The sequence below is a fragment of the Adiantum capillus-veneris genome, chromosome 21 (genome assembly GCF_014529385.1).
Source record: "Adiantum capillus-veneris isolate H3 chromosome 21, ASM1452938v2, whole genome shotgun sequence".
Lineage (NCBI taxonomy): Eukaryota > Viridiplantae > Streptophyta > Polypodiopsida > Polypodiales > Pteridaceae > Adiantum > Adiantum capillus-veneris.
The window spans coordinates 28,393,117-28,465,205 of record NC_140951.1 but is presented as its reverse complement, the minus strand read 5'-3'; the positions used below and the strand labels follow the sequence as shown (position 1 = coordinate 28,465,205).

At 45.3% G+C, this 72,089-nt stretch overlaps 1 protein-coding gene across 1 annotated transcript; it reads right to left on the bottom strand.

Moving 5' to 3' along the window:
* Positions 1-16,078: 16,078 nt before the first annotated feature.
* On the bottom strand, positions 16,079-62,433 carry LOC147430697 (LOW PSII ACCUMULATION-like protein). Its single transcript, XM_086493294.1, has 4 exons — positions 62,035-62,433; positions 16,824-17,408; positions 16,700-16,750; positions 16,079-16,617 (listed from the first exon to the last, which is right to left on the bottom strand). The coding sequence occupies exons 1-4, from the start codon at positions 62,277-62,279 to the stop codon at positions 16,479-16,481; spliced, it is 1,020 nt and encodes a 339-aa protein (XP_086349420.1). The 5' UTR covers positions 62,280-62,433; the 3' UTR covers positions 16,079-16,478.
* Positions 62,434-72,089: the final 9,656 nt, after the last annotated feature.

The following is a 72,089-nucleotide window of genomic DNA, read 5'->3' as shown; positions in this document are numbered from 1 at the left end:
CTCTCGACTTATGCCCACTAGCTCACTCTGTAACCGCTCTAGTGTAGATGCAACATGCATACCACTAGGGCTAGAGCTACGATGAAACTCCTGATGCAGGTATCGAGTGATGACCTACATGGCTCCACAATGTACAATGCCAGTGCCAATCATCGCACGACTGACAACTCCCACTGCAAATACACCAACCGCATAAGCAAAAACAAGTCTCGAGACCAAAAGGTCAGACATGAGAGGGTCATACATGAGAGACCCGAAAGCCAATGAAACATGCACTATGTGTGCTAACCTATCCCTGTCGGCAACCTCAGTGCCATATGCATCCTCATCAGGAACCACCTGACTATGCATCACCATGTCAGTATTGTCTGGCAAAGGCATATCTGCTGAGAATGATTGCAAAACCAAAAGATCAGCACCACTGCAATCACACACAGCTGTCTGAAGGACACTATTGCCCTCAAACGTATCAGACACATCATAGAACAATGGATGGGTCTCTGGCTCAATTGACGTCACCTCAATTGATGACTGACAAAGTTGTGCATCCCCAGAGATACCACTATCTGCGTGAACGTCACCACAAGAAAAATGCACAACTTGCTCTCCATGCAGCACATCCGCAAAAGAAACACGTTTCGTCTCTCGCTCCAAACATGGCTGCAAATACACAGAGACTACACCGCCTCGTGTGTCAGAAATATGCAAAGGGTATACCAAACCACTCCTAGCACCTCTAGCTATCACCAGTGATCCCCTATGCATCTGGAATGATCGCTCTCCAAGCAGTACACAATGTCCACTACTCTGCAAAACTGACGCATTGAAATGAGACTCTGGCTGAATCTTGGCGCATAATGTACATCTCGTAGCGTAAGCAATGCACCGCTAGGTAAAGACATGCATACATCTTTAGCACCCTCTATGTCATATGCTGAACCATCAACAAACTGCACACAACCAAGTCTCCCACTAGAGAAAGAGAAAATCAAATCACGACATAGATTCACATGAAAAACTCCATGCTCGTCCAGTAGAAAACGCGTAGAAAATATGGTATCCCAAGACACAAAGTAGTCTGAAGGCAAGCTAAATTTAAAAGTGACATGCACGTCACATGCATACTCTCTAGCATCTATCCTCATAGTAGCACTATGCATCTGCCTCTTCCGCTACCTCATACGCCTGAAGCAACGATGCCTAATATGTCCATCGTGGCCACAGTGCCAACATGTCACTCGCGATCATGAGCGAGAACCGCATCTAACTTGAAGCGTCTCCATATCCATGCCAAAACTATGGAAAACAAAGTGGGAGATAATGTTGGAAAGAGGGCTATGGAGGATGTCGTCTGAGAGGAGTCATGGCGAGCTTGGAGATGGATGCAGCTGCAAAGAACGAGAGAAAGAGAGAGAGCGAGAGCAGGAGACGGCAAAAAACACCACGCTATGTTTTTGTTTATTCAATAACCTTTTACATATAAAGCCTCATAGCCATGCAAATTTCTAAATATAAGTGAAGTCCATCTGCATGCTTTTAGGAGATGCTCCCACGGGCTGGCACACTAAATCCGGGCTTGAACCCAACAATGCCCCCCTCAAGCCCGAACTAGACAAGCAACTCATGATACCTCGAGTTTTTGGTATACTCGTCAACCGTGAGTTTTAGGTTTTCTCACAACCAAGGATTTTTGGTTTATCCATAACCTGGTGCTAGTTCAGTAACCCCCCCTTGAACAGATAGGGTGTGGGCCAAAATATTTAGCTACCAAAAATGGAGTTTTTGGTTCACTGCCAAACCTTGAGTTCAAGGTGTACCCAGTAACCTCATGAGAGTGCAACAAGAAAGGGCTGAGAACTGATAAAAATTGGGAGGTCTTACCACTTATATGTGGCAGTGTCTATAACCCGTACAAAATGTGTATCATGACATGGTTGACAACAGATAATGTAAAAGGAGGCTTTGACTGAAAGTTTATGACGGTTTTGACAATAGAAAAAAGTTGTCAAAAAACTATGACACTAAACTGGCAAAAATAGTTGATGAAAAAACTTGTACTGTGGTCTTGAAGCGGATCTGGATGTTCAGCATCTTTTGATGTACCTCTTGGTTCTCGAAGCAAATCTTGTTTGGCCTTAGTGGAACTTCGCGTATAAAAAACTTGTTTGCCTCTTCCTTGCCTACTTGAGCTTTTGAAGCGTTTTGATATACTGTGAGAAAAGCTTGTCTTGAAGCTTTCTTGCACCACTTCATTGTTTTGAGAAGCTGTAGTAAGAGAACCAAGGCTTTGTTCTGTGATAGAAAATTCTCCAAAGGGCAAGGTGATGTTGTCAACTGCAAGATAACACAAGTTGATGTAGGTCGTAATCATGTAGAACCACTTCTGTAGCAATCCAATAGCTTGGCTAAACAAGGTTGTGCATGCCATGCCTACAACCTGGTATTGCCACCTGGAGTTTTTAATGTTTTGTCCACCTTAGCTGGCTTTACTTTTATTGCAGCCTTTATAGGTGTGAAGGCCCTCTTGATTAGAGGCCTAATGATCAAATAAGGTTAAAAGTAAAAAAAAAACCAAAAATGGCGCGTTCTATAGCAATCAAACCAATAGAACAGCGCGATGGCATTGAGCTAACTTTCTGCGCAACGTTTTGATATGCGAAGCTTATGACTGCTAACTCCACACGGTCCTGTCCGCAGTTGCCTACGTCTTGAGAAGCTAGTCCGCCAGCTGATGCTCCCTTTTTGCGCAGCGTTTTAAAACGCTTTCGGTGGCCTTGACCTAGCGCTTTGGTCACGTAAAGAATTGCCGCCTTGCCTAGGGCAGGCTCTGCAGCGTTTCAAGATGCTGTGTGCAGAGGTTCCTTCAAGAGAGCATCAGCTGCCAATTTTTGTCTTGATATGCTTGCCTGGGCTCCGATGCTTCCCACCACCTGCTGCAGCGAGCACTGAACTGCCGAGGAGCTACCGCGCTCTGATAGCAGTTGTTGGAAAGAGGGCTATGGAGGATGTCGTCTGAGAGGAGTCATGGCGAGCTTGGAGATGGATGCAGCTGCAAAGAACGAGAGAAAGAGAGAGAGCGAGAGCAGGAGACGGCAAAAACACCACGCTATGTTTTTGTTTATTCAATAACCTTTTACATATAAAGCCTCATAGCCATGCAAATTTCTAAATATAAGTGAAGTCCATCTGCATGCTTTTAGGAGATGCTCCCACGGGCTGGCACACTAAATCCGGGCTTGAACCCAACAGATAACTCGTCCACTACACAATGCTCAAAAGCATGATCAATTGCATCAAAATCGATACTCACATATGCATAAAACAACTCCACAATGTGCAAACTCTGCAAGCATAAACTGAGACAAACTGCTCAACCTAACATAAAGCGCATAATCATATACGCAAGTAGAGAGCAAACTAGCTCAAAACGCGTCCCACAAGAGAATTTGTCTACAAAAATCTGCAAAAAACTGTGAAACCTGTGACTAGCATGTATTGTAGCCACACAAGCATACACAAATCCTCACTCCTGCGAGAGTGAGTACATAAACACCAAACTGTGTCCAAACTGACAAAACCTGTCAAAGTGAGAGTAAACACTCGAACACTGTCAAAGTGGGAATATATACCATCAGAGAGCAAACGACGCATTCGCATAAATCATAGCGAGAATCTGAAAAAAATCCAACAGAGTTTCCCACGAAAACTGAGCAAAAACTCAATTACAATCTCATCAAATACGCATGACAATACACTTGTCTCAGTAGCAAAATCCACAAATGGTCTATATGCAATGCCAAAAGCTTGGCAAACTGGCTTATTGTTGACCGAGTAGCTCTATGGACGTGTACTTGTCCAAAAATACTGCAAACCTGTAAACCTACTGTCTGCGAGCTATGGCTAGCTAACTGTATCCGCACAATGCATACATAGCATGAAACTGCACAAAACCGTGCTAAAAAAGCTCTCTGAAAATTCCTCGCACAGTCAAACAATGCGCATGAAACCGCATCCGGATGTGTAACAATCCGAACGTCACATCCCAAAATATCACTTGCATACGTAAAAACAAGTGAATTCTCTCTCAAATAGCACCACAGTGTACCATATACAGCCAAAGATGCAAACCGCATCACTCTCTACACTTAGGAATCAAACTGCAAAACCTCGATATGTCGAGATTGTTGACAGGCTGCTGCAAAAATTTCAGCACTCTGAATTTTAAAATTTTGATATGACTAGCACGTCTAGAACGTGTCAAAACCTCAGGGTAGACTCCTGGATCACATATATCCAAGTCCGGGTATGCCAAAAACCTCCGTTTTCGGTCCAAAAATGCAGCATAAACTTCTTCTTGTTGCACCTGCTGTAATTCAGAGCAGAATTTCAAAAAATGAACATCACCATCGCGTTTGGAATGTGCCAAAACCCCAACCTAAACTCCTGGATCATATCCATCCAACTCTGTGTGACGGATATATATAAAAAACACTGTTTCGAGAGTCAAAAACAGCAAAAACGAGCTGCAACATTTCTTATTCGTACTCTCTTTTTGCAAAAATTCAGCAATGAATTGCTACACAAGCTCTACACAAACTGAATATACATGCTTAAGCTGAGATTTGACACCGTCAAGCGGTATCCACCTCCGCCGAGCTCTGTCGCTTCCGTCTCACCAAAAAGCAGTCGCATGCATCGCCAAAGCTCTTATACCAATTGTGAGTGCACGAATGTGGTGCGGGTGTAGAGAGTGCAAGAGAGAGAGAGAGAGAGAGAGAGAGAGAGAGAGAGAGAGAGCACGACACACGGATGTGGGGTGGAACTCCCAAATCTCACCGTATGAGCACAATGTGAGAATGTGAGTGAGAGCTCCTTATTCTTTGTATGTATAAAGAATAAGCAGATAAATGTGGACGGTCAGACACTGACTGACGGACACGGGCAAAGCATGGTGAGACACACCGCCTTTACCTAACAACTGTTGGAGAAACATGTTGTGCTTTGCAATGTTTTGGTTAAAACATATGCCAAATGTGGTGCTCTGACAAAAGCACATAAAGTTCTTAATGAGCTTCCTATCCAAAATGTCGTCTCTTGGAGCACGTTGATTGCAAGATATGCCAAACATGACTTTGGCAAGGAAGTTGTGGGCTGTTTTAACTAGATGCGAAGGGAAAACCTTTCCCCAAATGCAATGACCTATGCTTGTGCCTTGATTGAAGGATATGCGCAATATGGCTTTGGAAAGGAAGTTGTGGGCTGTTTTAACTAGATGCGAAGGGAAAGCCTTTGTTCAAATGCAACCACCTATGCTTGCATCCTGAAGGCATGTAGCCTTTCATGAGACCTTTCTCCAAATGCATTCACCTATGCTTGCACCTAGAAGGCCTGTGGCTTTACGCAAGACCTTCACACAGGTTTGAGAATTCACAATGAGATTGCTGGTCATACGCTGTCGGAGAAAGATGTCGTGCTTGGCGGTGCTTTGATCGATAAGTATGGCAATCACAAAACCACAAAAAGTTCTTGATGGACATCCTCTCCAAAGATGTCGTCTCTTGGAGCGCGTTGATTGCAAGATATACCCACCATGGCTGCATAGCAAGGAAGATGTGGGCTGTTTTAACCATATGTAAAGTGAGCATTTCTCGCTAGACCAAGTCTCTCGGAGTGCTCTTATAGATAGGTATACCATGAAAATGCAATCACCTATGCTTGCACCTTGAAGGCATGTGGCCTTCTAGAAGACCTTTCTCCAAATGTATTTATCCATGCTTGCACCTAGAAGCCTTACGAAGATCTTCACATGGGTGAGATTTCATGATGAGATTGTTGTCACACGCTATCGAAGAAAGATGTCGTGCTTGGGGGTTCTTTGATCGATATAATGGCAATCACAAAAGCAAAAAAGTTCTTGATGAACATCCTCTCCAAGATGTCATCTCTTGGAGCACATTGGTTGCAAGATATGCCCAATATGGCTATAGCATAGTTATAGGGAATGGCCATTTTCAAGTGCCCATTCCCCGTTTCCATTCTAGCTTCGCGTTCTGAATCCCCATTCCGTGTTTCAAATGTGAGTATCCATAACAAGGAATGACATTCCATGCCAGTTGCCTTTCCCATTCCCTGTTCCGATTTCCAGTTCAAGTAACTATGGGCTATAGCAAGGAAGCTCTGGATTGTTTTAACCATATGCAAAGTTAGGGTTTCTCACTAGAAGAAGTCTCTTGGACTGCTGTTACAACCAGATATGCCAGGACTCTCTCCCAAATGCATTTACCTGTGCTTTCATGTGGAAGACATGTATAAGGTTGCTGGTTACAGGCTGTTGGAGAAAGATGTCATGATTGGCAATGCCTTGATTGAAGTGCATGCCAATCACAAAAGCACGAAAAGCTCTTCACCCGCATCATCTCGGGTATGTCATCTCTTGGAGTGCGTTGGTTGCAAGATATGCCCAACATGGCTGAGACAAGGAAGCTCTGGGTTGTTTTAACCACATGCAAAGAGAGGCCTTTTCTCCAAATGCAATCATCTATACTTGTACCTGGAAGGCATGTGGCCTTGGGCAAGACGTTCACATGTGTGTGAGAATTCACAATGAGATTGCTAGTCAAGAGCAGAAAGAGGTCGTGCTTGGTGGTGCTTTGATTGATATGTTTGCCAATCACAAAAGCACAAAAAGTTATCGATGTGAAATCTCTCTAGATGCAATCTCTTGGAGCGCGTTGATTGCAAGATATGCCCAACATCTTACCGTCATACTTACTGAATGTCAACTTCTCTGTGACGAGGTTGTTGGAGTCCGAATCTCTACGTGAAGAACTACCAACATCTTTGACCGGCTCGAGTTTCGAGGTGAGCACATGTAGGACCAACTCTTGCATGCATTGATCTCTCTGCGCCTCACGCTCTAACTCCAAGGCCGCTTGTCAAACGTCTATCTTCGGCCGCCAAGCGTGCTTGCTCACGCTCGCGCTCCAAGGCTACCCTTCTGTCTTCGCCGCCAAGCATGCTTGCTCGTGCTCACGCTCCAAGGCTAACGGTCTTTCGTCGCGCTCGCGTTCCCATTCTGCCTTTTTTTCTTCGCGCTCGCGATCCAATTCTGCCTTTCTTTCTTCGCGCTCGCGCTTCAATGTGACGCATTGCACTTCTTGTTGTATCATCATGTCCATCATCATCTTGACCAAAGCCTCCATAGGATTTGGTGCAATCCTTGGCATAGATGGAGAAGGGGGAGGGTCGGAAAAACCTCCTGGTGGGGTAAATTCTTCTTCGCCACTTCCTTGCTCATCACCTCCAAGCGAAGTATGCATTCCGCTTCACGTGATGACCATACACCGAGATCTTGGGTTCTTAAATTCACGAGGAACTTGGGTTTTTGAGGGTCTTGCGTTCTTGAGGGTCTTGAGGTTCTTGAGGTTCTTCTTCAGCTTGCAATCTGTGTTAGAGAAGGATCTTCTCTTATCCGAGCTCTAATCTTTCCCACAGACACATCCCTTGGCGGCCTTGCGCTCACACCAAGATTGCTTTTATTCACCTCACTTTGATTGGCCGGCCGCTAAGTGCACGGTCCGCTATCAATGAGTGAAAAGAGACACAAGGGGAGGCTGGACAAGCCCTTCTTTCTTGGGTTTCCTGTCACTCTTCAAAAACACGATTAGGAATCGACACGCCTAAGTGGACTTGGGTTACGTGCGACCACAACAAGCAAAAAAATTCTTGTGGTTTTTTCCTTGAGTGATACAGAACATTGTCAAAGCTCTGATACCAATCTAAGGTGCAGCGAAAGTGAATGTTGAACTTTGCTCAAGATGAGTGCTCCGAATTGTGCTCAAGGGTTCCTTTTACTTACGGAAGGGAGAGCTTTCCGTTCCTTTAGTGAGAGAGTGCAAATGATCACAAACAAAGTGAAATGACACTGTGAATGAAGGTGTTGAGATTGAGAGATAGAGAGAGAAGAATACGACACCAGAATGTTGTCAAACCCTCCTCCAAGGGCCCCACTTTCTATGGCGAGAGAGGTCTATGCTATTGATTGCGCAAATCTGGTACAATGGTCTAGGTGCAATGGACTTGCCGACAATGTCGACGACGATGAGGGCGGCGACGAGACGGGTTGAAAATTGAAAACGCTAAGAACTGAAATCTGCAAATCTTGTATCTGCTGAATTCTGACTCTATGTCGCTGACGACGGCGATGACGACGATGTGATGATGACACGCTGAAAACGCAGATACTGAAATCTACGAATAGCGGGCTGAATCTACAAACGCTGGCTGATCTGACCGTGCGACGAGGATCTCTGTGGGAATGTGAAATCTGCGAGGTTTGGGGGCTACGGTACGAAATCTAAGTGCTGAAACTGAAAACGCTGATGCAATCATGGGTTCAGTCGTCGAGAATCTGCAAACGCTAGAGGTAATCTGCAATTGCAAAAACGTTGTGATGATCTGTTGTCTTGCTGAAAAAACGCTACGGAATCTGTTGTGAATCTGCTAACGCCAAGCTGATCTGCAAGTTGCAAAACGCTGGGGCTGATCTGCAAATGCTGAAAACGCTAGGCTGTCTTGATGGCTGAAAAACGCTAGGAGTTCCTACCAAGGTCTTGCTAAGAAGGTGCACTGCCATACTGGGTTCCCTGCTGCCCCTTCTACCAAAATGTGCTAGCGCTAGTTTTCTCATATATTAACTTGCCAAAGTTGCCCTACGAGTTTCCCAACAAAGTCACTTAATAATAATAAGTGAGAAATGGCTAATATAGGGAAAATGGGTTCTATGCACTCTAAAATGCTCCTGATGGGTACTGACTCTAATTTGATGATTATGTTGTGTGCAACAAGAGGAAATACAACTACTCTAAGTGCCTAGACATGCACAGCCTGCGAACAGACTCACAACGGTGCCAGAACACTTCCTAAGCTGACTGAACCCTTGTCATGAAGTAGCTTGTCCACATGCACATAGGGTTAGATGTGCACGTGACAATAGCAGATCATGATGAGGTTGCTACTCAAGCTCAGTTCAAAAAGATGTCGTTCTTGGCGGGGCTTTGCTTGATATGTGTGTCGAATATGGTGTTGCACAAAAGCCGAAAAAGTTCTTAATGAGCTTTGTGTGCAAAATGTCGTCTCTTGGAGCATTCTGATTGCAGGATATGGAAGGGTATGTAAAAGTTTTTGAATTCTTACTCAATACTAACGACGCAGTGAAATGAACGTAGTAAAAATCCCACGTATTATAAAAAAGTAGGGAAGACTATGCAAACTCTCCCATGCAAGGAGACTTTGCATGTTTCTTTTTCTTCCAAGCATTAAAAAGGAACATCTAAAAGAGAACATATTACAAGTGGTCCAGATCAATAGTTTATGTAAATTCTAACCCTTCCTTTGGTTCTTTTGCAATGTACACACATCACAATTGAGACATTGCGATCATAATGTACTAGAGATGGTACCAATTTCAAAACAAGGTAACATGCTTTGATGAAAAGTAACAAGTTCTCTCTCTCTCTCTCTCTCTCTCTCTCTCTCTCTCTCTCTCTCTCTCTCTATATATATATATATATATATATATATATATATAACCTGGAACATGTAAAACCTCTCTCTCTATCGCGAGCAACTGACGCGCGCATGTCTATCGCAAGCTGCCTCCCTGAGGAGTAACTGACACGCGCGTGAAGGATCTTCCAGGTCTCTCTCTCTCTCTCTCTCTCTCTCTCTCTGCCTCCTATCGCGAGTTGCCTCCCTGAGGAGCAACTAATGCGCGCATGAAGGATCAACAACTGACGTGCGCGTGAACCAAACTCCAGCAACTGACGCGCCTTTGGGGAATCTCTCGCGCGTGAAGGAGTAGCAACTTTAGCTGCTGTGCGCAAATAAACAGGTGTTTTGGGGCGGTGCACAGGCCAGCATAGCGTGGGCAGGCAGCAAAAGGGGAGCACGAGAGGGCACAGAGTCGCTAGTTCTCCTTACAGAATAAAGTCGCAAGTCGCTAGTTCTCCTTACAAAATAAAGGCTCAAGCAGTGTCGTGTCAGCCTGAAGAGTCTACGATGATCTCCACTCTCCATCAGCTTGTAGCAGGGGTCGCCACATTTGTGGCTTGGGTTTGATGGATCCGCCTACCGCAGGGGAAGGGCCGGGTGTAGATAGCTACACCACCCCAAAAAAAACAACAGCTACATTTAAATGGAGAAACAGAGATACTGTACTATCACCAGGATCCTTACGAGTTGGGAAAACCTCCAGGATAAAAGATGAGCTAATGATGGAGAAGGTCCAGGTGATGCTCAAATCAGAGCTAAACTGTATGAGGAATGACATCAGGAAGGAAATGCACGCAAGCGCTGAGAGCTACAGGAACTCCATGTATGGAGACATGATGAGAGAACTAAGGAGAGAGATCCGGGGGATACAAAATGAGGAAATTCAGATCTTGAAAACGGAATTACGAAACCTAATCAAGGCCGAAGTAAATGTAACAGAATGCGTTATGCAAAAGAAACTTGATGAGCAATAGCAAGTTTTGAAGCATGGAGAACAAATATAGAAAAGCACATGGGGGAAAAAGATGCAATAATCGAGGAGCTAAAAGGAGAACTTGCGGCTTGCAAATCTGCAACTAAGGAGAAGGCAGACGAGCAACCTTCGGTGCTGAAGGAGCTCGAGGACATGAAGGATCAGATGAAAGCTCTACGGGAAGGAGATGAACAAAAATCGAAAACGGCATCTTCATGGGCGGAACGTCTTTTTAAGGCACAAGAAAAGGTTGATGAAGCAGAGAAATGGATTGAGGATGTGAAGGAAGGGAAGGCCCAGATGCCCAAGACCACACCTACCTCCACCATTATCAATATGACCATTGAGGAAGAGCAAAAAAGGAAGAATCGGGCTCTGCATGTGCGGGTCACAGGAGTCAAAGACAAAGAGAATATAGATGAAGAAGTGAAGGAACTGCTACAACGCATGGGCATCACAGAGCCTACTCACACAAGTGCATGGAGAGTGGGCAAGAAAGGAATCGATGAGAAGGGAAACGTAAAGGATAGGGCACTTATTCTCCACTTCCTGAATATAGAAATAAGTAAAGAATTTCTAAAGAAGAGGCCAACTCTTAAGAAAACCGATATTTTCCTGGGAGATGACCTTACATTGGCACAAGTGGCACACATGCAAGAGTTGATACCAGAGATCAGGGCAGCAAGAGAAAAGGGGAAAATCGCCTTTTATAGAGGAGGGAAAGTAGTGGTTCTGGAAAAGCGCTCATCATGACGGTGCGAGACCTATGGGGCGACGCTCCGGATAGCGGCGTGGAATTGTAATGGATCATACAGGCTATATGTAGGTGCCTTAGAGACATAGTTTTCTACTCAGAGACAGACCAGCTACCGGGACAGCTTATGCCACATGTGAAGGGTTATTTATGGGAAACAGCTGGTCGACCAGACAAGAGATCTCTACGGGGTAGCCGGGGTTCAGGAGGAGTAGCAATCTTATTTAAAGAAGAGCTGAAACCACTACTACAGATTATCAGGAAAGATGAGCAAGCAAGGTATATGTGGGTGAGAATGAGAGCCGAGACAGGTAGATTTCTTTATATCGCTATATGCTACTTCCCTCCAAGTACATAAGTCTACTCCTCACCTAAAGGATAGTCCCCTTTCTCCATATTGAATAATGACATATGGGAGTTCTCTAGAGATGGAGACATCGTTCTCTTATGAGACTTTAATGCCAGAACAGCCAACTCTCAAGCAATATTCTATGATACTTCTGAGGAAATGCTCAGAGAAGTGGATTTATCACAGAGGGGGCTTACTAGAACCTCACAGGATAAAGAACACACTGAATATGGGAGACATCTCATGGAGATGGCAACTATACATGGTTTGGCCATACTTAATGGTCTAGAGAATTTCCCTTTATCTAAGGGATTCACATGCTTCCCGCACAGGCATGGGGCCAGTACAGTGGATTATGTCATGACTTCACCAAGCTTTATTTCTAGTATCGAGGACTTTTAAGGTGGGACCCAAACCGGTTGGGATTGCAGTGGATCATGCTCTCTTGACCTTATCAATCTCCTTCCAATACAATGCCTCTCAAGTACAAAGGAAGAAGACACACACAAGATATACTTTCACGCCAGAGACTGATTCAGTCTATGTGGAAAAGATCTATGATAGGATGTGGGCAACCGAGCCAGTATATACTGTAGAGGAGATTACTTCTCAGTTAGCAGAGATACTACATGGAGCAGCACAAGAGGCATACCCACATACTCAACCTGATCAGAAGAGAGGATCTGGGAACACGCCTCAAAACAGTTGGTATGACGAGGAATGCAGAGAGACGAGAACCCAGGTCCAGAAAGAGCTTGCACTTGGGATCATCACATATAAGCAGTCTCGGATTGCTCTTCGGCGTATAGTACGTCGCAAGAAAAGGGCATTTTTAGCCAAACTGGAGAAGGATTTATATCAGCTCTTCTTGAGTCAGGACTCACATGAGGCCTGGCGTTTATTTCACGAGCACTCACCGCCTCCAACGATTACTTCTCCTGAGATTTGGGGTCAATATGTAACATCATTATATATGGTCTCTGGACAGCCTCCATTACCAGATCCGCTAGAGCCATGCCCTGCTACTAGTACTTTCTTTACTACGGAAATGGTGAAAAAAGCCATTGATAAGATGAAGACAAGAAGAGCATATGATCCTGATGGTTTAGTAGCAGAACATCTGATCCATGCCAAGGATCTACTTTCAGAAGTCCTTGCTCATCTGTTTAATCGGGTCATGTGTGAAGGATTACTTGAATCTTGGAAATTATCTACTATCATACCTATTTTCAAGTCAGGGGATCCTATGATACCTGGGAACTACCGTACCATTATGGTAGGTCACACATTGACCCGACTGTACGCATCCATTCTCGAACAAAAATTGAGTAGATGGGCAGAGAATGAGGGCATAAGGGCAACAGGACAAGCTGGATTCAAGAGGGGTTATTGCACTTTAGATTATATTTTTACGCTCAAAGCCATTATTGAGGAAGGAAGAGCAAGCGGGAGAAGGATGTATTGTTGCTTTGTGGTTTTTCGGAAAGCTTCTGATACAGTACCAAGGGCCAGATTGATGCGCAGGATGCAAGAGTTAGGGGTCCCCAAAGAGATTATTTGGGGGATCATGGCCTTATACGGGTCAGTAACTGGTTATGTACGTACTCCAGAAGGGGATTCCGACATTGTTCATTCCACCGTTGGAGTAAAGCAGGGATGCCCACTGTCCCCTACTTTATTTGGTATGTACATAGATGAGGTATCAGATTACATTGATAGAGAGGGTGACAAAGGTGCTCAACTTGCAGATGATATTGTATTGATAGAAGTAAAACCAAAGTTATGGTGTTTAACACCACACCGCAGTGGGTTAGGAGATCGGCACCTACATTTGCATATGGCCAGGATACAGTAGAGTACACAGATGCATACACATACCTTGGTGTGGTATTTGCAGGACCGAAGTTTGCTCTTAAGAAAGCAACAGATGCTAGATTGTCCAGAGCCTCTGCGGCCTTGGGAGGGTTGGAGAGGATGTGTTCACAAGTGCAGTTTCAGGAACCACGAACAAAACTTTTGCTCTTTGATACTGTGGTGGCTTCGGCTATGCTTTATGGGGTCTAGATTTGGGGAACATCTGTGGATCAGGGTCATTGGAAGTCAATGGAGAGACCTTTGGTATCTATGATTTCCCGAATGATTAGAGCCAAGGCCTCCATACCACACGCGATTACCCGAGCGGAACTAGCTGCCCCTCCGATAGAAATTGAAGCTCTTACCAGATCAGTGTCTTTATACATGGTTTGTGGGATACAAATAATTGCCGATATATACTAGACTGGCCCTCGAATCCTCTCGACAATTAGCAATGAAAGGGGATACATCATGCTGGTATGCGCAACTGTCCTCGTGGTTTCAGAGACACGGGTTCAGTATGGAAAGATTACCCCCCTTCCAATACTCTCTTGCGGCTCCATCACTGGCAATTACACGAACGGAGATTAATAAAATCATCCGTCAGGATCTTATACAGTTGGATACTAAGAGGACATGGGTAGACCCTACACAAGAATTGGGCACGAAGATGACCGACTACAAAGAAAACTTCCTACAGCTATCTGAAGATGGATTTGTGATTCGCCCGAGCTACATGGATATTCACCTGTCTCATGGTTTGAGATGTGCTATTGGTCAGGTTCGTATATTCTCACACCAACTGGAAATTGAATTTGGCAGATTTAGGGGAATCCCACCTGAGAGCAAAATTTGCAAGTTATGCGGAATGGAGCTGGAGACAGAATTACACTACATATGCCATTGCACCATATACTATGATATACATGGGCGTTTCCATTGCCTATTTAAAGAAGGCTTTGGACCTCTAGACAGAGTCATGCAATACCAAGATCAAAGATGCTTAGGCCTGTACCTACTGGAACTACATCGGCACGGGGATAATCTAATGAGAAGATAAAGAGCACCACAGCCTCAGAGGCAGATCACAGATTTCTTCGGACCGAGAGAAGCAGGAGTGGAAGGAGAAGCAAGAGGCCAGCAGCCAGCACAAAGGAGTACCCACATTCATACCAAAGGCACCCTCATCGACAAGGCGATTGAGCTTAGGAAATCGAGACGACCACAACCGAGATGCAGAAGCACACTCCACCGGAGGAGACTACAACAAAGGATTAGAAGCATTCTAACCAAACACCCAGAATGCTCCTAAGAAGTTTATTTAATACTTTGTATTTAGTTTTTCACATTTATTTTCACACTTAGTACTTTGGTACTAAGGTACCCAGACATTGTAAAAGATTCACCACTTTTGTATCAGTTTGGTCTCATAGGTCATTCTGGCCTTTTGAAGACGTTAATATAACATTTCATTTCTCTCTCTCTCTCTCTCTCTCTCTCTCTCTCTCCATTTTCTTTCGAAAGGATGTATACTCATGTTCAATCTTCAAATGACGACCACAAATTAGTAGCTAAAGACAAATTTAGACAAGCTCACTCAAGCATTCGTATGGACCATTTAGGACTCAATAATACAGCCTTGCAAAGAGTTGCACAGAGAGAGAGAGAGAGAGAGAGAGAGAGAGAGAGAGAGAGACCATATGAAGGCCAGATATGAAGGAGCAAACCAGAAGACGAGAAGCTCTCCCATTGACCCTTTGCAGGATACAAACAATGGAAGATCTGGAGGAATTTTACACCTGACTAGCTGGCTGAGGCAGGGGCTGAATTCCACAACCAGCCCACCAAACGACAGCCACAGAAACTGCCATGATGAGAGGACCCACCACCGGCCATAGTTCAGGGCGCACCTGCACAGGATGGCAGTCGATGGGTGCTACATGATTGACTGCGTAGATACATGCACTACATCCCTGAGCTCAATGTGCCTCACTCCTATGTGTGCCACATCAGCCTACTCCCTTGCAACTGCTAGTCGGAGGCTCTCCATCTGTACAATGGATCTCATTCTTTCTGTGCTAAATTCTGCTTGCGAGAATGTTGTCTCAAATTGGCAAGAATGTAACTGGTGCAAGAAGTTGGCAAGATCGTAAATAGGGAGACGCGTCTCTTGGCCCAGAGGCTTCGGCAGTTTCCTTCCTGAGCGTCAGCACACGGAAAGAAGAAAGTGGTTCATGAAAAAGTTTACATTGCTTAAAACAGTCCATGCCTCTAGCTATAGTAATGCTAGTTGTGTCATAAACCCTCTACCCTTTATGAAGGAGAGACTCATCTTTAGCAGGCATTCACTTTCATGTCAGCTTTCAGAGTAATGACCTTTGTTTGTGCTAGTCTGACGGAGGCATGGGCATCCACAGGTTGCTTAGTACAATAAAAGAACCCTGCTTGTTTTTCTTTTTGCTACTGACACAGATCCTTACTACACTCTGCATAACATGAAGGCTGCGCAAACCGGACTTCACTAAGTCCAAACCTTAGTAGTCCCAAAGATTTGTGATTTTGACGACCAGTAAACACATCATACTTAAAAGCACGGTTTTGAGCAGAATTGCAAATTATTTTTACCTTTTCGCATCATTTGCTAATGATGAACTATACAAGGAGGACACCTTTGGCACAAGCTTCTTTAATGTAACCAGTCAAAATGTGATACGTATGTTGTTTGAACATCCTTGGTCCCTAGAACCTAAGCTTTCTCTGACACCGGTTTTGTACAATCAAATTATAAAATCACATTCCACATTGGTAGAGACAGACCATGTCTTACCAATAAAATTCCTCTTCGTATACAAGTGCCAGGCCGTTGAGAGTGTATACAAAAGCATGTTGTCTGATACTAGCTGTCATTCCCAAGCATTTTCATTTTGTTGGCTAAACCATTGACATGCTGCGATGGTGGCAAGCACATTGCGGTTGAGATGATGCTCTAGACATTCCTATATTCTGCCATCCATGCCATCCAAAACACCGCTCCACATACCCTTCATTGGTGGGAGTTGAGCTACAAATGCACCCCAAGGAGGAAGTCCTGTGCCGGAACCTCTAACTCGGCCATCCAAGCGAAGGGATAGATACCTGTATGTTAATACTTTCAGAACAAAACAGCTAAAAAGCAGCTTTCTTTGCTTGAATGGAATTCCAAGGTTCATCAACTTACACTGGGGAGTCCGCTGGTACGTTTGCAAGCTTCTTCTGCTCCATCAGCCATCTGTCAGAAAGTGAATCTTTGCGTCAGAAAGCACGGGACCTAAGATTTGCAGTCACTTATCCTTCTTACTTGCCTTGTCCATTCTGTTGTGTAAATGGGAACGCCTCTCCAAAGCTTTTCTGCTTTAACAGAAGCCCCTTCAGACTCATCCTTGGACTCGTTGTCAGCAGAATATTCCAGGTTTGGCACTTGGCCATCTGTTGCAAATGAAATTACCGCAACTCCTCTTTCCACCAGCTGGAGGAAGTAAGGCTCACTAGCTCTGCAAGCTTCTTCCAAGTGCGAGGCAGGACCCACAACTATGACAAGCCGAGCAATGCCTCTCAACTGTCCTAATCCGACCACTCTTTTGTTTCTTAGCTCTACTTTTAGTGAGGCCAGAGTTTCCTCTCTGGATATTTTTGCTATTTGCACGTCTCTTGCTTTTACTTCTGATCTATACAAAAGTGCAAAGACTACCACAGCAACCAAATCTATTCCGAGGCCTGTCAAAACTTCTGTAACAGGAGATGCATTCGGAGCATGCCCTATAGCAGCAATTAACCGAGGAAGGGAAATCAATGCCCCAATGCTGCCACTTCCTACAAATGCCAAGTAGAAAAACATTCGCAGTGCCCTAAAAGGCGCAATGACTTCACTCCTGATCCGTGCTGTAGCGCTGGTAGAACATTCCAACATTAGCCTCTCTCTCTCTCTCTCTCTCTCTCTCTCTCTCTCTCTCTCTCTCTCTCTCTCATGGGAAGCATCGGAGAAGTGCCAACGGCTTCCCCCACGTGTAAGAAAACGCATCCCTCGCCGGCCGCCCACAAAGCCTCTTTCCATGTGGACAGGGAAGAAGATGTCGGCAATAGAGAACGAAATGAAAGAATGGAGAAACAAAGTGGAAGAGTGGAAGAGTGGAGGAAGGAGAGGAGCACTTTTCTTCAAAGATGGACCAAAGAAAGAGATGGCATGTGTAGGAGGATCGCTTCGCTCGAGGAGAAAGTGGTCATCCAAGATTCCATCATCTGAAATCTACAAGCAAACAGTGGGCGGCTTGAAGAAGGCCAAATTCAGCCATCCATGATGGAAGAATTGAATACCATGAGAGAAGAAATACGGGTTATCAAGGAAGATGAGGAGAAGAAGTCATGGGCTGCGGTCATCTCCGCAACACAAAAGAAAGTAGAGGAGGCCGAAAAATGGATGTTTCCAAGAAAGGGAAAGCGTCTTCGTGATCACATCCATCCACGAAGACGTCTTTACCACCTTCTGTTTCTCCTCCTCTTTGATCATCCGTACCTGCTCCTTGATGACCTTGATTTCCTCTATCACCGAGGGCTTGAATTCCCCTTCTTCTAGTCCACTGCTTATAGAGCAAGCTCTCGCTTGAGGGCTGAGACCTCTTCTTTAAGTGCTTGTGAATCCGCCTTTAGTGCTTGTAGCTCTGCGTGCAAGTCCTCTTTCTCCTCTTTCCATTGTGCGCCTTCGTTGAGAAACATTTGAAGAAGGTTGGCCTTCTCTTTCCACCATCCCTCCGTATCTGCTTTCCATTCTTTCATCTCCCTTTCCATTTGTGTTATCCGCTTGTTTGTAAGCACAAAGGTTGCCTTCGTATGGGGCTTACACACTGGCGAAGCGCTCATGGCCTCCATCAAAAACAAAAACAAAGTCTACACTTCTGCAAGAGAGGCCAACCCACTATATCCACACTACGCATACATCCATGTCCCGCATAATGCATATATATGTTTTCCTCATATCAATCATATATTTTCTGATTTTCCTTTTCTACTAATTTCTGTCAATGCTATTCTGTAATTCCCTCCTCGTGAAAATTCTGAAAATTCCTGAAAATGTATATTTTGTATCTACAGGTCTGCTCATGAAAATTCTGACTCTGAAATTTTATTTTCCTCCGTATTTCTGCAGGTCTGAAATTTGCAGGTCCGAAAAAAAATTTCACTGCACGCTCTGTAATGCACCTATGGGCTGAGGGGGGGGGGAGAGTGTCACGTGACACATCCAACCCTATGTGTCCGTGGACAAGCTACCGCATGATCAGGGTTCAGTTCAGTCAAGTCAGTCTAGATTAGAAGTGATCTGGCACTTTTTGTGAGTCTATTCGTAGACCGTGCATGCCCAGTCACTTAGCATAGATGCATATCCTCTGGTTGCACACAGCATGATCATCAATATTCCCATCAGAATCCATTAGAATCAGTTAGGGGATTTTTCCAGTGCATTTAGTCTATTTTCCCTATTTTTGACATTTTTCACTTATTTATTTAAGTGACTTTCCAACAAAAGTAGGCAGGGCAATTTGGGTAAGAAAATATATAAGCAAACCAAAGTTAGCACTAAATGGCAAAAGAGGCAGCAGGAGCAAATGCTCAACAGGAACCTTCTCAGCAGAACCCCAGCAATACCCCCAGCGTTTTGGAGTTCCTTCCTTGCCGGGCATTTTCAGCACTTGGCGTTTTTCAACCCTTGCATCCTCGCCATCCACAATCAAGCCTAGCGTTTCCTGCTTGGCATCGCATACTCAGCCCTAGCATTTTTCCCATGATCGCAAGCAGTACCAGACAAGGCAGCGTTTTCTATTAACGCTAGAGAAGCAGCAGGGTTTTTGGTTTTCAGCCCAATTTGTAGCAGAACAACAGCGTTTTCAGCATTTGACACAGTAGCAGATTCAGCCTAGATCCATTGCAAGAGATCCCCCATTTTCAGCCATAAAAACGCAGCCAAAACAGAGATTTTCAGCCACCGAAACAGTCCCGAAATTCAGCAGATAGAAGACCACAGATTTCAGCCTAAGGTCGTCGTCGTCATCACCGTCGTCGTCATCAGCATAGTCCCAGGTTGCATCAATCCATTGCATCGTCATTGTACCACTTTGTGCAATCAATAAGTAGACCACTCTCGCCGACGAGAGCGTGGCCTTCGGAGGAGGGTTTTACAACGTCTCTAGTGTCGTACCTCTCTTCTCTCTCTATCTCTCAGTCTCATACACTTGCACGCACATTGTCCATTCACTTTGTTCGTGATCATAGCACTTTCCATTAAGAACGGAAGGCTCTCCCTTCCATAAGAACAAAAGGAACCTTGAGCACAGTTCGGAGCACTCATCTTGAGCAAAGCGCAAACAATCATTCCGTTGCACCTAACATTGGTATCAGAGCTTTGGCAGTGTTCTGTATCACTCAAGGAAAGAACCACAAGAATCACAAGAATTCTTTTGCTTGTTGAGGTCGCACGAACCCAAGTTCGCTTGGGCGTGTCAATTCCTAATCGTGTTTTGTTGAAGAGTCACAGGAATCCCAAGAAAGAAGGGCTTGTCCAACCTCCCCTTGTGTCTCTTTTCACTCATTGAGAGCGGACCATGCACTTAGCGGCCGGCCAATCGACGTGAGGTTGGGAAAAGCAACCTTGGTCTGAGCGCAAGGCCGCCAAGGGGTGCGCCCGCAGAAAGGAGTAGAACTCAGGTGAAGAGAAGATCCTTCTCAAACGCGGTTTGCAAGGGAAAGAAAACCTCGAAAACCTCACGAACCAAGACCCCCAAGAACCCAAGTTCCTCGTGAACTTAAGAACCCAAGACCACAAGAACCCACAAGAACCCACAACTTCAGAATTGTCATCACTCGAAGCGGAATGGATACTTCGCTTGGAGGTGATCAGCATGAGAGAGGAGAAGAAGAATTTTCCCCACCAGGAGGTTTTTCCGACCCTCCCCCTTCACCATCTACGTCAAGGATTGCACTAACTCCTATGGAGGCTTTGAACCAAATGTTTATGGAAAGGAAGTTAGTACGCGAAGAAAGAAATGCAGAAAGAATGGCAGAATTTGATCGTGAATGCAAAGAAAGAAAAGTAGAAATCGAACGTAGACACGCAGAAAGAACAACAGAAATGGAATGCAGACACGCAGAAAGAAGAGCAGAAAGAGAAGCAGAACGAGAAGCAGCAAGGAAGGAAGCCAAACCAATACAAGAACAGAGCGACCGACAAAACAAAGAGTTCTGGCAACTCCATTCTCAAGTTCAGGCACAGATGCAAGAGATTTGGGGAAAGGAGACTCTCTTAGTCTCTTCTTCTCCAAAGCATGACACACACGATTTGCATGATTGTGAGAAGCATGATGGTTTGAATAACAATGATTTGCATGATGATTTGATTGACAATGATAAGCATGATGATTTGCATGATCAAGATGTGATTTCTCACGAGCATGATGATTTGCATGATCAAGATGTGATTTCTCACAAGCATAATGAGTTGCATGAAGATGATGTGATTGTTCACAAGGATGATGTGTTAGTGAATGCTTTTTCTAGCGAAGCTAACCTCGTTGTAGATTTGATCAATCACGAAGAACCGATCTTGGCTTTCGAGTCGAGGTCCAAAGAACCCCCACGGGAAGATTCGATCATTCAGGAAGAACCGATCTTGGCTCTCGAGCCTTGGTCCAAAGAACCCTCACAGGAAGTATTATGTGTTCGCATGATTGATACGCACGCATTGTTCAAGTGTTTCATTCGTGATCGTTTCCTGTATTTTAGTCAGCGTCTTTATGTGATCCCTTTTCCTAGGCATGACATATTGTACGTTGAGCACATTTCACTCATGAATGAGCACAAATGTATGCGGATTTTTCATGAAAAGCTGAAAAGTATGCATTCAAGGAAGTCACATTCCATGTTTCTCCCTTGGCATGACACATTTGTAGAAAGAGCACCTGGAAGTATGAGCATCAAGCATGGGCATTTCCGTTGTGAATTGCCACAGTTGATTGCTCTAGATCCAAAGAGAAAGATTCGATCTCATTGTTTGCATGTGTTTGATGAACGGCTTGTCACTCCGTCTCTATGTTCATCTACATTGCATACACAGTCTTTAGAGAAGACAAGATTTTTTCCAGTCACTTTACATGGAATGGGTATGTTCATGTTTTTGTGTTGGAAGTGGTTTCAGGAATTTTCAGCCATGGAGATTCTTGAAGAGGAAAGAAGCAGGATTCTCGACGAAGTTGAATCATTGAAGGAGCCACAGAAGACTTTGTGTCGCTTTCGGTGCGGCCCAAAGAAGCAAGGTTTGCAGACCTTTATGAAGTTCAAGTACCGCACGACCCACACATCAGAGTGGGCCGGCGAAGAGTCCCTTCCAGGATTCCAGATGCTATTGGTGATCTCCCTCAACGCCATACAGTTCGGTACCAGTACCTCACTTTGAAAAAGAGAGGATGTCACGTGACACATCCAACCCTATGTGTCCATGGACAAGCTACAGCATGATCAGGGTTCAATTCAGTCAAGTCAGTCTAGATTAGAAGTGATCTGGTACTTTTTGTGAGTCTATTCGTAGACCGTGCATGCCCAGTCACTTAGCATAAATGCATATCCTCTGGTTGCACACAGCATGATCATCAGTATTCCCATCAGAATCCATTAGAATCAGTTAGGGGATTTTTCCAGTGCATTTAGTCTATTTTTCCTATTTTTGACATTTTTCACTTATTTATTTAAGTGACTTTCCAACAAAAGTAGGTAGGGCAATTTGGGTAAGAAAATATATAAGCAAACCAAAGTTAGCACTAAATGGCAAAAGAGGCAGCAGGAGCAAATGCTCAACAGGAACCTTCTCAGCAGAACCCCAGCAATATCCCCAGCGTTTTGGAGTTCCTTCCTTGCCGGGCATTTTCAGCACTTGGCGTTTTTCAACCCTTGCATCCTCGCCATCCACAATCAAGCCTAGCGTTTCCTGCTTGGCATCGCATACTCAGCCCTGGCATTTTTCCCATGATCGCAAGCAGTACCAGACAAGGCAGCGTTTTCTACTAACGCTAGAGAAGCAGCAGGGTTTTTGGTTTTCAGCCCAATTTGTAGCAGAACAACAGCGTTTTCAGCATTTGACACAGTAGCAGATTCAGCCTAGATCCATTGCAAGAGATCCCCCATTTTCAGCCATAAAAACGCAGCCAAAACAGAGATTTTCAGCCACCGAAACAGTCCTGAAATTCAGCAGATAGAAGACCACAGATTTCAGCCTAAGGTCGTCGTCGTCATCAGCATAGTCCCACGTTGCATCAATCCATTGCATCGTCATTGTACCACTTTGTGCAATCAATAAGTAGACCACTCTCGCCAACGAGAGCGTGGCCTTCGGAGGAGGGTTTTACAACGTCTCTGGTGTCGTATCTCCTCTCTCTGTCATTTCATTTCTCTCTCTCTCTCTCTCTCTCTCTCTCTCTCTCTCTCTCTCTCTCTCTCTCTCTCTCTTGTTGTGACAACGCATCCTCTCTCCTGCCTGCTGGACTGTGCATCCTCTCTGTTAGGTGCAGCGGAATGATTGTTTGCGCTTTGCTCAATATGAGTGCTCCGAACTGTGCTCAAGGGTCCTTTTGTTCTTATGGAAGAGAGAGCCTTCCGTTCTTAATGGAAAGTGCTATGATCACGAACAAAGTGAATGGACAATGTGCGTGCAAGTGTATGAGACTGAGAGAGAGAGAGAGAAGGAAAGAAAGATTTTTTAACGTCTATAAAAGGCCGAAGTCGGCCTATGAGACAAATCAAGGACATGAGGTGGGTGTCCTCTGTGTATCCGTAAAGGATAAAAGGTACAAAAGTAAAAGTAACTATCCTGTATGATGACTGGGGGAGGAAAGTGATACAAGGGTGGGGATGGAGCTCCAAAATTGGGGAAAAGATGTAATCCTATATGCTGGGGTAGAATGTACAATATAAGATGAAATGCTATCCTATCTCTAGCTCCATCCAGTACCATAATCTGGGTGTAGTACAGGATGCATGGACGGGTAGGGTGTGAGCAGTCCTCGTAAGATGGCTGTTGGATCTGCAAAAGCCAGGAGGCATCTCTCCCCCAAGGATCTATAGTAGTGCTCCTGGATCTCCTGGATCCTGCTCTGGTGTAGGTGCGGCGCCCTGCGTCCATGGGTACGTGGGCGTCTGCGAGCTCGGACCTCCTCAGCCTGCTGTAGAGTCACTCCTCTCTGGATGGTCGGAGGTGATGGAGCTGCTATGGTCCTCTGAAAAAAGTCTGTGAGCTGTGTCTGGCGCTCATCTCTCCCAGCTGATGCTACCTGGGGGAGGGAGTCCCGGTGCTGCTGTATCTCGAGGAGAAAGCGGCCGAATTGTCGTTGGTCTCTGGACTCAAAAATCTGATGTTGAGTGGGCTGATCTGCAAACAAGGTCGGGTATGTGGGGGAGCAGGAGAGAGAGCCCACTTGCTATTCTATGCAATGGGAGTGAAGGAGAAGAGGAGATTGGCGCAGAAAGAGCACACGCAGAGAAAACGTGAGAGAGAGAGAGAGCTGGGAATCTGGGAAATCTGGGAAAGTCACGCTAGTCCCAATTTGGGCTTGACCTTTGAGTATATGAGTAAGTGACTAGGGGGCCATTCACACTTGGGCCCCCTCACTTATAAGTCTTTTAACTTATAAGTTAATAAGTACAAGGCACTTAGGCCTTTATTCCCTAACAACCCTCCACCTAAAGGCAATGTACCTTGGGAGATCAAAGAATCAGCTAACTATGATACATCAGCTGAGCATGCACTTACTCATCCAACACCCATCATCTGTCGGCAATATGCAAACCGCTCTGCTGGAAGACTCTTGGTCAAAAGATCTGCAGGATTGTCATCTGTGTGCACCTTGACAAGTGTAATGCTCTTGTCATCAAGCACACTCCTGATAAAATGATACTTCACCTCTATGTGCTTTGTCTTGGCATGAAAAACAGGATTCCTTGCAAGCATAATAGCACTCTGACTATCATAGTGTAGCACAGGAACCGGTGACTTAATGCCACGCTCTTCTACCAAACGCATGAGCCACAAAGCTTCTTTGCATACCTCAGTGGCAGCCACATACTCAGCCTCAGTGGTAGACAAAGCAACACATTTTTGCAGTCTAGAAATCCAAGAAACTGCACCTCCTGTGAATGTAAACACATATCCAGAGGTAGACTTCCTGCAATCTGGATGTCCAGCAAAATCTGCATCTGTAAAGCCATGCACAGATGTCTCACTCTTCCCAAAACAAATGCACAAGTCTTTAGTGCCTTTCAAGTATCTCAAGATACACTTCACTGCTTCCCAATGCTTTTTGCCAGGATTGCTCATGTACCTGCTTACTACTCCCACCGCAAATGCAATGTCCGGACATGTAGCAACCATAGCATACATCAAACTGCCAACGGCTGATGCATAAGGAATCTTGGCCATTTCAGCCCGCATATCATCTGTGTTTGGGCAGTCATGTGCAGTCAGTTTTACATATGGAGGCAGCGGAGTACCAAGTGTCTTTCCCCCATCCATATAAAAACGATGTAGCACCTTATTAACATAATCTCGTTGAGATAGATACAGACGCCTGTTAGGTCTATCTCGAGAGATACGCATGCCCAAAATATGATTAGCATCACCAAGATCCTTCATGTCAAAGCGATTCTTTAAGCTTTGCTGTAATGCATCCAACTCCGTGACATTTTTACCCGCAATAAGCATGTCATCAACATACAAAATCAGCAATAGACGAGATCCATCACTTGCCGTTTTGATATACAAACAGTGATCAGAATTACTTCTTTTGTATCCTTGAGACCTCATGAATGTATCAAACTTGTGATACCATGCACGGGGAGACTGTTTCAAACCATACAAGCTCTTCAAGAGTCTACATACTTTCTTCTCTTGCCCCTTTGACACAAACCCTTCTGGCTGCATCATATAGATCATCTCAAGCAAATCGCCATGCAAAAACGCTGTTTTGACATCCATTTGCTTTAACTCCATATCTTCAGAAGCAACCAGGCCTAAAACAAGACGTAATGTGGCAAGCTTTACAACAGGAGAAAAAATCTCATCAAAATCAACACCATGCTTTTGTTTGTACCCTTTAGCAACCAAACGTGCCTTGTACTTAGAAGAAGCATCAGATGTGACCTTGGTCTTGTAAACCCATTTACATGGCAGAGCCTTATGCCCTTTAGGCAAATCAACCAAGTCCCATGTATGGTTTTTCTCCAAAGACTGCATTTCCGAAACCATTGCTTTGAACCATTTCTTACTGTCTTCCCGTTGCATAGCCTCTTTATAGCAAGACGGCTCACCACAATCAGTAAGCATGACATAGTCCAAAGACGGTTCATATCTATCGGGGGGCCTTGTCACCCGAGTAGACCTACGCACCCAATGATCCATAACAGGTGGATTTTCAGCCTGTAAACCATCAAAAACAGCAGGCTGTTCAGCCGGTTGCATCGCAACAACGGGCGGTCTAGGAGCATCAACCTGTTCCTCTACCTGTGGTGCATCAATGGCAACTTGTTGGGGCTGATTTTCAGCAGCTAATGGCTGATTTTCAGCACCATTTTCAGCATGTAAAGGCTGCTGAACATTGGGCCTTCTTGGCTGTCCATATGTAACATCTTCACGAAAAACAACCCGGCGCACTTCCTCGACCTTTGTGGGCTGTTTGTGCATGCAATTCTCATTGAAGATGACATCATTGCTGCGTATGATTTTCCGTAATGCGGGATCCCATAATCTATACCCCATTTCACCATCCTCACCATATCCTAGGAAAATGCATTTATGAGACTTTGGTTCTAGTTTGGTGCGCAGTTCACTCCGGATGTGAACATAGGCCTCACAACCAAACACTCTTAAATGTGCATATGAGGGTGGCTTGCCAGACCACACCTCCTCAGGCACCTTTCCACCCAAAGCCTTGCTAGGTGAGCGATTAATCAAGTGAATAGCTGTTTGCACAGCTTCTGCCCAAAAACCATGAGGTAATGCAGCATGTGACAGCATACTCCGAACTTTCTCTTGGATAGTCCGGTTCAACCTCTCTGCAACTCCATTCTGAGAGGGATTAAAAGGAGCCGTGAGCTCTCTTTTAATACCTTTAGTAGCACAAAAGTCAATAAATGCTTTTGATACATACTCCCCCCCATTGTCTGAGCGCAAAGACCTAAGCTTCTTGTCAGTTTGATTCTCAACAAACGCAAGAAACTTCTTGAAAGTATCCAAAACATCGCTTTTAGCACGTATTGGATACACCCACACCTTACGTGTAGCATCATCGATAAACGAGACAAAATATTTCTTTCCCCCTAAGGACAACTGTGGCATTTCACATACATCGGAATGCACTAAGTCTAACCTGTCAGACTTCAAAGAAAGAGACCTTTTGTGCGGTGTTTGACTGTGCTTACCATAAATACAGTGCTCACAATGAGAAAAATCAGCATACCTCAAACGCGGCAAATAACCACAACGAGACAGAGTTTCCATTCCTCTTTTACTCATGTGTCCCAACCGGCCATGCCACAAAGAAACACTTGGCTGCTCGGTTACGGCGACAACATGGTCACGCACACTAGATACATGCAAAGGATACAAAGTGTCCGATTTACAACCCTTGGCTACAATCCGGGCCCCTTTACAAATTTTCCACTTGCTATCACCAAAAGTGGTGTGATAGCCTGCATCATCTAGCTGCCCTGTACTAATCAAACTCTTCTTGAGTTGTGGCACATGGCGCACTTTGTGCAAAATAAAAGTCATACCATCAGCAAAGGAAAACTGGACACTGCCAATACCTGCAATGTCACATGCATAGTTGTCTCCCAAATAAACAGTGCCCTGCACCTCACCTGAGTACTGTGTAAACCAATCCCTATGAGGTGTTACATGAAAGGAGGCACCTGAATCAAGAATCCAAGTATGCATGTCCACATCAGAACCCATAGCAAGGGTATGTGCATCCACAGAAGAGGCATTGAGTACATCAGTGCTGCTGTCACTGTCACAACTACTAGCAACATTGATTTCCTCAATCATCACAGTGCTCTTCTTGGCATTTCCCTTGTCCTTTGCATCAGTTTCAGCACCCTTGTTCTTCTCTTTCTTCCACTCATAGCATTCCCGTTTATAATGCCCTTTCTTTCCACAATGATGACACACAACATCTTTCCTACGAGATTTGCTGCGTGCCCTGTCCTTACTGTCAGATTTCTCCCTCTGTTGAGACCTGCCTCTCAAGTGCAATGCATTAGAAGACCCACCTGTGGTGTTCTTCCTGTTCATCTCTTCCATCAAGAGAGAACTCTCTACATCTGCATACTTAAGTGAAGCACTTGAGTTACTAAGAGCTGTCCGGAATACATCCCAACTCTCGGGCAATGTGCATAGCAGAAAAGTAGCTTTGAACTCCTCATCAATCGTGAATTTCAGCTCTGTCAGTTGGCTGAAAATAGAATTGAATTCATTGAGGTGCACTGACATGTGCGTGCCCTCCTTCATGCGGAGATCCATAAGCTTCTTAAGCCAATACACTTTATTGGCAGCACTCTGCTGTGCATACAACTCGTCTAAACGCTTCCACATGCCCCATGCTGTCTGCTCATTCTCTACATTGAAGAGTAAATTGTCAGACACCGAAAGCATGATCGTGGAGCGAGCCAACTCGTCCACTTCTTCCCATTCTTCAACCTCCATATCAACCGGTTTCACACCCTGTAACTTAATAGGTTTCGCCTGTTTCTTCTGCAACATCACATTATAACATTGCTTCTTCCATATAGCAAAGTTATGGGCACCTTCAAGCTTGCGAATGTGCAACAAATTGCCACTTTCACTGCTAGAAGTCATTCTGAGTGATTGCAAACACTGAAACCCTGTTTTGCCGACCTAAACACGCCCAAATGTGCGCAATCGGGCAAAAAACAGCTTGTTGTTACAGAAAAACAGCGAGCAAATTTCATGCGAAATCACCCCAAAACGGCATACATTCACTGCCAAACCCTTACCAAAGGTTTCCACAAGGTGTATACATCATTTGCTTGCTGAAATTCCCTGTTTTAGGGCAAAAATCAGACCTGTAAACACCTGTTTTGCTGAATTTTCAGAACCTCGTTGGTGGAAACACCTGTAAGATTGACCTGTGAGACTTGCCCTAATGAAATTGCATCAAATTGACCCCGAAATTGGTCAATTTCAGCAGAAATAGGTTGCTGTTCGCCAGTTTTTGAAACCCTAATTTTGGGGAAACTGTCACCGGAGGTCGATTCTACACGGTGAGAGGATCCCTTCGCGACAGAGTTGATCGAAAACGGTTGAATATCCTTCCCGCAGCGAGCAAAAACAGAATTCTGATCTGTGTTGCGAAGATGGCTCTCTTGGAAACCCTAAAGCTCTGATACCATGTGTGGGGGAGCAGGAGAGAGAGCCCACTCGCTATTCTATGCAATGGGAGTGAAGGAGAAGAGGAGATTGGCGCAGAAAGAGCACACGCAGAGAAAACGTGAGAGAGAGAGAGCTCGTAGAAATCTGGGAAAGTCACGCTAGTCCCAATTTGGGCTTGACCTTTGAGTATATGAGTAAGTGACTAGGGGGCCATTCACACTTGGGCCCCCTCACTTATAAGTCTTTTAACTTATAAGTTAATAAGTACAAGGCACTTAGGCCTTTATTCCCTAACAGGGTATCTGTCTCTGATCTGCTCATGTGCTCAACATCTGCAAACATAGTGCTCCTCGCTCTCAATCTCTGTTGTGCAAAGTCTACATATCCTCTCTGCTCTGGGGACATGTGTAGCTCGTCCTGCCTCAATCTCTAACTGGTGTGACGATACTCTGAGCTGTCCGATTGCGACCCATGCTCTATGTGGCATGTAGATATCCATGTATCTCGGTCTCTGGATGAGCCCATCTGCTAGGATAGTCAGGAAGTGATCTCTATAGTACTGCCTCTTCGTGGGGAGAGGCTCTCTGGGTGTGATCCATGTCTCCCTAATGTAGAGCTGCTAGAGGTCCTATCTGAGAACACAATTCCTCTCAGTGTGTGAGAGGCGTATATGAGGAGAGTCAGGATTATACTGAAAAGGAGGCAGGTGTGTGATGTCCAAACCATGGGATGTAAACCACTCTATAACCTGTGAGTACCATGCTCTCGTGTCACCCTCCTGATGCAACTGTATTGATGCCTCAAAAGCTCTATGGGTGAGTCTGTCTGGTGGGAGCTCTCCCATGCGCTGAATGAAACAGGTTGTCTGAAAAAGGGCCTCTACTAGCATCGGTGGTGTGGCTAGCTCTGCTCTAATGATGTCATGTGGTACTGAGGGTTTGCTATGGAGCAAACGAGAGATCATAATGATCTGTGGGTGCTCTATCTATGTCCATAGAGGTGTTGAGAGTCCTGGTGCCCATACTATCGCGGCATACATCATGGCAGGTGTGACTAGAGTGTCAAAGAGCCACCCTTTGGTGCCGGGCTCCTGGAAGTGGGCTTGATGGCATCTGCGCTCCAGGGTGGCCAACGCTGGATATCCCCGTGTAATCCGGTCTCGAGCTGCCTGGGCCATGGAAAATCCGCCAGTGGTGCCAGTAAAAGTCACCCCCAAGTAAACATATGAGCCAACCATCTCGACCTGTCTGCCTGCTGCTGTAAGTACTACTCTACTACGAACTGTACTCGAGGTATGGAAGATCATGACCTTGGTCTTGCCAAGGTTCACTGTGAGCCTTCTGTGTGTGCAGAAATCATCTAAGTCTCGTATCGTAGGTGGCTCTCTAATCCCTCCTACGTCCCAGAAACAAGGATGATATCATCAGCATAGAGCATAATGTGGAGTGGTATACCTGCCAAGTCTGAGCCCACCCGCCTGCTCATAGGATGTAATCTGAAATCTCATCGATGTAGAGACCAAATAGAGTCAGGGAGAGAGGGCATCCTTGCTTCACATCGATGGAGCTAGCAATGGGATCCGATAGCCCACCAGGGCATCGCACTCTACCTGTGACCTGTGCATATAAAGAATGAATGGCCCATATCATGTCAGAGGGTATCTGTAGCTCCTGAAGGCGTTGAAAGAGTCTATCTCTGGGGATGGTGTCAAATGCCTTGCGGAAGTCCACAAAGCAGCAGTAGAGTCTCCTCTTCCACGCCTTCGCTCCGTCTATCTAACAGCACGAAAATGTGATCGATAGTCGAGAAAGTGCGTCTGAAACCTGCATGTCCTGGTGCTCGTATTCCTGATGCCTCTGCATGTGTGCTAAGCTCTGCCTCAAGGACTGCCCCGTATAGTTTGGCCAGTGTGTGACCAATCATGATAGTCCTGTAGTTCCCTGGATCCAGGGTGTCGCCAGATTTGTGGATAGGCACAATGGTGTGCATAGTCCACTCCTCTGGTAGTCCCTCAACCGATGCACGGTTGAAGAGACGTGCTGTCAGGGGGGAGAGAGTGTCTGCCGCATAGAGCAAGTGCTCGCTCTGTAGGCCAGTATGATCTGCTGAGCGGCCGTGTTGTAGGCGCCGAATGGCCCTCTCCACCATAGTAGATGTAAAGAAAGTCGAAGTGGTAGGTCGAGGGTCGGATGGCTTTGGGATCAGTGGCTGCCCAGGTATCTGGTATAGGCACTCGGCATAGTCATGCCAGGTTTGAGGGTCCTCTAGTGGGGTAGTAGGACGTGGCTCTCTGAGAATCCTCCATGTTGTGGCGCGGTCTGTACTCATGAGGAGGTGGTATAGCTCAAGCTCCTGCTGCTCCTCGAAGGCCCGCCTTTTATGGCGTGTAATGGCCTTCATCTGTCTCCTGACCTCGCTCTCGGGGATCTCCAAGGCTCGTTGAGCCCGCAGCTGTCTGTAGAGGTCTCTGCACTCCCTGTCATACCATCTGTTCTGGGGCATCGTCCCAGAGGGTGGGGGTCGGCCACTGTGAGTGGTGTGTGGGAAGCAATTGAGGGCTGAAGTGTGAAGAACTACGGAGAGCTGGGTAGTGAGTGTAGAGAGTGGTGTATCTGGATCGAGAGCATAGATCCCCTCATACACATGTGATGAATAGACTCTGGCAAGCTCATGTGTGAAATGTATGGTAGTGTGTGGCGTGGGTGTGGGTGGTGTGTGTGAATGGGTGAGCCAGTGAAAGAGAGAGCAAGGTATGCGTGATCAGCCCCGATAGGTAGTGGTGGGATGGTGAAGGATGTGAGCAGGTGAGTTGCCTCTATGAGGGTGATGATGTAATCCACTGCACTACCTCCACCAGATACCGATGGTGGTATGCAAGTCAAGCCTCCAGATGATGGCCATTGCGCCATCCCGTTATAGATAACGAGACGGTGTTGTGATCCCAAACGGAGTATGTGTCTCCCATATGGTGTGGGCGTGGTGGTATCTCCGGAGGTCCTCTCTGCCTCTGTGTTCTCCAGGGTGGAGAGTAGTTCTGGGTCATTGAAGTCGTAGATGTCACACTGTCTACTTTGTGTCATGGCGTTGATAACTTGATATCCCCCATAAGGAAGACTTCCCCTAGTCTGGAGTACTCCATGATCCCCTCCCTGAGACACGTATATGGTGATTGTGTATCATCCTCCTCCTCTCCTACATGTGTATGGGTCTCCTCTACCCCTGCTCCTTCTGTATGTGCAAATCTAGAACCGCTAGGCGCGAAGTAGCAAATGGCAATGTATAGAGTGTGCTCCTCCGATAGCTCAATACGTATCCACATGTAACGTGCCTTTGGGTCGCGGGCTACTATCTGTATCCTGCTGTGAAGTGAGCGGCGATAGAGGATTGCTACCCCGCTAAATCCTCTAGAAGTGTTTTGTCGTGTGCACTTCCTATGTAGAGATTCCCATTGGTAATCCTGTACTCGAGATAGGCCTCTCTAGGGACTCGCATGTGTCTCTGTGAGTAGAACAATGTCTCAGTCATGCATCACCTCCTCTAGTCTCCCTGGATGAGTCCATAGAGAGCCATTGCAGTTCCAAACTGCCATGTTATCTCCTCGTATAGTGTCCCATAGGCCGCAAGTCCCTATGCTACGGCCTTGCCATCAATGATGACTCGACCGTCTCGGTAAGAGGCCCGTTCCCCCTCTTTGCGTGCTTGTTGTACTCCAGGCATGCATGCTCTCCTGTGTTCTACTTGCATCTTTGTGAGGTCATCATCAAGGTAGATGGGAGCCCCTGTGAGGCCTCATAGAATGACCCTCTTGCAGATGAAGAGGGTACGGGCTTCTTCCGATGGAAATTGGAGGATGAGGGGCCTCTTTTTGGTTGGGTCTTTACCAGCTCTCCAAGCTTTGGTGAAGGGGGTTGGGTCTTCTATCTTGTACCCAAGTTTGGTACATGGGTTTTGCCATCTTTCTAGGGAGTGGAGTCTTTCCCTTCTTCCATGCCGGTGACTCGTATATTTAGGCGGCGGGCATGCCTCATCTTCTCCTCTTCAAGTGTGGTGTGTACAAGGAGGGCCTCTTCTTTGTGAGAGTCCTCCTTGGCTTCTTTTTTAAGGTTCTTCTTGACCACCTCCACCCACCCTTCCTTTGAGGCCTCGAGCTTGTCTTCCAAGCTTTGGTGAGTTCTTCCTTGGTGAGAGAGAGAGAGAGATTTGATTTGATTTGGTATTAACGTCCGCGGGGGGCCAGAAATGACCCATGGGACCTCAAAGTGATACATAGTCTCCCCTCACGAGGGTGTATGGTGTGGTGTGTGTTATTCTCTTTTTGTGTTCCTATGAGTGTCTTTTGATGCTCAAGTATGCGGGTGAGGTATGTTCCGAGAGCTGTAGGGGAGGGGTCTCTCTTGGATAATAGGTCCGCAAAGGTAGAGCAACCGCTTAGAAGTGGTTGAAAATTAGCCCGGATGTGAGCGTATTCTGGGCATTCCAATGTCACATGTGCTTCATCTTCGGGAGCTTGCATTGTACATGATGTGCATATCCGTTTAGAAGCATCAATTTTCAGCCAACCCTCTGTTTCTATTTTGAGCATATGTGACCTTGTGCGCATCAAAGAGATGGCTCTTCGTGCCATGTGGGGCATGGGTGTTCGTATGTGGGCCTGGGCTTCCATTGGGTTTGTGTTACAGCCTTCCCAATACTTTGTGTTGACATGCTTGCAATAGTATTCAAATTTCGAGCGGTGTTGCGTTGTCTTCCACTTGGTGTGGAGGCTATTTAGTAATGCAATTTCAAAATTCAACATATGTTCTCCCTCCTTGCCCTCCTCAATAAGCATGTCCACATATGCTTCTACATTCCATTTAGCGAACCATTTCTTAATGTCCTGTATGAGGCTCGATGACAGAAATTTGCTTTTTTTTGTCTTTTGCGGCGCACATCCCGTTTCCCATGCAATGCGGGGGATTCGAGTAGTAGGCATCGCTTTGACCTTCATGATATACGTGTACATTTTTTGCAATGCTTTCATTTCTAGTGGTCTCTTGCCTGTCTCCAAGAGTAGCACGGAGTATGGTGTCGTCTTTTTGACCCCCATGTGTCGACATAGAAACTTTTTCTGAATTTTTTCAATTTCATTCCATGTGTGGGCTGAAATGCTTGCTCCCCAGATTTCCACTCCGTAGAGGATGGCTTGCATTACGCATGTCTCAAAAATGGTCGCTTTTATCTCCCATCTTTTTATGCTCCTTTGTGTGCACATGTTTTCAAATTGATAGTACTTGGCATGGCCGATGTCAATTCTATTATGTGCGCATTGTCCCCAAGCATAGTTGCACGAGATGTCAATCCCCAAGTACTTGAAACTGTCGACTTTCTCAATTTGTTTCCCTTGATACATGAGGGGAGCGTGGATATCCATCTTACAAGTCTTTACAATCATGAACTTTGTTTTGTCTACATTGATTGATAGACCCACATTTTCACAAAAAGCATGTAACGCATCGACCAATTTCTGTAGAGCTGTAATGTCATGGGCGAAAAGAGCCACATCGTCTGCATAGATGAGCATGAGAAGTGTAAGCATCCCGATGGCTGGTTCATCCCCTTCTAGTTGAGGGAGGAAGCTTTCTATTTGATCAATGCATAATCCAAAAAGAGTAGGGGAGAGAGGGCATCCTTGTTTGACCCCCATGTTGCTCGAGAAAGCTTTGGACAGCCCTTCGTGCGTTTTTAGTTGACATATGACTCTGTCATAGAGACGTGCTACCGCACTCCTGAGATGCATCGATACTTTTATGCATTCCATCCTTTTCCATATACCCATTCTCGGGACCGTGTCAAAGGCTTTGGTAAATCTACAAAGCAACAGTATAATGTTTTTCCCTTTAGCCGACTCTCTTCCATTAATACCCTGAGTGAAACAAGGTGATCAATGGTGCTATGTTTTGGTCGAAAACCTGCTTGTTCTTTTGCTCGTTTTCCATTTGTCTCTGCCCATGTGCTTATGCTTTGTTCTAAGATGCTTCCCAAAAGCTTTGCCATGCAAGATCCTACCATAATGGTACGGTAGTTGGTAGGCTGATTTACATCCCCTTTTTTGTAAAGTGCTTTGATCCAGTTCTTTTGCCAATCCTCGGGTAGCCCTTGAAAAATGGCTTGGTTTAGCATTCTATGTATCCACTCTCTGGCTCTCATACCTGACCATTTAAGCATTTCTGAGTTCAAGTGTAGTATGTCGGGAGCTTTCCCATTTGCAAGTTTTTGTATGCCTTTTTTAACTGTTTCGGAATCAAAGTGGTCTTGGGCATGGAGATCGGTTTGCATGTGTGGCATTTCTTCCGCATTATTATGCACATATAGTTGTTCCACATACATGTACATGTCATCTGAGCTTATGTCCCCCATAATGTCATGTCTCCGTCCTTTTATTTTCAGCCATTCCTTTTTGGGATTTTTCTTGAAGTTGGCTATGGCTTGTGTCTCTGTGCGTAGCTCATAGTTTCTTCTTTTCCGCCTCTTGAGATTTGTGTAGTCTTTTGATAGAGTTTCCCATTCCGTGTTCGTCGTTGACAGTGCCCGCAATGTTTTTTTACATACTTGCACTCTTCATCAAACCATGGGTTATGCGGTAGCCCTTTAACATGATTTCCTCGCCGATGCGTTTTTCCCATTGTTTGTTCCACGGCGTCACATAGAGCTTGTTTGAAAATTGGCCATGTTTGTTCAATGTGTGTGTGTGTGTGTGTGTGTGTGTGTGTGTGTGTGTGTGAGAGAGAGAGAGAGAGAGAGAGAGAGAGACGTAAAAGGGAGATTTGGAATGGGAGTTGGGCCTTGATGCTATGCTAAAGCCTCCTCCACCTTCTCCGCTACTGCTTCTTGCCCATCCTTTGTAAGCACACCTCCCTTCCACCCCTCGAAGCACTAGGAGGTAGACATCATGCACTCGGTCATCCAATCTTTACAACTCTCGCCTCTCCGGCACCCTGCTCTGTTAGATGGTGCAGGCCAGCACTCGAGTTGTGGTTTGGAGCTGGTGAAGGCACCAAGATGTAGCGGATGTGGTGGCGAGGAAGATGGCGAGAACTGGAGAGTGCTTGCCAGCATGTCTCAATATATATCCACTCCTCTCATGGATCCCTCCTCTGAAGCTGTTGCCTGCGAGCTATTGCCTACCATGACCTGCGGCCATTGACCTTGCTACCACTGAACTAATTGTTGCATTCATTTATATAGAGCCCTATCGTGAACCGACCTGCTACAACCCCCTCCCCTCTTGATGTCGCCAACATCATGCTAAAGGTCAAGCTCTATTGAGTTGTTCAATCGGGGCTCAACAAGCCTAATTCCTCCAGCACTCCGTCACTGCCTTCAGAGGTTGATCATTGTGACGACTCTGAGAGAGAGATAAAGAGAGAAGAGAGAAGAGAGGCGTAGTTATGTCACGTGTTCGCAACGGACCACATTGGAACATTTCAATTCAAATTCAAATTAAAGAAGGCTTGGAGGTCGAGCCGGCTATTCCAATTGTGCAGGTCGATGACGTACGCTAATAAAGATGCTAAAAATCATGTAAATCGGGCGGGAGATAGGCCTAGAGGGTAGCGAAAGAGAGAAAAAGAGAGAGTGAGGGAGAAATGTTCCGACCGGATTGAAGAGCTTGTGACATGTGGCAAGGGGAAGGGGCCGGAATCCCTTCCCCTTTTATTATAGTATAGATGATCCTCGAAGAGGAACAAAGGAGGAGGATGCGGGCTGTACATGTGAGGGTAACCGGCCTCAAGGACATAAACAATCTGGAAAAAGAGGTCACAATCCTCACATCCATGATGGGTGGACAAGCCTTCACACACAAAGGCATGGACAGTGGGCAACAAGAGTGATGGCAACCGATAATCCTCAAAAGGGAGAGCTCTCATACTACACTTCCCCTCCTTGGAAGAGAAGAAGGAATTCTTGAGAAAGAGGCCTACTCTCAAGAAGACGAGTATTTTCCTCGGTGATGACTCACTCCGTCACAGCTTGCGCATATGAAAGAGGTAATGCCAGAGATTACGGCGGTAAGGGAGAAGGGAAAGTTGTCATTTTACAGAGATGGTCGGGTGGTGATTGTAGAGCGGCGCTCTACATGACGGTGTGAGACCACACTGAAGATGGCTACTTGGAATTGTAATGGATCTATGAGGTTGGACGTTGGTGCCTTTGAGGACAAATCCAAAGACAGGGACATTGTTTTCTTCTCAGAGACTCATCAGGCCCCTCGACAGCTTATGCCACATGTGGTGGGATACAGATGGGAGACAGCCCACAAGACAATTGCGAGATCTGAGCATGGGAGTAGAGGTTTAGGAGGAGTAGCAATGCTATTTCGGGAGGAGTTATAGCCACGGCCCACTACTACATATTTACGAAGAGATGATCATGCTAGATACCTGTGGGTGAGGCTGAGAGCTGACACAGGCCAATTTCTATACATTGCCATATGTTACTTCCCCCCCAATACGTCAGTATATGCTGCATCCAGACGACAATCGCCTTTCTCTATACTAGATGATGATATATGGGAGTTTTCTAGAGATGGTGATATCACCCTCCTAGGGGACTTCAATGCCCGAACAGACAACTCTCTGACAGTCTTCTACGACACTTCAGATGAAATGCTTAGAGAGCTTGATGTGGGTGAGTTGGGGCTTGACAGATGCTCACATGACAGAGAGTAGATGGAGTATGGGAGATACCTCACGGAAATGACGACTACACATGGGTTAGCCATACTTAATGGCTTACAACGATAACCTGGAGCAGCCGGTTTCACATGCTTTCCACACAGACACGGGGCCCATACAGTGGACTATGTTATGGCACAGCCGAGCTTTATTCCTTGTATTCAGGATTTCATAGTGGGAGCCAGGTCAGTGGGCTTAGCAGTGGATCATGCACTTTTGACATTGTCTGTTTAATTTATTTATTTTTCCGAGAAAAAGATCCTTCTATTAGTTAATGAAAACTACCCATGGGGCTACAACCACCTTTGCAAGAGAGGGCTACAACAATCATGATGGGGAGACTCTCCCAATGAAAAAAAAGCATATGTACAATGAGGCTAAATCAAGAGATGGGAGGAGGGAAGAGCCACACAGGTGGACGGTAGTGCCATCTGAGCACACCCTGGACCATGGTGAAGAAAGGCCTAGGACGCCAGAGTCGAAGGAGCGCCTCTCTGCGCTCCCGCATGCGGTCAGAGCTGCCTTGGAGTCTCTCGAACTGTCCTCTGAGAGTATGGACCAGCTCTAGCCAAAGATCTCGAACAGTCTCTGCTGGTGGTACAAGGCGAGCCTCGAAGATGCGTAAGCAGCGGGCCCGCCTGATGAACCAGAGTGTCAGGCCGCTAATGAGCTCCCAACACTCCACTCTCTCACTGCACCACTCCTGTGGAGTAAGCTCTCTAGCAGGCTGGAGAGTAGGTCAACCCCCCTACATCACTATCATCCTGTTGATGGAGGATAGCTCAAACTGAAGTGTCGGGCCCGTGAGAGTAGACCAAGCAGCTGCTCCCCATGTGTACTGCCGAGTTGTGGTAAGAGCTGGCATCAGTCGAAGAACACGGAAGCCACACCTGTTGTGCCAAAGGACAGTCCCAAAGACAGTGACGCTGACTCTCCACAAGATGGTCACAAGCTGCACATGCAGCCGAGAGACCACTATGTACTAGCCAACTTCCAACTGCTGTAGCTCGGTGTGCAACCAGCCACCACTGGAACAAAGTGACTCACCTCGGCAATCTGGAGTCCCACAACCTCTCCCAAAAAGCTGCCAAGAACTCAGTTGTAAGACCCTCCTCCTGCCAATGAGGTGTTGCAACAAGACGAGCCTCCCTCTCCGCTGCCAGTATGTGACGTCCCAGTCGAACAGTGTACTGAAAGAAAGGGACACCTGGATGGTCTGCAAAGGAGAAAGGGTCCCTCCAAAGCCAGTCTCCAGGATCCCACTGTACTCATGCCAGTGGACAACTCTCCCAAGCCCACAGTCTCCAATGGCCAGTCTCAAGAGCTGCAGGGTCGGGATCTATGACACAAGTCCTCCCACAGATGCCCACCACGCGGATCCTCTGAAAACAGCACTCTGCCACCTGCGAGGCCTCTACTGCAACTTGGTGTAAACATCCCTCACCCTGTAGCTCGAAAAACAGGGAGGGTATAGTCTCTGAGCAAGCCCCAACTGAGATGAGAACCTCCAGTCGCGTGAAGGCTCCCATCTATCTGGGCACGGCTGACTCGAGAGGTGTGATACTCAGCTCGTACTGCCTCTGCGATGTCCTGACACATGCTCTGCACCCCTCTCATGCCCTGTAGCTGAATGCCCTGAAGCTCCTCTGACAAGCCTGATAACTATAACCAGTCACCTAGAGAGCGTGCTGGACCCTCTCCCATGGGACCCCAGGAAACATGAGGCCGACTACCAACCAAGAGGCCCTCGTCCGTGCAAGTAGGCTGATGCTGCTAAAGGCCTCACCGCAGTTGCTCCCAAGACCCGAGCAGACTCACAGCGAAGCAGTCCTCCAGTCTTTTGCTCAAGCCAACTCTGCGCATCTCTGTGAAAATCCATCGAGTCGAGGGTCGCCAGGGGCCTCCAACCTGAGGCACCCTAGCACTAAGCCGTTGAAGCAAGAACTCCTTCCAAGGCTCCTCACCTGGAAGAAGTCCTCTCACGATGAACTTCCCAAGAAGGGCTCTGCTCTGCTGTGCAGGGTGTATGATCCCCAACCCTTCCTGAGAACAAGGAAGAGTGATGACCTGCTGTAAGGTGCAGCGGAAGTGAATGTTGAACTTTGCTCAAGATGAGTGCTCCAAACTGTGCTAAGGGTTCCTTTTACCTACGGAAGGGAGAGCCTTCTGTTTCCTTAATGAGAGAGTGCAAGTGATCACAAACAAAGTGAATAGACACTGTGTGAAGGTGCTGAGACTGAGAGACAGAGAGAAAAGAATACGACACAAGAAATTTGTCAAACCCTCCTCCAAGGGCCCCACTCTCGATGGCGAGAGTGGTCTACTATTGATTGCACAGTCTGGTACAATGGCTGATGCAATGAGTCTAAATGCTTGCTATGTCGGGGTCGACGGTGGTGTCGACGGTGATGAGACTAGGGCTGAAAACTGAATGCTTTGCGAATCTGCAACTGTCGACGGTGATGGGGCTGATTTGCTGCCGACGCCAAGGCGGTAAATGCATGCAAATGTCGCGGGCTGAAATGAGACTAAATCTGAAAATGGATGGACTGTCGTATGACTTAAAACTGTCTGTTGACGATCTGAGTCGCGGCAAGCTCTCGCGGCAAGGATCTGCTACGGAATTGTGGCAGCTCATAGAGGCTAGTGGCTGAAATCTGCAAATCTTTATCTGCTGAATTCTGACTCTATGTCGGTGACGATGTCAATGACGACGATGCAACGACGACGCGCAGCAATAGGCTTTAGGGTCATTGGCTGATGCCCCGATGCTTGCGAGCTAATAGATCTAGGCTCAACAGACACTCTTTCTCCATGAATCATTAAATTATCCTCCAATTGGATCGCATTGGTGGTAACCGCTTCCCAAGTGGTGACCTCTAATGACTAGGCCATTGTAGATATCCTCATGTCGTAATCCCCTAATAAATCTATCAAGCAATTGATTATTATTGAAGCACTCATTTGGATTACAACGAGAATTCAAATGCTTCAAGCGACTAATAAAGTCTCTCACCGACTCTCCTTCCTCTCGTTGGGCTTTTTGGAGCTGAGAGGCTACACCCCAAATCACTCCCTCTCGTATGTATTCTTTCAAGAATAGTCGCAGATGCTGAAATCTGTTTTTTCTGGGCTGAATTTGTAAACCTTGCGGAATCTGACCGTGCGGCGAGAAACTGCTGCAAGAAGGTGAGATCTGCGAGGTCCGGGGTTCTATTGTGGAGTCTGACAGCTGAAAACTGAAAACGCTGATGCTTGTGGGGGTTCCGTCACGAAGATCTGCAAAAACGCTTAAGTGCCTTGCAGATGCAAAAACGCTACGGCTGAAAATGGTCAGGCTATGGAGAATCTGCTAACACTGGGGTTTCTGCTTGGTCTGCTATCGCAAGGAATCTGCAAAAGCAAAAACATTGGCTGATCTGGTCCAAAAACGCTAGCTTTCCACTGTGATGCAAAAACGCTAGGCCTCTTGGGGTTCTGCTCAGAAGTTGCCTGTTGAGCGAGTGCTCTTGCTGCCTCTTCTGCCAGAAAGTGCTAGCGCTAGGTTTCTACTTATACAAACTTAGTAAATTTGCCCTACCTACTTTCCAACAAAATTCACTTAACAATAAGTGAAAAATGTCAAAAATAGGGAAAATAGGTCTGTGCACTGTAAAAATGCTCTTGATGGGATCTGATGGGAACCTGATGGTCATGCTGTGTGCAACCAGAGGATATGAATCCAATCTAAGTGTCTGGACATGCAAGGTCTGCGAACAGACTCACAAAGGTTCCAGATCACTTCCTATTCTAGACTGACATGACTGACTGAACCCTGGCATGCTGCAGCTTGTCCACGTACACATAGGGTTGGTTGTGTCACCTGAAATCCCCTTCTTTTCAAAGTGAGGTACTGGTACCGAACTGTATGGCGTCGAGGGAGATCGCCAATAGCATCCAGAATCCTGGAAAGGACTCTTCGTCGGCCCACACTTGATGTGTGGGTCATGCGATACTTGAACTTCATAAAGGTCTGCAACGCTTGCTTCTTTGGGCTGCGCCGAAAGTGACACAAAGTCATTTTAATGCTTCATCTTCGTCTAGAGTCATGCATCTACCTTCTTCAAGAATCTCCAAGGCTAAAAATTCCTAAAACCACTTCCAACACAAAAACATGAACATACCTATTCCATGTAAAGTGACTGGAAAAAATCTCGTCTGCCTCAAAGACTGTGCATGCAATGTAGATGAACAAATAGACGGAGTGCCAAACCGTTCACCACACACACGCAAACAATGAGATCGAATCTTGTCTTTCTGATCTAAATCAATCAATTGTGGCAAATCATAATGGAAATGCCGATGATTGATGCTCAATCCTTCTTGTGCTCTTTCTATGACTGTGTCATGCCAAGGAAGAGACATGGAATGTGACTTCCTTGAATGCCTACTTTTCAGCTTTTCATGAATAATCCGCATAAATCCGTGCCCATTCATGAGTGACACGTGCACAACGTACAATATGTCATGCCTAAGATAAGGGATCACAAAAAGACGCTGACTAAAATACAGGAAACGATCACAAATGAAATACTCAAACAATGCGTGCTGACTAATCATGTGAACAAAGCATACTTCCTGGCATACTTCCTGTGGGGGTTCTCTGGACCTAGGCTCGAGAGCCAAGATCAGTTCTTTCTGAGGGGGTTCTTTGGACCTAGGCTCGAGAGCCAAGATCGGTTCTTCGTGATTGATCGAATCTACAATGAGGTTAGCTTCACTAGAAACAATATCAAACTAACACATCATCCTTGGGAACAATCCTGTCCTGATCACACAAATCATCATGCTTGTGAGAAATAACATCTTGATCATGCAAATCATCATGCTTGTCATTGTCATACAAATCATCATGCTTGTCATTGTCATCCAAATCATCATGCAAATCCTATGTGTCTTGCTTTGGAGAAGAAGAGACTGAGAGAGTCTCCTTTTCCCAAATCTCTTACATTTGTGCCTGCACTTGAGAAAAGAGTCGCAACATCTCTTTCATGTGTCGGTCGTTCATTTCTTTTCTTGCTTTGTTCTCGCGATCAAATTCTGCTTCTCTTGCGTTGGCTTCCAAGCGTGCTTGCTCGTGCTCACGCTCTATGGCTGCCATTCTTTCTTCGTATTCACGATCTATGGTTGCCCTCCTTTCTTCGTAGGCCTTTCTTTCTGCTTTTCTTTCTTCGCGTTCTAACTTCCTTTCCATAAACAACTGCTTCAACTCCTCCATAGGAGTTAGTGCAATCCTTGGCGTAGATGGGGAAGGGGGAGGGTCGAAAAAACCTCCCGGTGGGGAAAATTCTTCTTCGCCTCTCTCATGCTCATCACCTCCAAGCGAAGTATCCATTCCGCTTCGAGTGAGTGACCATCCACGGAAGTCTTGGGTTCTTGTGGGCTTGGGTTCTTAAGTTCACAAGGAACTTGGGTTCTTGAGGGTCTTGGTTCTTGGGGTTCTTGACTTCTTGAGGTTCTTGAGGTTCTTGAGGCTCTTCTTTAGCTTGCAATCTGTGTTAGAGAAGGATCTTCTCTTCACCCGAGTTCTTCTCTTTCCTGCGGGCGCACCCCTTGGCAGCCTTGCGCTCACACCAAGGTTTCTTTTTCCCACCTCACATCGATTGGCCGGCCGCTAAGTGCACGGTTCGCTCTCAATAAGTGAAAAGAGGCACAAGGGGAGGCTAGACAAGGCCTTCTTTCTTGGGTTTCCTGTCACTCTTCAAAAACACGATTAGGAATCGACACGCCCAAGAGAACTTGGGTTACGTGCCACCGCAACAAGCAAAAAAAATTATGTGGTTCTTGTGGTTCTTGCCTTGAGTGATACAGAACACTGCCAAAGCTCTGATACCAATGTAAGGTGTAGCCGAAGTGAATGTTGAACTTTGCTCAAAATGAGTGCCCCGAACTGTGCTCAAGGGTTCCTTTTACCTACGGAAGGGAGAGCCTTCGGTTTCCTTAATGAGAGAGTGCAAGTGATCACAAACGAAGTGAATAGACACTGTGCGTGAAGGTGCTCCGATAGAGATCCCCAGTTCACAAGTTTGTTTGGGAAGGCTATTTGAGAGAACATTGGCACACGGTTGTAGTTCTCGTCATCTTTCCACCCGCAAACAGATGGGCAATCTGAGATTGCAAATTCACTTGTACTGGATTTATTGAAGTCTTACATTTCTGATCAAAAGACACAATGGGAAAAAAATTTGCCCTTGGTGGAATTTGCCTATAATAACACGATCCACTCTTCGATGGGGAAGGCGCCATTTGAGATCATTGAAGGTGCTCCAAAGGTTCCACCCTTCGTAAGCACTAAAGGTAAGATTTTTAAAGCCGATCAGTACACGAGGGACTTGGAAACTGCATTTGCCAAGGTCCGGGAGGCTTTAGCAAAATCTTAGAGACGACACAAGGAGGCAACAGATTGACACCGTCGCGATTTGAAATTAAGGAAGACGATTGGGTGCTTTTACGTTTTGAGAAGGCACGCCTGTCAAGTGTAGCGGAAGAGAATAAGGATTTTGCTCGGATCTAGTATTCCGCACACAAACACAAGGGACACTTTACTTCACTTGAAAGAAAGAGAGAGACAAGAGAGAGAGAAAGAGACGACACAGGGATGTCGGGTCCCAACCCTCAAGGGTCCCCCTTGCTCTGTTGCCAAAGCAAGTACTTTCTTTATTCTTGCACAAATGCTACTACAATGACGAGATGTTGAGATGCTAATGCTAAGGAGTACTGATACTGTGGTACTTGATGATGACTATGTCGACGACAACGAAAACGACGATGGAGACTGCGACGATGATGTCGTCGTCAAGTCCGCGATCTGCTACGATGGCGCCGAAGGTGTCGTCGTCAAGATAGGGATCTGCGATGATGATGACAAAGGTGTCGTCATCAAGATAGGGACTGCGATGACGATGACGATGTCGACGATGGTGTCGGCGACGACGACATCAATGCTGAAAAATGAGAACGCTAGACGTTCTGCTATGGATCTACTACCATGGCGGCACTGCGGCTTGGATCTGCAACTGCCGAGTCGCACTAATGCTGAAATGCAAAAATGTTGGCTGATCAGGCTGAATTCTGAAAACGCTAGGCTGATCTGGTAATAGATGGGGAATCTGGCGAGGATCTGCAACCAGAGGATGCGGGTTGTCGCGAGGCTAAGGCTGAAAATTGAAAACAACGGGCTATCAGCTCAAAACTGAAAACTCCAAGCTGACCTGGGCCTTCTTCTTGAGAAAAACGCTAGGGCTCCTACTAAGGTGCTGCCTGACTGTTGGGTGCCTGCCTCCATGTGTCCCTGCTTCTTCTGCTTCTACTGAGTGCCCAATGGGTTTCGTTTATAGATCTTTAGCAAATTGCCCTACTTACTTTTCCAACAAGAGTCACTTATTAATAAATAAGTGACAAATGTGTACTTTGGCAAAATGGGTTCTATGCTCTGGAAAATGCTCATGCTTAAATGACTGTATTGTGCAAGAGAGGATATGCAACTATGATTGGCCTAGACATGCACGTCCCGCTAGAGGCTCACAAGGTGCCAGGCTAGGTCCTACGCTAAGACTGACGCTAGACTATGGCAGAAGCGTGTCCATGTGGCGCAAGTGAAGTGCGCGCGTGACATCCCCCCCACTTAAAAGTGAGGCACAGCTGCCGGACTACTATTTGTACTTCTAATGTTGACTGATGAATGCTTCTGATGCTATGGATGCATCACCAATGAAAATTCCTCCAAACGGGTGGATACTACGGATGTAGGTACTGTTGCGATGTAAACACCGACCATACGAGTTACTAAGTAGCCCTACTATTATCGCAGAATACCAGCCTTCGTGCTGACTCTGCCTGCAAGCAAGGACTACCACCCGAATGGTCCTATCGTGAAAACAATGCGGGTGAAGCTGAAAGGTAAGGGTGCTCGGAGGTAAAATCCAAGGGTTTCTTGTCGACAGAAGTGGATGCACGCTACATGCGAATGCAAATGCAGAAGAGGTTAGGGATCCTTTCTCCAATTCCTTCCATATCCGCATACAAGGCTAGGAGATCTTGGTACTCAAGATCTGGGTTGTCATGTATCCGATGTCGAGCTCCCTTCAAAGACATGGCAATGAAGATGGGATAGTCCATGGTCGGGACTCTGATAAATGATGTCTCCTTTAGACTGAAGCTGCCCGGTACTTGGAAGATTTACAATGCGTGAGTCTATCGAAGCCTTTCAAAGGCGATGTGCCCGATGACGGGGAGCCAGATGAGCAACCCGAAGAGGACGAAAGTGAGGAGATACTCGTTCCAGGACACATTTTGGCACACAAGGACAGAAAGATAAAAAGGTAAAGTGATTAGGCGGTTCTTGGTTAAGTTCAAGAACTATCCTGCATTGGATGCGAAGTGGATGGAGGAGGACCTAGCAGATACCCCTCAGATTTTGGAACTTTACCTTGAAGCATTCGATTTAGCATAGTCTACTCCGATAGAACCCTGATTTCAACGAGGGTGAATCTAGTGCAGCGGGTTTTCACAAGAGGGGAACGGATTACCCCAATTTTGAATAGAGTCATTGATGTCCCCTTTGGGTTTCAGGGATACTAAAGGGCTGAGGAGTATTCTGTTGTATGACTTTATAACTGGAATTCCCGAAAATGAAAATAATTGATTTATACTTGCCTTGTTTGAGTGCAGGAACTGAAAGACGAAATGACTGCAGCATTTCGATCTCATAAATCTCTATAGACATGAATTGCAATAAGGATTAGTTGATCGGACATCCGTGAGGTCCCGAATGGATCTAGATGCAATTACTAAATACGTTGTCGATTGGTCATCGTCTGCGATTTGGAATGAATTTGTTTGTGATTTGTCATGTGATGTCCTGTGATGTCCGGTGATGTGACAGTCGTTTTGTAGATGTGTCGTGTCTAGTGCGTCGGTAATAATAGCCAGTGTCTACTAAGACAGTTTATGGCCTTTATCTGTTTTGTAGGCGTAATCGAGGGCGATTACAATTCTTTCAAGAGGGGGGTATGTCACAAACTGGTGACGTGGCATACCCCCCGACATAAACACACACACCCTGCGGCAGAAATGCCACGTGGCAGCAGTACAGGCCCCAGTAAAACGCGCCGACAGGCTGACATGGCAATGCCGTACGGATCTCCGCAATTTCTGCTAATTGTTGACGTGGCAAATTTCCGCAAAACGCGATGATCTGCTGACGTGGCAATACATACGGATTTTCGAAAATTACGTTGGCTGAATTTGGCAGCTTTTGGTTACAGTTGCTTTTAAGTTTGAGAAGCTTTTGAGTTTAGCTTTTGGGGCTCTGCTTTCGGGCATCCCTTGTAAGAATAAATAAGTCCTTTGGGACTCACTACTCAAAGCATCTAGACGCAGAGTCTGAGAGTGAGTACCCCCAGACTCTCTTATACTTTGCACACAAATTAATATAAAAAGAAATACCGAAAGGGGCGCCAGTCCTTGGGCCAATACCTCTGGGTACGGAACTACGCCGGGCTGTGTCGTCTTTGTGAACTGTTTTGAAGTGAATCTCTGCTGTGTCGCGGTAGAATCTTGACTTGGGGTGTCCAAGTTTGTTACATCTATCCTGCTGAAAATTGCACCACCCTTTAGTCGGTCAAGGATATCATCAATCCTTGGGATAGGAAACTTGTTCTTGATAATATTCTTCTTCAACGCACGGTAATCAATACACATGCGCCAAGAGCCATCCTTCTTCTGCATTAGAAGCACTGGGGAGCAACAGGGTGAAGAACTAGTTTGAATCAGCCCTTTCTTTAATAGCTCCTCTACTTGGCCCATAATCTCTTTCTGTTGAGCCGCACTAACCATGTACGGAGGCCTATTTGGTGGGCTACAACCTGGCACCAAATCTATCGCATGATCCTCAGCCCTCTTTGGCCGCAACGAGACGGTAATGAGTCAGAAAAACATTCATTGAACTCTCGCAAAAATGTTGAGCTTTCTTTATCTAACACAAATAAATCTGACTGACAATTATCTGAAACATTACGTTCAAAAATCAAGAACGCAGAAAGATGATTCTTAATTACAAAAGTGATAGCCGAAGCAGGTACAATAGGGAGAGACTCCCCTTCAAGCTTTACATCAAGGATGTGAGTTTTGCCCCTATGCTGAAGCGTGATCTTTTTGTTGAAGACATCCAGCACTCCATGTATAAGGAACATCCACGGGATTCCCAACAGCGCATCACACCCTTCCAGTGGCATGATGTAAAATTCTTTTGTGTCCACATATGATTGAATATGGAGACGCAGCTTTCCAATGATAGGCGTAGCACACTCTGAGTGGCCAGGACATGCCAACCCTGCCTCTGCTGTGTACCCCATCTCTTCATCTTTGATGCTGTCACGTGCACATCTAACCCTATGTGCATGTGGAGAAGATATCTCTAGTCTAGGGTTCAAGTCAGCCTAGGAAGTGTTCTAGCACCTTTGTGAGCTTGTGCACAAGTCGTGCATGTCAAAGCACTTAGATTAGTTGCATATCCTCTGGTTGCACACCTCATAATCAATAGCATGGCATTCAGTACCTATCATGAGCATTTTACAGACCATAGAGCCCTTTTTCACAAAATACTCTTTTTTCACTTATTTATTAATAAGTGACTTTTGTTGGAAGTGTGAGTAGGGCAAATTGCTAAGGAAATATAAAAAAACCTGGCACTCACTTAGTAGAAGCAGGAGAACCAAAGAGAGCACATGCAATCTCTTGCAGCAGGCCCTCTAGCGTTCCTCCTCAGCAAAAACCACTCAACAAGACCTAGCGTTTTCAGAAGTACCAACAGCCCTTCAGCGCCAGCATTTCCAGCCATTCTGAGTCAGCGTTTTCAGCCTGTCCACGACAAAGATTTCAACCAACTTCAGCAGCGTTTTTCAGCTTTTCAGCCTCCGAATGCAGTCAGATTCCAGCCATTAGTCGTCCCGCCGTCGTCGCCCTCATCGTCGCCGTCAACATCGACTTAGCCCTTTTTGTAGCATCATAGCATCAAGTCATTGCATCATCACCATTGTACCAAATTTGTGCAATCAATAGCATAGACCTCTCTCGCCATCGAGAGAGGGGCCCTTGGAGGAGGGTTTGAGAACCGTTTGGTGTCGTCTCTCTCTCTCTCTCTCTCTCTCTCTCTCTCTCTCTCTCTCTCTCTCTCTCTCTCATAGTAGCATTCACTTTATTTGTCATCATTGCACTTGCACTCTCTCTCTAAAGGAACGGGAGGCTCTCCCTTGCGTAGGTAAAAGGAACCCTTGAGCACAGTTCGGAGCACTCATCCTGAGCACTGTCAACAATTCACTTCCACTGCACCTTACATTGGTATCAGAGCTTTGGCAGTGTTTTGTATCCCTCAAGGAAAGAACCACAAGAAATTTTTTGCTTGTTGAGGTCGCACATAACCAAAGTCCACTTGGGCGTGTCGATTCCTAATCGTGTTTTTGAAGAGTGACAGGTAATCCAAGAAAGAAGGGCTTGTCCAACCTCCCCTTGTTCCTCTTTTCACTCATTTTGAGCGAACCGTGCACTTAGCGGCCGGCCAATCGACGTGAGGTGGGAAAAAGCAACTTTGGTGTGAGCAAAAGGCCGCCAAGGGGTGCGCCCGCAGGGAAGAGTCGAGCTCGGGTAAGAGAAAAGCCTTCTCAAACATCGATTGCAAGCTAAAGAACTCAAGAACTCAAGAACCCAAGAACCTCAAGACCCCAAGTTCCTCGAGAACTTATGTACCCAAGAGCTCAGTGTATGGTCATCACCCGAAGCGGAATCGATACTTTGCGTGAAGGTGATGAGAGTGGAGTTGGTGACAAAGAAGTTTCCACACTAGGAGGATTTTTTTCCGATCCTCCCTCATCCCCATCTACGCCACGGGTTGCACCAAATCCTATGGAGGCTTTGGTCAAGTCGATGATGAACATGATGCTACAACAAGAGGAGCAACGTGCCGCCTTGGATCGCGAGCGCAAAGAAAGAAAGGCAACCTTGGAGTGTGAGCGTGAGCAAGCGCGCTTGGCGGCCGAATAAAGAAAGGCAGCTATGGAGCTTGAGCGTGAGCAAGCATGCGAAGCTCAACGCATAGCAGCCGAAGAAAGGCGAGCTGCCATTAATTGGTATCACGCATCGCAAGAGGCACAGTTGGCCGCGCACCTAGAGGAAGCTGAAGAAGACGTGCCCCTTTCTTTCAATTGGGCCGACTTCCAAGACAAGCTCAAGGCACGGTTTATGCCACCTCAGTACTTAGCGCGGTTGAAAGAAGATTGGCGCAATCTCAAGCAAAATGTTATGCCAATAATGCCTTTCTCTAACCGTATTTTGCAGCTCGGCACCATTACGCAAATCTGATGATGAGCACAAAGAGGCATTCCTTTTTTGGATTGGACGAGTATATCAAGTTCGATGTCAAAGTACTCAATCCCGTGGATCTCAACAAGGCGGTAGCGATTGCTCTCGCACAGGAGATGAAGCACAACAAAGGAAAGCCTAAGGAGAACAAGTCTTCTCACAATATCTGTCAGACTCCTCAAAACCCACAGAACGGTAAGAACAGTAAGAATGGTGAGAGCAGTAACTCTTCTAGCCAAATCCTCTAATCATTCGGAAAAGAACTCTCAAAATGAATCTAAGGGTAAAGCTAAAGCACCTGCTAAACCTAAGCTAACCCCATATGAAAAAGCTGCACAAGGAATTATAGGAGGATACATAACGCCAGAAGAACAAGTCATTTATGCTAAGGAAGGTCGATGTTATCAATGTCACATCAAGGGTCATATAAAGAAGACATGTCCTAAGAATGAATCCAACGACCCTAACGAACCCATAGAACCCACATCCTCTATTAATGCCATAAATGAGAACACTCATGTGTCCCAAGTTTCCCATGACCCTCTAGTTGCCGAGTCTCTCATGAAGTGTTATGGTCATGTGAATGGTCAACGCATGGTAATCTCGTTTGATTCAGGCGGTATGCATGATGTGATTGGTGCCTCTCTTGTAGAAAGAGCCCGCTTGTAGGTTAGCCACACAACACCTCTCGTATGGACTATGTCTCATTACACGAGAGTGCCTTGATGTGTTATTCATTGTTCAGCAAGCTTCCTTCCGGAGAAAATTTGTCATGTCTCCTCTCTCAGGATGTGATATGATTTTGGGCATTAGATGGTTTTGTGAGCATAACCCTCTCATTGATTGGGCAGACAATACTCTCACTCTAAATTCTAAATGCCAAAAGCAAATCTCCCATTATCATTTGCGGTGAGGGGGATCTTCTGTCACGTGCACATCTAACCCTATGTGTACGTGGGCAAGCTACTTCATGACATGAGTTCACTTCAGTTAGAATAGGAAGTGTTCTAACACTTTTGTGAGTCTGTTCGCAGACCGTACATGTCCAGACACTTAAGAGTAGATGCATATCCTCTAGTTGCACACAACATGATCATCAAATTTTCATCAGAACCCATCAGGAGCATTTTTACAGTGCATAGACCTATTTTTGACATTTTTCACTTATTATTTTTAAGTGACTTTTGTTGGGAACTGGGTAGGGCAAATTCAGTAAGAATATATATAAGAAAACCTAGCGTTTTTCATCTACAAACCAGCCTTGGCGTTTTTGCATGGCAGATCGGCCTCGGCGACAACAAGACACAGCAGATCATCCCTAGCGTTAGCAGATTCCACATCGACAGCAGATCAGTCCTAGCATTAGCAGATTTCCTCAGCAAGGACAGTTTTCAGCCCTAGCGTTTTTGGTTTGCAGATCAGCCTCTGCGTTTTGCAATTCCATCGCGACAGAATCAACAGTAGCACCAGCGTTTTCAGTTTTCAGCATTTAGACACAGCAGAAGTCGTCCCGAACCTCGCAGATCTCACCTTCTCCTCGCCGCACGGTCAGATCCCGCGAAGTTTGCAGATTCGGGGCCCGGAAAATGCAGATTTCAGCATCTGCGTTTTCAGCGCGTCGTCGTTGCATCGTCGCCATCGACATCGTCACCGACATAGAGTCAGAATTCACAAGATAAAGATTTGCAGATTTCAGCCCGTCTTGTCGTCGTCCTCATCGTCGTCGACATTGTCGGCAAGTTCAAAGCATTGTAGAGATTTGTGCAATCAATAGTAGACCGCTCTCGCCATAGAAAGTGGGGCCTTCGGAGAAGGGTTTGACAACATTCTGGTGTCGTATTCTTCTCTCTCTATCTCTCAGTCTCATGCACCTTCATTCACAGTGTTCACCACTTTGTTTGTGTCCATTGCACTCTCTCACTAAAGGAACGGAAGGCTCTCCCTTGCGTAAGTAAAAGGAACCTTGAGCACAGTTCGGAGCACTCATCTTGAGCAAAGTTCAACATTCACTTCCGTTGCACCTTACATTGGTATCAGAGCTTTGGCAATGTTCTATATCACTCAAGGAAAGAACCACAAGAACCACATAATTTTTTTTGCTTGTTACGGTCGCATGTAACCCAAGTTCTCTTGGGCGTATCGATTTCTAATCGTGTTTTTGAAGAGTGACAGGAAACCCAAGAAAGAAGGGCTTGTCCAGCCTCCCCTTGTGCCTCTTTTCACTCATTGAGAGCGGACTGTGCACTTAGCAGCCGGCCAATCGACGTGAGGTGGGAAAAAGCAACCTTGGTGTGAGCGCAAGACCGCCAAGGGGTGCGCCCATGGAAAAGAACACAGCTCGGGTAAAGAGAAGATCCTTCTCTAATATAGATTGCAAGCTAAAGAAGAACCCCAAGACCCTCAAGAACCTCAAGAACCCAAGAAGTTCCTAGTGAACTTAAGAACCCAAGACTTCAGTGTATGAAAGTGGCGAAGAAGAATTTTCCCCACTAGGAGGTTTTTCTGACCCTCTCCCTTCCCCATCTACGCCAAGGATTGCACTAACTCCTATGAAGGCTTTCAACAAGATGATGATGGACACAAAGTTAGAACGCGAAGCAAGAATAGCAGAAAGAATGGCAGAAATTGATCATAAGTACCACGAAAGAATGGCAGCCATAGCGCGTGAGCGCGAGCAAGCACTCTTGGAAGCCGAAGTAAGTAAAGCCGAATTGGATCGTGAGCGCGAAGAAAGAGAAGCAGAATTTGATCGCCAGAACAAAGCAAGAAAAGCGATGAGCGACCAACACATGAAAGAGATGTTGCGACTCTTTTCTCAAGTACAGGCACAGATTGGAGAGATTCGGGAAAAGGAGACTCTCTCAGTCTCTTCTTCTCCAAAGCATGACACACAGGATTTGCATGATGATAAGCATGAGAAATTGCCTCATACTGATGAGCATGATGATTTGAATGATGGTGATAAGCATAATGATTTGCATCATCAAGATGTGATTTCTCACGAGCATGATGATTTGTATGATCACAATGTGATTGTTCACAAGGATGGTGGGTTAGTTGATGCTTTTTCTAGTGAAGCTAACCTCATTGCAGATTCGAGCAATCACGAAGAACCGATAATGGCTCTCAAGTTGAGGTCTACAGAACCTCCTCAGAAAGAACCGATCTTGGCTCTCGAGCCTAGGTCCAGAAAACCCCCACAGGAAGTATTATGTGTTCGAATGATTAGTCAGCATGCATTGTTCGAGTGTTTCATTCGTGATCGTTTCCTGTATTTTAGTCAGTGTCTTTATGTAATCCCTTTTCATAGGCATGCCATATTGTACGTTGAGCATGAGCACGGATGTATGCGGACTTCTCATGAAAATCTCAAAAGTATGCATTCAAGGAAGTCACATTCGATGTCTCTTCCTTGGCATGACACAGTCGTAGAGAGAGCACAAGAAGGATTGAGCATCGAGCATCAGCCTTTCTATTATGATTTGCCACAATTGATTGATTTAGATCAAAAAGAAAAGATTCGATCTCATTGTTTGCATGTGTTTGATGAACGGTTTGGTACTCCGTCTCTATGTTCATCTACATTGCATGCACGGTCTTTAGAGAAGACGAGCTTTTCCAGTCACTTTACATGGAATGGGTATGTTCATGTTTTTGTGTTGGAAGTGGTTTCAGATTCTTGAAGAAGGTAGCCACATGACTCTAGACGAAGTGGAAGCATTGAAGATGACTTTGTGTCGCTTTCGGCGCGGCCCAAAGAAGAAGATTTTGCAGACCTTTATGAAGTTCAAGTACCGGACAACCCACACATCAGAGTGGGCCGGCGAAGAGTCCTTCCCAGAATCATCCAAACGCTGTTGGCGATCTCTCTCGACACCATACAGTTCCGTACCAGTACCTCACTTTGAAAAGGAGGACATGTCACGTGCACATCTAACCCTATGTGTACGTGGACAAGCTACTTCATGACATGGGTTCACTTCAGTTGAGATAGGAAGTGTTCTGGCACTTTTGTGAGTCTGTTCGCAAACCGTGCATGTCCAGACACTTAGAGTGGATGCATATCCTCTGGTTGCACACAGCATGATCATCAGATTTCCATCAAAACCCATCAGGAGCATTTTTACAGTGCATAGACCTATTTTTTCTATTTTTGACATTTTTCACTTATTATTTTTAAGTGACTTTTGTTGGGAACTGGGTAGGGTAAATTCAGTAAGAATATATATAAGAAAACCCAGCGCTAGCACTTCTGGGCAGAAGAGGCAACAGGAATCCTGTGTTCATCAGGCAACTTCTGAAGCAAGACCCCCCAACTGAAGACCTCGCGTTTTTCCATGTTGCAAGACCTAGTGTTTTTCATGCTTGGCGTTTAGGCATGGCAAATCAGCCTCAGCAACAACAAGACACAGTAAATCAGCCCTAGCGTTAGCAGATTTCCTCAGCAAGGACAGTTTTCAGCCCTAGCATTTTTGGTTTGTAGATCAGCCTCGGCGTTTTGCAATTCCATCGCGACAGAATCAGCAGTAGCACCAGCGTTTTCAGTTTTCAGCATTTAGACACAGCAGAAGAAGTCCCAAACCTCGCAGATCTCACCTTCCCGCAGCAAATCCTCGCCGCACGGTCAGATCCCGCGAAGTTTGCAGATTCAGCCCAGAAAACGCAGATGCTGAGCGCGTTGTCGTTGCATCGTCGCCATCGACATGTCACCGACATAGAGTCAAAATTCAGCAAATAAAGATTTGCAGATTTCAGCTCTTAGTATTTTCAGATTTCAGCCCGTCCCGTCGTCGTCGACATCGTCGGCAAGTCCAAAGCATTGTAGAGATTTGTGCAATCAATAGTAGACCACTCTCGCCATAGAAAGTGGGGCCTTCGGAGGAGGGTTTGACAACATTCTGGTGTCGTATTCTTCTCTCTCTATCTCTCAGTCTCATGCACCTTCATTCATTGTTCACCACTTTGTTTGTGTCCATTGCACTATCTCACTAAAGGAACGGAAGGCTCTCCCTTGCGTAAGTAAAAGGAACCTTGAGCACAGTTCGGAGCACTCATCTTGAGCAAAGTTCAATGTTCACTTCCGCTGCACCTTACATCTTCATTCTTTACCTCTCATTTCTAATGTGCAGGCGAAGCTTGACAAGGAACAGGAGAAGGAGACTCTCTCAATCCTTTCTTCCCAAAGCACGACGCACATTTTTTGCATGATAGAGATGTGATTGTTCGCAAGGATGATGGTTTGCATGATGACTTTTCTAGTGAAGCTAACCTCATTGCAGATACGTTCAGTCACGAAGGACCGATCTTGGCTCTCAAGTCGAGGTCCAAAGAAATCATTTAGGAAGTATTGTGCGTTCGCATGATTAGTCAGCACGTATTGTTCGAGCTTTTCATTCGTGACGGTTTCTTGTATTTTCATCACCGTCTTTATGTGTTCCCTTTCCACAACCATGCCGTATTGTACGATGCACATGACTCGCTCACGGATGCATGCAGATCACTCTCGAACAAAAAAAAGTTTGCATTCAAGGAATTCACATTGTTTACTGATTGTCCATTTTGTCAATCGCTTTTACATGTCTCTTTCTTGGCATGACACAATCTCAGAAAGAGCACAAGCAAGATTGTCCATCAAGCATCGGCATTTCCGTTGTGATTTGCCACAGTTGATAGGCTTAGGTAGGAAAGTCAAGTTTCGATTCCACTTTTTGCATGTGTCTGGTGAATGGTTTGGCACTCCGTCAATTTGTTCATCTGCATTGCATGCACAGTCATTTGGGAAGAATGGTATGTTTCCAGTCACTCTACATGGAATGGGTATGATTATGATTTTGTGTTGGAAATGGTTTCAGGAATTTTCCTCCTTGGAGATTCTTGAAGAAGATGGATGAACGACCATAGCCGAAGTTGGAGCATTGAAGCCTCAACAGATCACTTTGTGTCGCTTTCGACGCGGCCCAAAGAAGCAAGCATTGCAAACCTTCATGAAGTTTAAGTATCGTCCGACCCACGCATCAGAGTGGGCCGGCGAAGCGTTCTTCGCAGGATTCCAAGAGTTGTTGGCACACTCCTTCGACGCCATACAACTCGGTACCAATACCTCACTTTGAAAAGGCGGGGATGTCACATGCACATCTAACCCTATGTGCATGTGGACAAGCTATCTCTAGTCTAGGGTTCAGGTCAGCCTAGGAAGTGTTCTGGCACCTTTGTGAGCTTGTGTGCAGGTCATGCATGTCTAGGCACTTAATCATTAGCATGGCATTCAGTACCCAAAATACTCTTTTTTCACTTATTTATTAATAAGTGACTTTTGTTGGAAAAGTGAGTAGGGTAAATTGCTTAAGTAAATATAAAAGAAACCTGAAGAGTCACTCAGTACAAGCAGGAGAAACAAAGAGAGCACATGCAATCTCTTGCAGCAGGCCCTCTAGCGTTCCTCCTCAGCAAGAACCCCTCAGCAAGACCTAGCGTTTTCAGCAAGTACCAACATCCCTTCAGCGCCAGCATTTCCAGCCATTCTTAGTCACCGTTTTCAGCAGGTCTCCACCAGCGTTTTCAGCTTGTCCACAACAGAGATTTCAGCCAGCTTCAGCAGCGTTTTTCAGCAAGAATCAACAGCGTTTTCAGCCTCCGAATGCAGTCAGATTCCAGCCATTAGTCGTTCCGCCGTCATCGCCGTCAACATCGACTTAGCCCTTTTTCTAGCATCATAGCATCAAGTCATTGCATCGTCACCATTGTACCAAAGTTGTGCAATCAATAGCATAGACCTCTCTCGCCATCGAGAGAGGGGCCCTTGGAGGAGGGTTTGAGAACCGTCTGGTGTCGTCTCTCTCTCTCTCTCTCTCTCTCTCTCTCTCTCTCATTCACAGTAGCATTCACTTTATTTGTGATCATTGCACTTGCACTCTCTCTCTAAAGGAACAAAAGGCTCTCCCTTCCGTAAGTAAAAGGAACCCTTGAGCACAATTCAGAGCACTCATCCTGAGCACTATCAACAATTCACTTCCGCTGCACCTTACAGATGAACTGCTTGATGGCTAACTCTGGTGAGATAAAGTTTGCTTTAGCACCTGGATCAAAGAAGATAAGTGTTGTCTAGTCTCTGACTTTACCTCACGCTCTACATAGCTCACTGGCATCTGAACTTTGCCTGTCACCCCCATATCTGGCACTAGGCCTGCCGTGGGTTTAGGCTTCTTGCCTTTCCTCTCCTCTTTGTCCTTTGAGTCAGCTGGCCTCCTCCTCTAGGGACAATCTGCAGCAAAATGGTCAGGTTGCTCGCATATAAAGCATTTGTTCTCACCCATTAAAGTCTTCTTCTCCTCGAATGACTTGCGCACAAAAGGCTTCCTTTTCTTTTTCTTGGCCTGTCCTTCAGAAGTCTCGGTTGAGTCCTTGCCTTTGTTTGCCTTTTCTGACCCCTAAGACGCTTCAAGAGTCACTTTCACAACGGGCTTCTTTGTTGAATTGACCCTTTCACGTTGCCCTAAAACCCACTATCATCTCCCTTCAACAAGGCAAGACCAGTGTTGGCAACTTCCATAAGCTGAGTGAGGGTAGCCACTCTGTTCTTTGTATAGTAATCTCGAAGCCCTTTAGGCAGCCCAAAACAATACTTCTCAATCTGCTCTGTCAGTGGCACAAACATGTAGGAGGTTACTGAGAACAACGCTTTACAGAACCTCCGATTGTACTCCTATAGGCTCTTGTAAGTAGCCGTAGTAAGTTGGTGCCAATCCTGTTAAAGTTTAGGCATCTCAAGTGAACTGCTCAATGTGATCACATTATTTAGTTTGGCTTTTAGATATAGGGTGCGGCGAGCATTGTACATGGGAGCGGCTTCGTGCCAATCTTGCGGCTCGGGAGAGGCGACCAGTTTGTAGCTTAAGGGGCGGGAAATTGGATTGCAGAGGAGTGGATCGGCATCAGCTTGGAGTTCTTGCGGCTTGGAATTTGAAGCGGGGAGGAAATTTTTTGTGGCCTACTGGAGTGCGAGAAGTACAAAATACCAAGTTTTGCAACTTCAACAAGGCACCCCCTTGCTTGAGCGCCCACGACAACATCGACCAAAGACAACCAAAAGCTATGGATAATGGATCGTCAACCATTCATTTAGCGGCCTATGCACCGGCACAGTTCTCAAGGAACCCGACAAATTGTTTGGCTCGAGTTTGTGAAGTCAAAAGCAAACGGCAGAGTTCGCTACAGGACAGCGGCAAAGGTCAGTTGGACAAGGATGGCATTACCAATACTCAATTAGCTGCCTCGGTACCCGGGAGGTACGACCACAGTTGTGAGTATGATTCGACGCTTTGCTTGGCTGGAGAGTTTGAAGCCAAAGGCAAAAGCAGGAACTCACATCTAGAAAAGGATAAAGGCAAGCTGGACAGAGATTACGATAATAAATATTTGGTAGAGAATATCGGCATGGCGCACGTGGCGGTGGCCACAGTGGCCTCGACGTCAGATTTCTAGTCAAATGACAGGTGTCACCACTAGCTTCAACCAGAGAGGGACTTGTGAGTGACGCAGAGGGGCAAGCAATGCTCCTTATAATTAATTTGGACCCTTGTGTTGGAGTTGAAGTTATTGGTGTTTAGACCCGTAGGTCGGAGTTCAATGCACATGCATCTGGCAAGGAACCAATCAGACGTCTAAAACACTATGGATGAGTGCACCAAACCATTGTTGTTGGTCAGATTATGGACAGGATGTGTTCCGACAGATCATTATCTTGGAGTTTTATATAGTGGACGTGATGTGTTCACAGTTCACGAATGGGGATTATTGGACATAGTATGGTCTACAGTTCAAAGTTTCTACAAAGGCAACCGATGCTCAAGATGGCATTACTTTCAGGTACAAAGTTGAGGAGAGCAACACCGAGGTGTATCCAGTATCCCGGCCGGTGCTGGGGTGTCCATGGCAGCTTCTTCATCGACTTGGTCTCACTATTGATGTCCACTATGAGCTGCAAAGAGGGTGTTAAAGTTTAGGCATCTCAAGTGACCTGCCCAATGTGATCCCATTATTTAGTTTGGCTTTTGAGTATTTATTTTACTTATTTGTCAAAGTCTTGGGTAGGGAAATTTACTAGGACTGCTTTATAAGATAGGTTTAAAACAGATACCATCCATTTCAAACAAATTCCATACAGGATCACCAAACAAGTTCTCAAACAAAATTCAAACTTAAAAAGCAATCTCGACACCAGTCGAGCTCAAAAAGACGACTGGCTTTCCATCCTGAAACCTGCAGCAAGATTAGGGTTAAATTTCTTCCATAAGGTTGTAGCCGACCACAACATGATCCATAAACTCTTAAATAGTCGAAACAAGCCTCGACAGATAGTCTTCCTGTGGCGGTGATGGTAGCCCCAAGATATACCAATCACACTGGACCTCCAAGGTTATCGATTCGAGAAGAGACACCTATTGAGATGTTGATAAATTTCAAGTTATAATCTACTACGATTTCCATGGCAAGCATTTCAGGATACCCCACTCCGAAGAAAGATGTCTAAAGGCATATAACTTTGGGCAAACAAATTCTTGAAAGCTTGCCAAGTCCTTGGAGTGTGCGGCTAGGTAGCTATAGACATCCACCACTGCATCGCACTGACTTTGAGAAAAACGATGGCTCGAAAAAAACATTGATCCTTCTCGTGCAAGTGATTTTGAATTTCTTTTGGCTTCTGCCCTGTAAGACAGAGCGATGAAGACAAGAGCGCCCGATGCGCGATGGAGTAAGGGTGGGAGTGGTTAATAAATCCGGGGTCAGGACGCAAACATTCTTTGATAGAGTTTCGTAGAAATCTAAGTCCAAGGTCGAGACATGAAGATTCTTTGATAGAGTTTCCTGGAAATCTTGGAAGTGCAATGTTGCTCTGTCTGCTCTTTGGTAGGACTGGTATGCTTTCAGAAAAGCGCTCGCTTGAAGCTCTGGTGCCACTGTCACGGGGACCGGCACCACGTGCCAAAGGAAAAGAACAGACTAACCAACTTGAAGCACCTCAATAACAACTGAACTGAAAGAGATGCATGACACACGAGATGGTGTGTGACAGAGTTCCACCTCGAGAGAGCACTTGCCCCAAACCTTGGCGCCCCTTTCAGTGTTTCTTTATATTGCTTGAACTGTATACAATGCCGATACTCCAAGCTTTGTACCTTCACACTGAAGCGTGCCAGAGACTAAGCCCTTTGCACATATTTAAAGGCCCTTTGCCTATGAAAACCAGTTACATGAAAAGCTTCAAACTCAAAAGAAACTAGTCCAAAAAGCTGTCATCACGTTTTGCGGAAATCCGAACAGCTGCCACATTATCAGCGTAAATTGCGGGCGTTCGTACAGATTGCTAAGGGCTAGGTAGGGCAAAATTGTCCACCAAACCCAACAAATAAATCATAAAAATGATTTATATATTGATAAATTGGACTAGGGGATCAGTTTCTAGGTGAAATTGTCGCACATCTACCTACCCAAGAACCCAATCGACGCGGGGAATGGCTCATTGGATTCCTCTATCCGAAAACTACATGCACGTCATACCAGATGCCCACTATAGTGTAATAGTATCTATCAAACACGTGTACAAACCATTTATGCAAGAGGATTCTAAAACTAGAAAACCTAATCTATCGGACTCATCCGAACATGCAGGTCCTACGAACAGGCTCACAAAATTCCCGATACTAATCCTCCTAGGATTCTAAACACTCCCATCTAGGAAGAAGTGGAAAACTAGCTCTTGAAGTCCATGAAGCATGTCCACGTGGCACACAAAGCCATGTGCACATGACATTACTCAATTGGCACCAACGATTCCTTGAGCAACTTTCTCATCACATGTGAGTTTAGGTTTATCAGATTTTTCTTCACACTTATCCTTATCTTTGTCACTCATAGATTGAAATATAGATGGAGAATTGGATTGAGAATAAGAATTTGAAGAGTTCTCTTTAATGTTACCATTCCCATTAGAATTTTGTCCTTGTCTTTAGAGGAGTCAATAGAGGAAGTGTTACCATTACCATAGGCCGTCTTGAGCTTACCCTTGTTGTGCTTCATTTCTTGAAGTTCAGCCAAGCATATCGCCTCTTGTAATGTCTTTGGGTCACCAGCTTCCACATCAAACTTGATTGAGTGGTCCAATCCAAAGAGAAAGGCCTCCAACTCGATTTCCATAATTGTCCTACTAACTGGGACACACGGTTAGCATATGACATCATAGGTTTACCTTCCATCGCTTCCGGTATTGTGGAGGTAAGAAGTGAGTCTTTAAATCCTCCTTGAACTTCCCCAACTGAGCTCTAAAGGGGGAATAAGAAGAGAGACAACATGGGTCACCTTGTGAGCGTCCTCTTCTATTACGTCCCCAGACATTAGGATGGGTGCCTGCAGTATGTCCGGCTAGTGTGAACTTGGCCTTTGGTTATGAAGTTCTATGTCCGGCCAGTGTGAACCTGGCCCTTTGGTTATGAAGTTCTATGTCTAGCCAGTGTGAACCTGACCCTTTTGTTATCAAGTCCTATAAATAGGACTTGGGTCTCATTTGTGAGACATCTCGTGTGATCACCACGCTTGGACTCTAGGCCATTGGCAACACTACCGACGCACCCGTTTGGTGTGGGCTTGGTGGTATGGGACACAACCCCTTGTGGTAGAGGCTAGCCCATTGGCTACAGGCTCTCTGGCTCGGGGGTGAGCCCGTAATGGATCTATGGCTGGGAGGTGAGTCTGATGTCCGCTCTCTACCCTCGTTTATGCATGAGTATGCATTGTATCGTGTCATGTGTGCAGGAAGAATCCAACGAGGGAATAACATCCTCCTTCTCCATCCGCTCATCCTTCCAGGTGATAGCATCACTCGTGAGATGCATGGAAGCCAAGAGAACTTTGTTATTATTAGACTTTCTAGTTTCCTTCCTTTTCAGATGCATATAAAAGTGCTAAGATGGCTGAGCTTAAAGTGCATACCTGATCTTTGATGGTGATGAAGAGTCATCTGACCCAGCAGAGCAGACAACTACCCCCTTACCACACGTTATCATCGGTCTGATGCGATCATGAAGACTGAAACTACTGAGTGAATCTCCATGGCCCAAAAAAAGCAGACGATTAGAGGGGAGTTTGAGGGCTGAAGAAGGCATCGGTAGCAGGAGCCTGGGCCTGCCATTGGTAGCGCAACATTGCGGAGAGGAAGCGAAGGGCAGGCAGTCCATGGTAAAATCTAGCTCTGCATGAGTCGACAGAGGTGTAAGCACGCTGAATGTATAATGTTGCAGGGCTCGCAATGCTCTTGATCTTGAGCAGGAGAGTCCACTTGTCACTAGCGCTACTCGATAAGCCAGGTTCTTGAACGCTCGGGCAGAAGCTGTCCACGCATTTAAACGTTAAGGTGTTTACACAACGGTTGGCCAAAAGAGCATGTGTGTGGAGGCCACTAGGCACCCCTCCATTATACCTTCGAGTGGACCCTTGGGGGGGGGGGGGGGGGTTTGCTCTACAATGGGGTGAGCAAGAGTCATAGATCAAGTAATAGCAAGTACAAAGAAACATTGGGTACCCGAGATTACATTGTCGCCTCTCCCCTCCCCCCACTTTAGAGGATTGAACCCACAACCTCGGCATTGAGATGCATGTGCCTTTCAGAAATATAGGCCTCCATGTTAGTTTTTGGTGTGCAAACATGGCAAGAGGGTGTCTTAAAATTTGTGCATCAAGAGACATCAAGACACTTGTATATATATCTTTTCCAATGTCGTGTATTGAGATGCTTCAATATGGAGCTGATTGCTTCTTTTTCTTGCCTCCAAAAGTGAAACTTACCCAAGAGGATTGTCCCTCTTGATGAAGGAAGGGTTCAGATGCTCAGGTTTTCTCATGCTTATTATGTTGGTTCTTTTATGAATGTCATGATTGGGACTCATGCAAACATTGCATTGTAGTGAGAGTTGTTAGAAGATTTATGGAAAATCTTGGCAAGAGGCATTGGGAGGTAGTGAAAGGTGTGACAGCATATTTTAATGGTAAAGAATGATTTTGCACTTGTTTTGGAAGCAAAGATGCATTTGTAATTGGTTACAAGGATGCAAATTATGTAAGAAATGTGGACAATAGAAAATCTATGTCATGCTATGTATTTACATTCGTTGTGGTGATCCAATTTCTTCCTAATTTGTTTGAAAATTTTCTACATCTCAATCTAGCATATATATATACACACACACACACACACACACACATATATATATATATGTGTGTGTACATATGTATGTACATATGTACATATATGTGTGTGTGTGTGTGTGTGTGTGTGTGTATACACACACACATATATGTACATATGTACATATATGTGTGTGTGTGTGTGTGTGTGTGTGTATACACACACACACACATAGTTTGCTTAAAGGCACATCCCCTTAAGTGTAAGGTTGTTGGGAAAAGGATCAATGTGCCCAAGCTAGACACCCCATGGAAATCGCCTACTAGTTTACCTAAACTAACCATATGAATATAAGTGTAAGGAGTGTTGCAGTATCTGTAGGAGCTCCACCCCACCTCTGAATGTGCTCTCTCTCTCTCTCTCTCTCTCTCTCTCTCTCTCTCTCTCTCTCTCTCTCTCTCTCTCTCTCTCTTCCAATATATCTTCGAATAATAGTCAATTTAAACAACAACTTTGCGCACGAATGCTTTGTGTAACATTTAATGGCCTAAAAACTTGTGTGTAGCGGAAATTAGCATGAACATAGTGGGCATTTCATTAGAATAGATTCCTAATGAGTATTACAAGAGTGCTTGGGTGGAGAGAGCAACAAAAAGCATAACACCTAGTTAGATAGCATGAACAATACTTTCAAAAGAGAGAGAAATTAAGCTATTGACAACAGTTGAGGACCGGATTTGCATGGAGCCGGTCCCCCCTCCAAAAGGCTTTGTATTATGGTTTCTCCCATCAAGAGAGACATTGTACAATACAATTCTTTGTGTTCCTTCAAGACTAGTTAGTGCAATGAAGATGAAAGCTTCATGCACTAAGCAAAACACTTAGCAAACACAACATTAATTATCCCCATTCTCAGACCCAAGACCTCACACACCTTCGAAGATGGTGAGAGCTAGCAGGGTATGAGAGTAGATTGAGAGGAAGAAGGAGTATCTTACGAGAAAGATGTACATCTCCTCACATAATCACTCATATTAGCATAGCTTAGCTTAGTAATTAGCTTGGTAGAGGAGATGAGCATGCATTGAAGCTTGGCTCTTGGTTGGATTTGCATCCACATGCCAAGAGTATGTCGATGTAGGCTTCTATCTCACAAGCTTGGAGTAGGTGATGAGCTCTCCATTAAAGCTTGGGAAGAGATAGTCTTCTTTACTTCTCACATAGACTGTGTGAGAGTGTGTGTGTGATAATGCCTTGCAAAAATCAGCCCCATCTCTCTCTTGGGCGAGCCCTCTTGCTATCTGCTCTTGCTCTACCCTCATTGGACCTCCCCAGGTCAAGCCAATGACTATTAAGCAGCATAAGTGATAGCCTTCTGACATGTGTCCCCCTTTCCCCTTTTGTGAGAGCTTTAGGTAATTTAATAATTCAACTAAACTCTCATTGGACCCCTTTGCCTCCTGGCCAATAGGAATCAGGTAAGCCATTGGGCTGTTGAATGCTCATTGGACCCCTTGGGAGACTGTCCAATAGTCATCCAGGAGACTTAATTTTCATTGGTTCTTTTTAAGTGCTTTTAAATTAATTAAACTAGATTTACTCTAGTCTAATTCTCATTGGTCCACCTCCAAGGCCATCCAATAGAAATTGGGTACAGCTTGTGGGCATCTGGGCTAGGGAGCTGACATGTGTCCCTCATTCCCTTTGTGTAAAGGGAGCTTGTGTGCGTGTGTGGCTTTCTCTCTCATCCCCTACAAGAAAGGCTCGCCCCCTCCCAAATAGGGATTGCAAAGACTTTTTTGTACACACACACAAAGCATCCAATTCCCTTAAGGTTGACCTTTGGACACAACCTTTGAATTTTGGAACCTTAGCATTTTGGAAGTCTTAATGGGCTGAACCTTGGGGTCTTTTTAGCCCATTGTTGCACATGGCTCTTTTGCAGATGGCCCCCCCTTTGGATCCCTATTTTCCCTCCTTTGGATCCCTATTGTGGCCGGTCTGCTAGCTTAACCAATATTCTAGCTTTTTCTCCCCTGGCACTTCCCCATATTAAATGATCATTTTAACGTGAGAAAATCATTTAGGAGAATTAGATATTGATTATTATGACATTACCTCTCTCTTGAAATCATAGTCGTCCTCGACTATGGTGTAGAGAAGATAAAGCATATTCATGAGTCCTTTTCTTAGCGGGTAGAGGATCCCTATGTTACCCTACGACATCATTCCACAATGGATGACTAGTCCATTTGGTGTTTGAGAGCCTGAGGCTGCCGCAAGCATGTCTGCACATTAGTCATATCAGTCTTCCATAGTAGAGTGACAAGCTCTACTTGGTGTTTTGGAGACGTCGTCTCCGCAAACTTGATCTAAGCATGCATCCTACTTCATTTTTGTGCACAATAAAGAAAAAGAGAATTTTATAAGACAAAAAAACTTTGTTCATTTTTAACATTTTGTACATTTGCTTACTATTGGGAAGCAGTGTAAGCATTGACAAGGTTTAGGTTATCCTTTAATTGTATGCCTTGCATCCATCTAGCATCTTCAAAAGGATAATTCTTAAACTTAATAAGATATCGTCGGATAGTCTTACTGCCTCTTAATACCTTGTCTTCATGTCGGAGAATGGACTCGGGTTGCAGCACCTCCTCTTGGTCCTCGATCTCCGGTGGATCTTCAATAGTTGGTTCTTGAGGTGGCTCTCCTTTGTAAGGCTTTAATAGGCTCACATGGAAAGCATTGTGTATGAGCCAATGATTGGGCAACTTGAGTTGATAGGCCATCTCATCGATTGGCCTAAGAATCTCGAAGGGACCATAGTACCTTTTTGCTAGTTTAGCATAGTACTTTTGGTGGCCCGTAGGATTCTTGCCCGTCGTGTGCCTTAATCGAGCCTTGGGAAACTTTAATAAGACCCAATCATTTTCTTTAAGGCTTGGGCTCTTCTGTGCTTGTCAGCAGCAGCCTTTTGCCTTTGCTGTGAGATAGAGATAGCATCCTTAATCTTTTGAAAAGATTCTTGTAGGTCTCGGCTATACTCATCTGCAGCGAAGATCTTCCCATGTACCTTAAGCAGCAAGGGACTTTTTGATCTCCCCTCAATTACCTCGAAAGGTGCTTTTCCCGTGGAAGTATGTACAATGTTATTGTAAGCATACTCCACTAAGGGTAAGTACTTCTCCCATTGGGATCTTTGATCTACTTCCGTTACATAGGCTTTTAGTATATCGAGAATGGTTAGGTTAGCTATTTCACTTTGGCCATCCGTTTGTGGATGATAGGCCGAAGAGAAGTTTAGCCTTGTCCCTAAATTCTCAAAGAGACCCTTCCAGAAATTAATGGTCATTCTAGGATCTCTATCCGACACTATGGACATTGGCAAGCCATGGTACTTGAAAATTTGTGAAATGAAGAGGGTTGCTATTTGATGGGCTTTGATAGTCTTTTTGACAGGTATAAAATGAGCTTGTTTACTGAACCTGTCTACTATCGTCCATATTCCCGTATTCCCATGGATAGACTTAGGTAATCCAAAGATAAAATCCATGGATATGCTCAGGGATTGGCAAGGGTTGAAGCAATCCAAGTTGCTTCCCTCTATCAAATTTTGTCTTTTGGCATACCACACATTTAGAAACATACTCTTGTATGTTCACTTTCATGGTAGGCCAATAGAAATATGTTTCAATTCCCTTTAAGGTAGACTGAATCCCTCTATGCCCCGCATAAGGTGGAGCATGAGATTAATACATTACTTTCTCACGTAGTGAGTTAGTAACACATAGTCTATTGCCATAGAGAAGATAACCATCTTGTAAAGTAAATGGTTCTTCTTTCTTCCCTAATGCAAGGGCTGAAATCACATCTCTTAAATCGGGATCAATAGCATACTCATCTATCATTGAAGATAGATCATTGTGAGTTGCTATGGAAACCGCATTCACTCTCGGCCGTCTTGAGAGTGCATCACCTACTTGATTATGCTTGCCAGCAATGTGAGCAATATGAAAATGAAATTGCGAAAGAAAATTTTCCCACCTCATTTGTTTGTCGGAGAGCTTGGTCTGCGTCATGAAGTACTTAAGACTTTGGTGATCCGTTCGCAGAATGAAAGGAGTCTCCAATAAATAGTGCTTCCATGAGTCTAAGGCATGTATAACTGTAAGGAGTTCCTTTTCATATATGCCTAGAGCTTGCTCAACAGGGTCGAGCCTTCGACTCTCATAGCCTATGGCGTGCCCTTCTTGGAGCAAAACAGCTCCAAGGCAATCACCACAAGCATCACATTGGACCTCAAATGGTTTTGAGAGATCCGGTAGTGTAAGCACAGGTTGAGAGATAAGCTTTTCGAAAGCATTGTTCTCCTTAGCAGACCATGTATACCTAACACTTTTCTTTGTTAGGTCATGTAATGGTCCCGCAATTTGTGAAAACTTTTCTATGAAGCGTCTATAGTATGCACACATACCTATAAAGCTTCTTAGTTCATGAAGATTCCTTGGTTTATGCCATCCTTTTATACCTCTAACTTTGATGGATCCATTTGGATGCCATCTTGAGAGATAATGTGACCTAAATACTGAATCTCTTTCAAGAAAAATTCACTTTTCTTTCGATTAACATAAAGTTTATTCTCTCTTAAAACTTGAAATATTACATGGAGGTGTTGCTTGTGTTCGTCTAATGAATTAGAGTAGATGATAATATCATCAAAGAACACTCCAGTGAAGGTTCGATGAACAGCTTCTCCATCAAGCGGTTGAATGTGGCTGGTGCATTGGTCAAGCCAAAAGGCATGACAATGTATTCGTAAAGACCAAATGTGGTGCGAAATGCGGTCTTTACAATGTCTTGATCAACTATCCTTATTTGATGATAGCCACTTTTTAGGTCAATCCTACTGAAGTAGGTCGATCCTTGTAGCTTATCAAATAGGTCTTCTACCCGTGGAACGGGAAACCTATTCTTGATAGTGATCCTATTTAGTGCTCTATAGTCGACACACATACGATATGTGCCGTCTTTCTTTTGCACTAATAGCACAGGTGAGCAAAATGGAGATGAGCTAGGCCTAACCATGCCCTTCTCAACTAACTCATGCACTTGCCGCATAATCTCCTCTTGTTGAGCTTGAGAAACTCTATAAGGAGGTTTGTTAGGCGGTGAACTTCCTGGAAGAAGTTCAATTGCATGGTCATCATTACCTCGTTTAGGAGGTAGCTCACAAGGGATGTCGTCAATAAAAACATCTTGAAACCCCTTGAGAAAATTGGATAACTCTAATTCCTTTTGGTTGCTTTTATTATCTTTTGCTAAAGCATTAGGTTCATTTTGAGAATCTTTAACAAAAATCATGTACACGAAAATAGAGCTCTTTATTGACTTGTTGAAAGCTAGTGTATGTACAATGGGGATAGTGTTACCCATTTCCTTAGCATCTATATACATGTCTTTTTCCCTGAACTTAAAGGAGATTCTCCTTTCAGAAAATTTAACATTGGCAGCCAGGCGGTCAAACCATGGTGCCCCTAGGATTTCATCCTCATGCTTGAGAGGAGAGATAAAGAAGTCCTCTTTGTCCACATAGCCTTGGACATGAAGCCTCAATTTCCCGATTAAGGGAGTGATTGAAGCTTCTTGCCCCTTGAAGGCACTGTCTGCAGGTAGGACATCTCCCATCTCGTAAGCTTGTATGCCTAGCTTGGTGGCCAACTCTATAGATATAAAATTGTGAGTAGAACCAGGGTCAAAGAGAATAAAAGCATCATGCTCTCTTACCTTTCCCCAAGCATGGCATAGAGGAGATCCTTTGTGATGAGTTTGGTGAGTCTCCTCCTCTTGGATTTCAACCAAGGAAGCTATAGGAGGATCTTGGCGGTTGTTCTGTTGGGGACAAGCGCGGTACGCATGCCCTTGTTCGCCGCACTTGAAACACCGGTTATCCTTGCGATAACGCTCAAGCTCTTCAGGAGAGAGTTTATTTTTACCTTTGTAAACTCCCTTCTCTTTAGCTTTGTTGGAGTTGCCCTTAGGAGACTTTTGGACATTGTCCTTCCCCTTAGGCTCGTTGGAACCCTTGTTTTCCGTGGGCTTATTATTTCTTTTAGCCCCCATTTGGAAATTGATTCGAGAGGCCACCATAGTATGGTGTATTACCGCCGATATGGTACGTGGCCTTTGGGAGTTGACATACTCCGCCATTTCTTCGGATAAGCCCGCACAAAATTGTTGCTTTTGCTCTCCAAAATCCAACTTTTTGAAGACAGTAGCTTTGAGTTGTAGGTCCCAAAACTTGTCTACATATTTGTGGATGGATTCATAGGGGGAGAGCTTTAAGCTTCGCCATTCGGTGAGTACTTTGTCTTTGGCATCAGTGGCCAAAACCTGCTTCATAATGGAAGCTCTTAAAGCTTTCCATGTTCGTGGAGCTTCACCGTTGGCTCGTAGGCTAGACCGCCATTGTCTGGCGGACTTTTGAAAGTGCATAGCTACATGGCGTAGCTTAGAGGACTCCGTGAAGCCCTCATCTCCAAATGCCGCATCAAATTGCTGGATAAAGGCCAAGACTTTGTCCGTAGCACCAAAGGTGCCATCATAGGTAAGAAAAGAGATGCTCTTCCCTCCTTCTTTGAACTTCTTCAGCTTGGATGACCTTTTCCATGCGGCATCGAATTTCCTATGGCCTCTTCTTTTTGATGGTTCAAAGGTTGCACCATCACTTTCTTCAAAAGGTGAAGAATTTGAAGAAGGTGGAGAAGAGGGTGACCTCTTTCTCGCCTTTTTCTTATCTTGATCTTCGTTGTCTTCACCATCACTTTCATAAGAGGAAGAGGATGAAGAAGATGGAGAAGAGGGTGTCCTCTTTCTCGCCTTTTTCTTCTCTTGCTTTTTATCATCCCTCTTTGAATTATGATGTGGAGAAGGGTGCGATGGTCTTCTCCGCTTTGGTGGTGATGGAGAGCGTTTAGCCCGCCGTCTTCGTGGAGCCATCTCCGCCGAGGTGGCGGGAGACTCACTTCTTTCTCGTTCCTTCGGTGGAGGCTCTTGAGTTCTCCTTTGGGAAGGAGATGCATCATCAAGAAGTAAATTCTTGAGCCCTTCGTATGGATTCTCTTCTTCTTCCCGAATCGGGGAGAGACCTCTTTTGGGAGTCTCACAAGGAGGCTTCCTAGGTGTTCTCTCGTCATGGTGATGAGCTTGGAGAATCCCATGAGCACGGAGCTGCCGTTGCACTTCACTTTGGAGAGATGGATTGCCCATGGCTTGTTGAAGCCTAGAAACAAGATAGTTAACAAGCATTGGAGCATCATTAGTAGCTTGCTCATTAGCAAAATCAAAGTTATCAACATTAATTTCACTCTCTTTACTATTGCCAGCCATTCTAACAACTTTTAGGTGTAAACTTTTCAGGTGTACTTTGGCACTTCAAGCCCTAGTTGCGACTCCTCTTTACCCCTTTAGAAAAAGCACTCAAGCTACTGTACACGTGGCTCAAATACCATTAATTGCAAGGAATAGAAGAGAGGGTCTTTCAACACCAAAACAGCACCGGCTCCTGTCAAGCTTCTAATAGCTCAATAGTGGTTAAGCCGTAGGCAAGCCCCGTAGGACTCCACTATTAAGACCATAGCTCTCGACGGTGATGCCCCGTTAACTGCACGAAGGCAGGCGCACTGCAAGGCTGAAAAATCCCTATTCTACTTACTCACAGGAAATTAATAATACCAGCCATTTATAGCTAGCTTGAGGACCTCCCTTCTTGAGCAAGAAAAGAGAAACCTTGTGCTCTTATACCAATGTAACATTTAATGGCCTAAAAACTTGTGTGTAGCGGAAATTAGCATGAACATAGTGGGCATTTCATTAGAATAGATTCCTAATGAGTATTACAAGAGTGCTTGGGTGGAGAGAGCAACAAAAAGCATAACACCTAGTTAGATAGCATGAACAATACTTTCAAAAGAGAGAGAAATTAAGCTATTGACAACAGTTGAGGACCGGATTTGCATGGAGCCGGTCCCCCCTCCAAAAGGCTTTGTATTATGGTTTCTCCCATCAAGAGAGACATTGTACAATACAATTCTTTGTGTTCCTTCAAGACTAGTTAGTGCAATGAAGATGAAAGCTTCATGCACTAAGCAAAACACTTAGCAAACACAACATTAATTATCCCCATTCTCAGACCCAAGACCTCACACACCTTTGAAGATGGTGAGAGCTAGCAGGGTATGAGAGTAGATTGAGAGGAAGAAGGAGAAAGATGTACATCTCCTCATACAATCACACATATTAGCATAGTTTAGCTTAGTAATTAGCTTGGTAGAGGAGATGAGCATGCATTGAAGCTTGGCTCTTGGTTGGATTTGCATCCACATGCCAAGAGTATGTCGATGTAGGCTTCTATCTCACAAGCTTGGAGTAGGTGATGAGCTCTCCATTAAAGCTTGGAAAGTGATAGTCTTCTTTACTTCTCACATAGACTGTGTGAGAGGGTGTGTGTGATAATGCCTTGCAAAAATCATCCCCCTCTCTCTCTTAGGCGAGCCCTCTTGATATTTGCTCTTGCTCTAATTGGACCTCCCCAGGTCAAGCCAATGACTATTAAGCAGCATAAGTGATAGCCTTTTGACATGTGTCCCCCTTTCCCCTTTTGTGAGAGCTTTAGGTAATTTAATAATTCAACTAAACTCTCATTGGACCCCTTTGCCTCCTGGCCAATAGGAATCAGGCAAGCCATTGGGCTGCTGAATGCTCATTGGACCCCTTGGGAGACTGTCCAATAGTCATCCAGGAGACTTAATTTTCATTGGTTCTTTTTATTGAGTGCTTTTAAATTAATTAAACTAGATTTACTCTA

Coding starts and splice junctions, on each gene's coding strand:
- LOC147430697 (XM_086493294.1), bottom strand. CDS start 62,279: ATGGACTGCCTGCCCTTCGCTTCCTCTCCGCAATGTTGCGCTACCAAT. Junction 16,751..16,823: donor TACACAACAGAATGGACAAG/GCAAGTAAGAAG, acceptor ACTTTCTGACAG/ATGGCTGATGGAGCAGAAGA. Junction 16,618..16,699: donor GTACCAGCGGACTCCCCAGT/GTAAGTTGATGA, acceptor ATTAACATACAG/GTATCTATCCCTTCGCTTGG.